Below are 72089 nucleotides of genomic sequence, written 5' to 3'. Positions count from 1 at the left end.
TTTCCCATAGTTGATGCATGATGTCCTACCGGCTCACACCTCCTGGTACTGTCGGTGGCCAGTGATGTGTTCGATGTAGATGTCTCTGGACCATTGGATGGTGTGCAAGACCATGAGGTGCCGCATGAGCCATGCGTAACATCAACCGATCCCACAGGTCCGCAGCACACGCTTGTTGCAGGGGTCCCAAGCGCCCAGGGCTCCGACCATCAGGGCATCCATCTGCACTCAGGGTGTCGGCCGCTTACAAGCTCGGGCTTCGCGGAAGGCTGGGGTCCTGTTCTCGAGGAGACCGTGATGTCGACAAGGATGATCTTTTTCTGGACGTCATCGGTAACTACCACGTCACGTCGCAACTGGCTGTCAGTACCAGGGATGGCGCAGTTCACGGCGACCTCCCCCAGGCGCGGTGCGATGGCTTTCACCAGGCGGTTCTGGATGGCGTTATGGCACAGCTGCCAGGCTCTGGAGTGGGGCTTGCAGCTGCACAGGACGTGGGGCAGGGTCTCGTTGGAGTAGATGCATTTCCTGCAATGCTTGTCTCAGTTCCTGTGGCGGACGGTTCCGTTGAGCGGGATGCAGTTGAGCCAGGTGCAGTGGATGAACCGCCAGTCTGCAAAACGGGTGAAGCCGCCCCTGGCAAGGAAGTGGTTGCTGGCATCCCACTTGCTGGTCAGTTAGAAGGCTTTACCCTGGTCCGGTTTACACTTCAGGGTTTCTATGTACAGTGAGTCGATGGCTGCGTTCAGGGTCCTCTCCAGCATGCCCCAGGCACTCGGGGTGACAATGGTGTTGTCGTCGGACCTGATCTGCGGCCCCAGGACTCCCAGCTCCTGGCGCTCCTCGCACCACTCCCAGCGGCAGCCGATGCGCTTCCCCAGGCGACGCGTGGCATTGCAAGCGCGGGACCACAGTGAAGCGATGTCGCGCCCGTCCCGTCCGAATTCGTCATCCAGGGAACCGCTCAGGAAGCTGGCGGTGTCTTGGTTGGAGGGGGCTCTGCCGATCTGCTTCTTTGTTGCATCATGGAGGGCGTTTGCTGCGATGTTCCTTACCATGGCGTTGGGACACGTCAGCAGGCAGAAGGCGTGGGTGATCAACGTGATGTCACACAGGTCACCCATGCAGGGGACACTGGCACCGCCATGCCTGTGGGCGATATACACCAGCTCATTGCTGGCTCTCTGGGGAAGGAACAGTCACTTCTTCACCAGCTGCCGGACGATCTTGTCTGCCTTGTTGAGGGGTACCTTCGCCACGGCAGATCTCCTTAGGACGAACGAGATGCGGGGGGATCGGGAAGGTGTTCAGGACGTTTATCTTCTGCCACGGTGCTAGCAGGGAGGCGTCGATCTTGGCGGCATCCTGCAAGATCTCCTGGATGGTGTCCTCGGGTGTCTGCTGGACACGGAAACTTGTCAGCATGCAGAGGTGCTGGTACACCTGCCCCTCTGCCAGGGGGATGACGGGCTCGCCCTGGATCTGGAACCTTGTCGTCTGCACCGAGTCCCTTTTGCTGCCATCGATGTGGAGAGTTGCGCACTTCTTTGCATTGAAGCGGAGCCCCATCCAATCGGCAGCTCGACTGGTGGCATCTAGCATACATTGGAGGTTCTCTGGGTCGTCCGCGGTCAGGACCAGGTCATCCGCATAAGCCAGGACGCTCACCCTCTCACCGTGGAAGTTGAAGCCATCTGTGCCATTGGAGATCACTCGCAGCAACGGCTCCAGGGCGAGCTTAAAGATGATGGGGCTGAGGAGACAGCCCTGCTTAACTCTGCTCCGGATCGGGATCTCGGCGGTCTCCCCTTCGACCGAGCGAATGGTGGTGCTGCATCCCTCGTACACCTCTCGGATCACACGGAGGAAATTCCCTGGCATCCCAAACTCCTGGAGTGTGGCAAAGATGTGGTGGTGGGGCATGGACCCAAAGGCATTAGCCAGGTCAAGCCATGCTACCATGTTCTGCCTCTGCGCCCTTCTGGCCGTTTCGATGGTGATTTGGAGGATAAAGTTGTGTTCATAGCAGCCCTCGCAGGACATGAAGCCTTTCTGGATGGAGCTGATGGCTTCCCCACTCATCAACCACTCCGTGATCCTCGACGCCAGGTAGCTGGCATAGAGCTTGTACATCGTGGAGCAGAGGGAGATGGGCCTCCAGTTGCTGGGGTCATCCCGCTCACCCTTCTTGTATTTACACTGCTACTTTTAGCCCCATAGCCCAAGCCCCATGAGCTCAAGTCAGTTGACCCAGGCTCTGAGACTCGCTTTTCCAGGGTTTTTTGGTTTGGGTTTTTTTTTTGTTTTCAGTGTACATGTACTCTGTGTGTCCCAGGCAAATTCTACCCCTCCTTGCTTCCAAGCATTAGAATCCAGCTTTCCCCTTATTTGCTAATGGGAAAATCCTGTAGTTGAAAGACCAAGGGTTTAGAACCATTTAATTTCTAGGACAGAATTTTTGTATCATGAACAATGTCAGGTTCTGAATTATAGGATTGAACCAAGGGCAAATATGGTGACAGATAAGTGCGTGAATCTTCAGAGCTACGATCCTGAAATTATCCCTGTTCTTTGTTTTGCTTCTTTCTTAAAAAATGCTTTAGTTGCTGCTCTAGGTTCCTCCTCCCCCTTTCCCGGCTTGCTCAGACAATCTTGTCTAACTTATTCGCAAAGCATATTTAAAAAAATTAAGGGAGACTGCGGAAGGTGATTACTATAAAAAGACAATACTTGTGGAGCCATTACCTGTCAGTTTATAAGAAGTAGTCATCAAGTCTTAAAAATATGGAAATATCTATGGCTCGGAGCATGAAAATCAACATATGTAGTCATCATGTATTTTTTGGAAGATTTACTATACAAACTCTGTCACTTTTGCCTTGCAATAGAACCCACTTTCTCTTTTAGGGATCATTGTGCCATTTGCTATTAGTGTTAGCAGCATTCTGGATTACAAAATCTTCAGATTAACATGCTGAATCCTGTCATTTTTCCCACAGGCTGTCTAGCAATAATAATGCACTAAAGGATTGTTTCATCCAAGTGGCGGTGTCCAAGTCAAATGCTGGCAACAGGCAGGGAAACCCAAACCTGTTGAGGCAGACTTCTCCTGAGATACAAGGAATTGAAATGACATCCCTTAAGAGAAGGGGGTGGGGGACATACTGTATATGAGCAGAATAAGTCCATGGGCTGCATCTGTGATGGAAGACTGAGACTGCAGTCATGATAGTTGGAAGTTTGTGGGCCGTGATGCTGATCCTGGTCAAAGCAGGCCCGAGGCTGTACTGTTTGGAGTAGTGCCTTGTCAGATTAGCTGTATGGCTACTGTATTTGATGCTCAACCTGGACAGACAGGCCTGCCAGGCAGAAACTGCTCAGGCAGATGATGTTAGGGAGGACAAAAATTATCCCCTGCAAGACTAAGAAGACAGATGACACCCAGCAGGAACAGCAAGCCAAATCTGTAGAATCCATAATACAGCTGGCTAGCCTTAGGCTGCCTGCCTCTTTGAAGTGGAATAGACATCACCGACGAGCTGTCAAATTAGATCACCAGGCTGGAAACGCTGAAAAAGATTAGTTCTTCCAATAGAGAAGAGAAAGTTTAATAGATCAAAATCTTCCTAAAGGGGCCAAGGTAATGTGGGAGGGGAAAGGGGAATCCTTAAGATGTAACAATAAAAAAATACTAACCTCCCTCCTCCCTGCACAGTAAAGATGAGCCTGGCTGTGTTCTGCAATAGGAAATATTATAGTCACTACCAGTACATGAAATAAAGGCAAAGTCTGCAGGAATGTGAGCACAGAAGCAACAAGTAATTTTCACTGCACAATCAAATTCTCTTTGTTAGCTATGATACCCCTGTTTATTACACTAGAGGTGGGACCCACAGTGTTATAAATCCAGTACACAAGACATGAAGCCCCTGTGCAGATCCAAAAACTTTGTTCAGCCAAGAAATACATGATGCAACTTTACGCCCATTGCAATAAAATTCACCCTGAGCTCAAAGAAGGGAAAGGAGTATAATTCAGTTTCAATAAATCAAGAATAAAATGAAGATTGCCTAATACATAGAAGTGTGCTCAGATGTATGGAGAATATGAAACTTAGATCTCCAGAAACAGAAGCAGTAAGATGAGCTAAACGTGGGTGCTAAGAAATATTGGTCTTTGGGGGCAAAAGACGAGTGTACTAATTTATCAAACAGGCACATCTCCACAACTTTTATATTGTCGATAAAGACCATGAAATATACCTGAGTTTAAAATAAATAAATAAATGATGAAATGGAAAAGTAGAAGGGAAAATGAATAGGTATATACATTATGTCTCATTTTAACAGTATCAATAAAATAGCACAATTTTATTTACTTATTAGTTTACGCACACACATGTATAAGAACAAATTATGGCCAGACTAGTACACATGTAGTTATGGGAAGGGCATAGCAAGCCGTCTCCTCCCAGTAGCACATCCATGCACAAATAACCATAATTCAGCTGCAGGAAACTGGAAAGCAAAGGGAAGAGAAAAGATGCTAATGACCCCAGAGACCTGTATAGGTAGAGACATAACCAGAATCTCTGCCCCATCCAACTGCTCCCTGTCCCCTGACTGCCCCCCGGGACTCCCTAACTGCTGTGCGCGCGCCGCCGCCCCCCACTTACCATGCTGCTCAGAGTGGCAGGAGCTCACAGCCCTGCTGCCCATGCGGTGGCATAACTGCGGGGGAGGGGGGACAGCAGGGGAGTGGCCAGAGGCTAGCCTCCCCGGCCAGGAGCTCAAGCACTGGGCAGGATGGTCCCACAGGCCGGATGTGGCCCGTGGCCTATAGTTTGCCCACCTCTGGTATAGCTTCATCGCTCAGAGATGTGAAAAATGCACACTCCTGACTGAGGCAGTTAAACCCATCTAATCCCCAATGTAGACAGCGCTAGACTGATGGGAGAACTCCCCCATTGACATAGCTACTGGCTCTTGGGAGGTGGAACATGACAGAAAGAAAATGGAGAATGATGAAGGAAGGAAGGAAATCATGAAAAGTGAGCATGTTATACCACTACTGTGACTTAATGCTTGAGATTATGTGCCCCTCTAGTTGCTGCCCCAGTGACTATGACAGTTTATTATTTACACACAGCAACTGAGTTCTTCTTAGCTCATGCTTTGGTGCCAAAGAACCCATATTTTGATCCCTGTTGATGACCATTGTGCCTGTGTGAATATGGTCATGACTGTTAGACGATGCTGTTTCCTGAACAGAAAACCTACACTGGTTTCATAATTATGTGGAGTCCTCCATCCTCTCACATCTCTCCTTCCCACTCATCTCCTCAAGTCTCTTCTTTCCTTCCCTACACACATTACACATTCACATGTTTAATTTGGTTTGGCCTATAGATTGGAATGAAGAAACTCCTCACTCAGAGGTTTCGAGACTCCCAAAAGTAGGATCTGGTCTGACTACCCCTACAAAAATTAAATTACATGTAAAGACTAAGGAAGTAAATATTATATAATTACGTATTTCTAATATACCAATGGGGTATCTGGTTACCAATTTCAACTTTGTCGGAAAGTGGTGATCATCAGCCTGATTTTGGTCCACTGGGAATCAGAAGTACAGTAAGTCAAGTCAGCATGATAAACGGAGGTTTAAGTGCACACTAACAATGATCACATTTATTCTTCTACTGAATTATTCAATTATTGAAAGGTTTTCGTGCAGTGCTATCACATCATATGGCAGCAACCTTAAATCCCAGAGGCACATACTTAAAAGACCATAACATGTCAGGCCCTTGACTAAATTGGATCAAACAATTATGCAATAATAATAAGCAATGATGAGATGCATTAAACAAGAGCGTCATTGTTCATGAAATGCTATGAAAATAAATTGATCACATCATTATGGTCATCATCATAATCATCAGTTTGTGAAGCAACAAAACAAAGTAAAATACCATCACACTATTTATTGCACCCTTAAGTGAACAGAAGTTTAAGAAAGGGAAAGGGGAGGGGAAAAGGAAAAACTACAGCACTTTTATTGAGGTTTAGTGAGTGTATAATGAACTATTACAAAACAGAAGCAGAAGGACAAGGAGTAACTGTCTTTAAAGAGAGGAGCATTTATCCATCTGCATTCTTTACAGAATTATCAGAATGTCAACTTCACAGAGATCATCTACATTAATAAATAAGCATCAGTTGTACATCATGTGAAGGTTAATTTTATCTTTAAAAATGCACCCCAAACAACCTTAAAGCCAAGCTGCACTATTCATCATGTTTTCTCAACATTCTCTTATAAGCTTAATTGCCTCTAACAATCTAAAATATAAATAAATATAGAAAATAAATCAATATGATCTAATTCTATCAGCTTTTTCTTAAGGCAAAAAGTACTACTAACCCATCCTTTTTCACTCCATTCTGAAAAAAATCCTAAGTGGAGAATAAAATTAATCAAGTATTTTAACAGTGCTTGTAACTTTGAAGTTCGAATATACGCTGCTTGAGCAAATGCCTTTCCAGCCATTGGGAATAACGTTCACTTTACTAAATCCCTTCTAATTCCACATTTCTAGGCACATTTTTAAGACAGAGTGGCAATAATATGATACATAATCACCTTTATTTACTGTATTAGTTTTCTGGTAATATTTGTGATATTTTTAACCTTTTATTCAGTATGATGGTTGAACCTTCTCCATTTCTATTAGCTGAGAGGAACTAAAACTGACAACACATGTTGGAAGGTGTAGGATGGTGGGAGAGTGCTGGATCCATGCGATGCAGTCGAGATGTTCTAGGTGATGTGGAAACCTCTTTGGGGATCCAGGGAAATTTCAGAATAAGAGTGGATGGAGATGGAAAAGAGCCACAATTCTGTAGCATGTTCTCCTCCAAATATCTGAATGGGCATTAATATTGCTCCAAACAGCATTAACTCCTCTGGTTTGTTTCTGCAGCTGCTACTAGACAGTCATAGGTAGGGCCCTACCAAATTCATGGCCGTGAAAAACGCATCACAGACTGTGAAATCTGATCTTTTGTGTACTTTTACCCTATACTATATAGATTTCACGGGGGAGATCAGCCTTTCCTGACCCAAAAGGGAGTTGTGCGGGGGGGGGGGGGGAAGGGTGGTCACAAAGTTATTGTAGGGGATTGCGGTATTGCCATCCTTACTTCTGCGCTGCCTTCAAAGTTGGGTGGCCAGAAAGCAGCAGCTGCTGGCCAGGTGCTCAGCTCTGAAGGCAGCACCCTGCCAGCCGCAGCACAGAAGTAAGGGTGGCAATACCATACCACTCCATGTTTACTTCTGCATTGCTGCTTTCTGAGCTGGGCAGCTGGAGAGTGGCAGCTGCTGACTGAGGGCCCACCTCTGAAGGCAGCAGTGCAGAAGTAAGGGTGGCAATACCATACCATGCCATCCTTACCTCTGCGCTGCAGCTGGTGGCAGCTCTGCCTTCAGAGCTGGGCTCCCAGCCAGCTACCGCCGCTTTCCAGCCACCTAATTCTGAAGGCAGAGCTGCTGCCAGCAGCCACTCAGAAACAAGGGTGGCAGTACCGCGACCCTCCCAGACCTGCCTTTTGGGTCAGGTCCCTTACAGTTACAACACTGTGAAATTTCAGATTTAAATATTTGAAATCATGAAATTTACAATTTTAAAAATCCTATGACTGTGAAAGTGACCAAAATGGCCCCTGAATTTGGCAGGGCTCTAGTCATAGGGTGAGCTGGGAGAAGGGGCTCCAGCACAAAATGCGGTGTGGTGGAGAGCAGGCTAGAGGTTCTGTAATTTGGAGGGTCAGGTTTTTGCGGAAACCTGGAATCCATGGGTTAAGGCCTACACCCACATCTCCTTTGCAGTATAAACCCCTCCCACATCTGATGGGAGCATATTAAGGAAAGTCTACATGGGGAAACTCAGACTTTCCTGGATCCTAACCCACAGTGTTGATTTTTCTAGCTTGGTTTTTAAAAAGCACCCTACTTTGGCAACACGCTCCTGTGCCCGCAAGGGCTGGGGGGAATATACCGGCGAAGGGAGGACACTTAGGCCAAAGAATAATAAACTATGCTTTATTGAAGGAAGGACGAACTTACGCTTCAATTTGCACGGGGAGCCTCTAGGACGTGCGGAGAGGCTGCAGGGAACTGTGGCCGTTCGGGACAGCTGACCAGGCAGGACTTTGCCAGGGGGGAGTCCTCTGCGGCACTACATTCTCCGCGCTTATTTTGGGGTTACATGGGATTAACAGCCAGTTACATTTTTACATGTATGATTTATGTTTATTACATAAACTGACTTGTTTACAGGCAAAAATATGCTGAGCTATGCTACAATATTTTTTGGCAGGGTTTGTTGGACAAAGTTTATTGAAATTGCTTGCATTTTTCACTTACATTTAGTTACATACTCAGTCCACCACTTAGCTTTTTGCTAATCTTCTGCAACCTTGCCCCTACAGCTCCCATGACTGACCATTTTTCATTCTTATCTCACTGATATTTGCTCTTATCCCTACATGAATGATAAAGAAAGAATGCCACTTAGCCAAATGGTTTGGGTGACAAATATATTAGGATAATCGGGAATTAACAGATGTAGATTATGGAAGAGAAATGTACTAGGGAGACACTAGCAATTCAATAGAAAAAGCAATCTGGTATGTAGGCTTTCAACCAAAGGCAACTATACTATATCTGTTCTATTTTTATTTATATAAAATTAGAGTTAGGGCCCAATACTGCACTTCTGAAATAGGTAAAACTCCTTTAAAGACTTCAATGAGAATTTTGCCTGAGTAAGAAGATTCTTGTGGCAGGAATTTGTTTTAGGGTTCTAAAAATATAAATAAATACTGTGCACACTAGTGCTTTATAATAAATTACATTAAAATACCAAAGAACATCCAAATTGAAAAGTCAAGCATTGAAAAGTTTAGAAATGACAGAATTGCCCATGCAACCTTATTTCAGCCCCCTTTTGTGCATGCAATATGATACATGATCACATACTATTCTTTTTCACAGGACCCTTGCCTCATTTAGTGCTGAGGAGGGACAGTGCTCACTGAATGGATAGCTATTCAATATTGTGTTTTAGTCTCTGCATTCAATGTGGTCCTCTGCATTATTTACACCATATCATCCAAACTCTGCACTGAATACAAAGTTATTTCTTTTCCTCGTGAGCTTTTCTATAATGCTTTCATCATAGCCTCAGTTCTGAGGTGAGGTGGCATTATTATCCTCATTTTACATTTGGGAAACAGGCACCGAAATGGTGAAGAGTCAACTAATTGTGCTTCCAGTTTGAAACACACAGGGCTTGATTCTTCAGAGTACTTAGCATTTGATGGCATTTTGTTTAGAGCAGAACTCCCACTGACCTCAGTGGCGGTTGTGCATGCTCAGCACTTCTACAATCAGACCCTAGCTGTCTCAAGCTGAGTACTACAAAATGGGGACAACAGTACATCCCTACCGCACAAAGGCGTTGTGAAGATATACACAAAGATTGTGAGGTGCTCAGATACTATGGTAATGGGGAGCATATATATAGATTGAGGAAAACTGTGTCCACCTGTGAAAATGTTGGTGTAAGTCACTCCCCCAGCATAATGTAGGACTGTGGCAGAGGCAGAGATAAAATCCAACTCTTCAGGGTGGCATTCAACTGCTTTAACTATGAGACTCTCTCTTCTCCCCTGCCTTATTCACTATACCTCTTCCAACTTCTACAACAAATGAAATGAGTCCTACAGACAAGTCTTCACTACACAACTCTGATTCATTCCCCACAGCAGGTCGGTCCCATGCACTGAGTAAGGCAGGGGTCCTGTGGAAAAAAATGTGGTCATGTAATTAAAGACTGTGATAATGCATGTATACAAAGGGGCTCAGTTAAGGTCACAGGGGCATCTTTATAACTGGCATTTCCTAACTTTTAAATGCTTGACTTTTTGCAACCGTTCTTTTTTTTTAAATAATTTTTTAAGTTTGTAAACATTTCCATCATGTGGAATCACACTGACTCCCTAAATGGGTTATTAGGAGGGTTGGGCTCTTTAGATCCACCACACAGTTGCCTACCACTTTAGCTAACAGAATAACTGGTAGCAGTAGAACACGGATTTCTCTGTGGACCACCCACTAGAGGGGTTTCTCAGCTATTTGCAAGACAGTAAAAGAATGTTGAGACTCAGGAATAATGGGTTCCAGTCCAGGTTTTACAGGAGAATGTGCTCCAGTAGTTAGACCTTTCTAATCCGGTTCCTCCCAGCCTCTCCCTGACCCTTTTGTTCATATTCTTCTCCCCATACCTCAGCTTCTACACCCATTTCCCATTTTTTGTTCTCTTCCACAGTGGCATCCCCACTCAGTCCCCCTCCCTGCTCCTACTTCTGTCCTGTTTCTCCCTATCCCCACCCCAGCTTCTGACCTCATCCCCCCACCTGTTCCTATGTTCTATGGGTCGTGCCCCTTCCTCCCCAATCCCATCTTGTTCCTGTTTCCACCCTGTAATTTTTTCCACATCACCCCCATATTGGTGCACATAAAATTAATGTGGCAAGGGTGGGGCCAAGAGCTTCGGAGTGTGGGAGGGGGCTCAGGGCTGGGGCAGAGGGTTGGGGTGCAGAGGGGCTGAGGGCTCTGGCTGGAGCTGGGGGCTCTGGGGCGGGGCCAGGGATGGGGATGAGGGGTTTGGGGTGCAGGCTGCCCTGGGGCTACGGCAGGGAGAGAGGACTCCCCCAGCCCTCTGCCCCCACAGCAGCACCTGGGCTGGCAGGGAGAGGTGCTTCTCCCCCAGCTCCGAAAGGTCAGGGCTGGCTCTTCCAGGGCTGCGGCAGGTCCGGGGCTGGGGGGAGAGGCATCTCTCCCCGCCACAGCCTGAGCACCTGTGCGGCACTTAATAGGCTGCTGTGCCTCTGCACAGCTTAGAGGAATTTAGCTCCCATCACATCTTCTGTCTGTCCCCTCTTCCGCAGTTCTTTCAGATATAGCAAAAGACAGGCACATCCCTGACAGCAGGAAGAACACTGCTGAATTCCATGTTCCTGATCCAAACCATAGGAGTGCTAAATGTTTCCCAATTAAACTGTTGGAAGAATTATTTTTCTTAAAAGAGCAAATACAATGTATTTTTCCCTAACTCTATTCTTGGAAATGGATGAACCATTTTACCTGAAACTTTCCTAAAACAAATTAGCCAGAGGCAGACATCCAAACATGGATAATTTCAGCCCAAACAGTTTGAATTTGGCAAAGCTCTGAGCAATTGAAAACAGGGTCCTATACTGGGAAGTACTGTGTAATCTTTGTTATCGATGTTGCAAACTATGCCACCTATAATTAACAATGAGCTTCATCATCCTGTTCTGTGATAAAATCAGCAAGAGAAGGAATTTTCCAAATCCCTGTGAGGATCTCTCAGTTCACCCCACATCATTCTGTAGGAGTCCGCTTCCTCCCACTTCGAAAAGGCCACAGGGGCCCACTGCTGATCCTAGGGGATCCACAGGATGCCAGACATTCACTTGGGACCCTGTTCCTCAGGCCTCCCCTCATCCTGCATTGTTGGTAGTTTTGCTCCACTGGGATTGCACCAGGGAGACTCTTGACTATAACTGGTCTCAAATTCTTTAGGGAGGTGAGGGTTAGAAGATGTGTAGAAATGATAATAGTGCATGTGATTCTGACAGACCAGGTGCCAGCTCATGTCAAGGCCCCTGGGTCTTAAGTGAACACTGACATACATAGGTGGAACCAGTCTGGCTCACATATGTTAGTATTGTTAAAATTGGTATCAAAGTTCTACAAATGCATTTAAACTTTATGGAATGCTTGTAAGTTGATACATACATTAATCTCACTTAAAATATTTGTATCCCATGTTACAAGGTAATATGTAAGTGTTTGCTCTGTAACAGTAAATCACCAGTCAGGAGAGAAGCATTACAAGCGTGAAATACTAATTTGACATAGGTTTTTCTCCCCTGCCCAACAAAAGGCAGCCCATCAACACCAGACAACCCACTGTGGAACAGAGGACAAAAGACTGTTCATTGTTTCTCTCCCACTCCCACCCCCTCATGAAGAAGAGAGGTGCAACTGAATTCCTCCCAACAGCTGAACTTGCATCTTGAAGCAGAAGGGAGGAAGGAATAAAAGGCCCTAACAAAGATTAACTATCTTTGTGTTGCTTGGACTCTGGGGGGCAAGGATTACTAAGCATAAGCAAGAGATCCTCAGTACTTGGCCTGAGTAAACCCTAAAGGACATATAGTGCTAGCTTATTATAGAAGCTTCTATTACCTTTTGAAACTTAAAACTGGAACTCATTTCTGTGTATGTGTTTACTTGCTTTAACCTTGTAAATAACTTATTCCCTTTTCCCAATTAATAAATCTTTAGACAGTTTATTATAGTATTAGCTACAAGCATTATATCTGGTGGGAGATCTAAGGTGCAACTGACCTGAGGTAAGTGACTGGCCCTTTGGGAGTGGGAGTTATTGTCAGATGTTCAGCTGCCCGTGTGTTCTCCGTGTGCTGCCCCAGCTCTGCGCAGACAGCTGGCACAGCAGACCTTGAGCGAACCGCCCAATGACCATAAAATCTGTTAAGGTGCGAAGGTGATTGTTCAGGTTTATTATCAGCAAAGCATGGTCCTAGCTCCCTGGATCAATGTTTACAATTACACTAGCACATGTATGCCCGTGACAAAGGATGCAGCTCAGTCAGTGGCAGGACTTTCCACTACCCCTTCAGCTGGACAAAGACACTCCCTCTGAGATACATCTTTATACACCAATACAAACAAGTTACGTATCACCCTTGACGTATCAGGGTACTACCCTCTGACATATTAGGGTGCCACCCATTGTCTTATATCTGTAGGTAAGATCAAAACATCTCTATCCATCATACTGACATCCTGACCTTATCCTTAAGAGGGCAGCATGTTCCTGTTATCTTTGGGGAATGTGTTTATCGGGGTGTTCTGGTACCCCCCTCCTGGAATGTGCTTGCGTAAGTGTTTTGTGCCTAGCATCTCATAGGAATGTGTGTTTTTGCAATATCAATCTTATGCTTGCCAAATTCTGCAAGCAGGGCCTGCCTCTTGCTCACAACTTAACTCAGCTTGATATCAACAAGGTTTTGACTACTTTAGCCCAGGCCTCAGGCCTCTGATACATGGGCTTATGTTTCAGGCCCTCTTCCTACTACAGGAATAACCTGAATATTGCTGTGATCTTCGGTGTAAGAGACCATCTAACACAAAGGCAAGTTTAGTTGGGTGGCAAGACAGATCGGAATCAGGGCCGGATTTCCAATTAGGCACTATAGGGGCACCTAAAAGTTAAAACTGGGTTAAAAGTAATTTTTTATGGGAAACACAAACATCAGCTATAGGCAGGGGGGGGACACTGAAGATGCTGTGCCTAGGGACGTGCAAGATGTAAATCCAGCCCTGATCAGACTTCTCCATGTTAAAGCTGTTAATAGTGCTTGAGGAGTTCACACTTGATAACAGATTGGTGACATCTAAGTACAGAACGCTCAACCAATTTCAGGTTTGCGCCCTGCTTCTTAACAGTCTTAACAGGTTGGTACTCATGCTCCTGAGCCACTACAGGATAGCATGGGACCAGAGTATCCCTCTAGTTTTATCCTGAGCCCAGCATTGCTCCCGTATTAACCAAGCCATAATTATTTCAAAACTCAAAAACTGCACTCCATGAGACAGTACCGAGAGGGAGAGTGAGCGAGTGTGTGTGTGTGTAGTTTGAAAGTATTTTTCTATCTAGCATAATTTTAAGAGATTCCATATAAAAAGCTATATTAAAAACATACGTTACAAAATGAAGGAGCACTAAAGTTAAGAAATGCTAGTATTAGTGTTTCCACATAATGCAGGATATGCATTCCACAACTTCCACATAAAGGATATGCATTCTGGTCCAGATTCAGTCAGAACTGTAGAAACTAAATTATACAAACTAAACAATTGTTTCAGTACCTATTTATAGAAAAAAAGGACAATTGCCTGAAAGTATGCAGAAGGTAATGTTAGGCAATTAAATTATGCAACTCAGTGCATTAATAGTGCTAGGTATTTCCATTTTAGATCACTAATTTCCAAAGACTTGGAAGAGCCACATATTCACTACCCCAAACTATTCAATAGCAGTTCAAATCAAAAAGATTTTAATCCTACTTAAAAAAAAAAACCACGCAGAACATTTTTTTCCCTCTCCATTTTTTTAACCCACAGAAATTAAATCAATGCGAATCAAAAAATGACTTTAGTAAAGTACCCCATTATTGCCTTAGGAAAGTTGAATACATTTTTAAAAATCATGTTTTTAGAGTTTTCAAACTTGCATTTCGTTTTGGATGGAAATGTGCAAACATTCTGAAAAAATGTACAGGGTTGCTTACGCAGATTTTACACTTCTGTAACTTTTTCAAATGAAAATTGTCAGGATTCATTTTTGGGAAATAATGTCAAACTTAACATGAAAACCAAAAATTAGCTATTGCTTCTACCTGGTTAGAGTCTAAATTCCTTTGTAGCCCAAGTCACAATAACCAATGCAAGTGATTTTTTTAAAAAGCTTATTTGAGTTCAGTTATTTTAACTTTTAATTTTCTACCAACGAATATTTTAAGAAATAAAAATATCACAACCAAATTAAGACTAGACTTTTAAAATAAATTTATTACATAAATATTGTTTGCAACTGACACATTTATCTGTTCCCTTTTTCACATCCTTGGCACACAATATAGCTCTTACCATAATATTTACAAAACAGGTGTAAACATCCATGGAAAATAAAATGAAAATAATGAAGTGCTAAGTATGTAAAAGGTCAATAAATAGCAAAATATTGAAGGACAAGTTGTTCATTTGTCTGATATTAAAGATTCAGCTATTACATGGGTAAAAAAATAGTCCCCTTAAAAAAAAAAAAAAAAAAAAGGTTAAAACTTGATTCTTGATTCCCATTTTCCACTATTGTTGCATTTTAACAAATAAACTATACTATTCTTTTACGAAGTCCAAATCTTAAATGATAGTTACTCAACGCAATTTCATTACTTTAGGCATCAGCTGTTCTGGTTCACATAAGGAAGGTTATACATCTATGCTTACAAGTTAGTGATTTTGAAATATGCAGTTTTGAAATCCAGACATTTCCCATTTTTTCAGTTCCCAATCACCCTTCCAATATGGCACTGAAGACCCCTAATGGGCATTAGTATAGAGTCTGTTCTTCATGAAGACGACATTAGACAGATGTTGCCTGATACCTGGATAATGTTGAATGTGATTAAACCAGCGAGACACATTAAGGTATTTCTCCTTCTCTTGCACTGTAAGCTCAGCCTAAACAAGGGAAGAAATAAAAGATGTTAAATAATCATATCCCTATTAACGCAGAAACATAAATTACAGGAATAAAAAATAGTTTTATAAAGTCAGTTCTTAAATAGGATGAAAAATTATGACAGTCTAGCAGTGCTGTACATTGATTTTATATTTTTTGGTTGGGGACTTTTAAAACCATATGTTAACTTTATGGAAATCTGAAGATTTTCAACTATAATTTGCATAATTCAACATAAAACAGAACTGGAGGCTCAACTGTACGGGATTAAAGGAGAGTTTACAAAGCATACAGGCCTGGTTCTTGTTCCAGTACCTCTAGGAAAGTGAAGAAAGGCTGGAATTTAGCATGTTTAGCAAGAGATTACTGTATAGTATCCTTAGGAAAAGTTCTGAAAGACATACAAGTAATCCTCACTGTTGAGCTCTTGTCTAGGAAGCTGTCTGTTGAACGGCAGTCTTGCATCTCAGGCCAATGCCTAGTTTACATTTTTAAAAAGCAGTACTGAAGAGACGGATGGACTGTTTCCAAGCATATTCAAGACAGAAAGCAATTAAAGGTATGCTTCTAATTTTTTTTTTTTTTTTTTTTTACCGTTTGATCTAAGAGTGTCAGCAATAGTTGCTGGGTGTATTTCAACAATGCTGGAAAAATGCATAAATGCAACAATAATTTATTTTCTTTAGATGTACTCAGATTACTAGTATCTAGGACAAGTGGCATCATTCAAATCACGACAACCAAAGGCTATAGATTGAGGATCTGTCCACATTAGAAATATAACCATGAATTAGTAGGGTTGTCTGCCATGGTTAGAGGAGTGAATATGTAGCAATCTGCACCCTGGCACTAGCACCTAGTGCAGTTGTGATGAAGCAGCACAGAACAATGTCCTGGGGAGAGAGTTAGCAAGTAAGAGGGAGCTCAGAATCCACGTGACGGGTAGAGCCCAGCGCAGACACAAAGTTATATCTGCGGGTAGAAACTGGTATCCACTGAATCGCAGGGCTCTCTCGGGAACCGCAGTGGTGAAAGCAGCAGAACATGGGGCTGCCACTCCCAGGACTCAGCGCCCCATGCCGGCAGCTCCTTTTGCGAGGCTGTACAACCCCCAGCCCCATCCTCTGACGCAGCTGTACAGACTCCAGACAGGAGACGCAGTTATGCAGACAGCTGTGGGGAAGGGATGGGGCGGTACAGCCACATGGGAGGAACTGCCAGCGCGGGCCCCTGGGAGTGGCAGCTGCACGTTCTGCTCCTTTCACCGCTGCGTTTCCCAGAAGAGCCCTTCAGTTCAGTGATTACCGATTTGCATCCATGGATATAAATTTGTATCCATGCACGGCTCTACTGACAGGCAACTGGGAAAAAGCTATTGGAGGAGGAGAAGAATGGAGATATGAGCTAGCGGATGAACTGAAGCCCAGGTAGGAGGGGAGGTGATAAAATAAAAGAAGAACAGGAGAATAAAAGTAAGGGATTGGAAAGTGAGAAGGAAAACTGGGAAGTTTTCATGTCAGAACCAGGGGAAAAAAGGATCTGGGTATGTGAGCAGGCAGACACTGTTAGAGAAAGGGAAGTAGAAGGAAATACTCTCTCTGGTACATCTGCAGATTTTATCAAGGGGAAAAAAAACTGAAAGGAAATATAATTGGTGGGGGAAAAAAAGATCAAAAAGCTGTGTTTGATTAAAACAGATCCTGAAAACAGTAAACAAGAAGCCCACCCACAAAAGATCTAAAGCAGGGGTTTCAAACTCCTAGCCCACGGGACATCTGCGGCCAGCGAGCCTCCCCAGTGTGGCCCACAGGACTCCAGCAGTTTTCGGGCTGGGTCTCTCCCTTGGCCCCTCCTGGGCGCTCCTCCCCCAGGGGCCCCGGCAGCGCAACAGAGCAGAGCGGCGTCTGCCTGCTCACTCCAGTGGCTGCCAGCCCCTCCCTGCAGTCCCGGGGCAGGGCTGTGCCTCCGTACGCTGCCCCCACCGCCAATGTGAGGCTGCGGGGGTGGTGCCTGTGGGCAACAGCGCATGGAGGCCCCCCAGCCCACCCCGCCTTGGAACTGCAGGTAAGCACCGCACCCCCCTACCCCAGCCCAGAGCCTGCACCCCCTCCCCCTTCCCACACACCCCTCCTGCAGCCCGCACCCCAGACCTCCTCCCCCACCCAAACTCCCTCCCAGAGCCCAACCTCTCACCCCTACTCCCTCCCAGAGCCTGCACCCCAATCCCCTACTCCAGATGACCTCCTCCACCCAAACTCCCTCCCAGAGCCTTAGGCAGAGGGGGCAGAGTTTTGGGGGGCGGGTTCTGGGCAGCATGAGTGACATTATTGGCCCGCTGGGAGGATTTGAGGTCTGGCATTGGCCCTAAGGTAAACTGAGTTTGAACCCCCTGATCTAAAGTATATGAACAGAGCGAATGACTGTTTGAAAATCTATTGAAGGAATACAGTTCAAAGGTGCCTAATGGACAAGTGAGGGTCACTAGGGCCTGCTTGTGGATAAACTCAGTGAAAACAGGTACAGCCACAGGAACATCAAATCTAAGGAACACTTCAAGTCAAAAAGAAGCAAAGAACAGGACTGCAAGAGTGGAGCTGGACTTACCACCACGGAAAGGAGAAATTGATTCTTCTCTGAAGTGACACAGTATATTGCTCTCTTGTTCTTAACAACAATGCATTTGGTACTAACTGCACAGTATGTACAAGCTCACAAAGGTTAATGAGTTGGTAACCTATAGTTTATTATTATAAGTAGCAAGTCATTAGTAAAGTTCTATATTATTTTTGCTCCTGGTAAAATTTTTGGGGTTTCCCTTATAAAGGTCTAAAGATTTAAGATTATCCCTTTTGTCTTGGTTTGCGCTTCTGCCACGCCTTACAATTAGGATAACTTGCCTAGCCAGGTCACCACATATGTTCTACATTTTTAAAGAGTTTTCAAGTTTTAAAGACCTTAGGGTTATTGGAAGAATCTAGTTGTGAACGTAAATTAACTGGCCATGGGAAGATGAAACTAGAAGGAGCTTCCAGGGGGTAAATAGCCATTATGCTGACTTTATATCCTCCCTCCTTGGTGCTCGTGTAGTAGTTGTGAACATGATTTATTTACGATCAGCCCATCAGTAACCATCTTAATAACCAGCTTTAAAAGCTGCCTCAATGTATGTCTGAAGACTGGAATAGACACACAGCCAATCCAGAAGAAGGACTAGAGAGGTGAGCTTTACTCCACTTTTGCATTCGTTTACATTGCAAAATTCTTGGTTGCAGTCAAGAAATTGGCCCAAGATTCTCAATGAAATCTAATTACCACTACATTTTCTTTGAAGTCAAAGGCATGGGAGACGCACTGAAATTCTGACTGTACTGCTGGTTCTTCACGGTCTATTCTCCTTTCAGCAGGATTAGGATTTCACTACAATCATCCCACTACTATGTTGGGTTTTTTTATTTTTAATTATCCTTCCTAGATCCTCCATTGTCAGCCTAATTTCCAACATGCTTTACAAATGCTCTGTTCCCTCTCCACATCCTTCCATATTAACTGACCTAGTAGTGAGGGACTCAAAAATTGATTAAGCCCAGAAAGGTAGACAGCAATCTACTATGAAGGGACCAAAGATGATCTTCAGTTGAACCTGCCATATCAGACTACATATGCAGGTGCAGATAGAAGCTTGTTTTCTTCTTCCAATCTATGGATAAAAATTAGGTGTGCGAGAATGACATCTATTCATTCTAAAAATCTTTAAAAATATAGTGACCAGAATAATCAGTTCAATTCACTAACTACACATAATGTTTCCTTTGTTTATGGAGTTTTAAAACCACAACATATTGTGATAAACTTTTTTCAACCTGTGTCCAGCAAATTTATGGTAGTTTATTTAACACAAAAATTAAAGTGTTTTTGTGCATTTTCAATTGAATTTCCATCCAAAAAGCACTTTATACAAATCAAAAGTAACAAATTAGTCATCTCGTAAATAAAGAACGTTTCATTCACCATTTTCTAACATAATAGAAAATTGAAAATTAAGTATGTGAATAAATGTAGATTAAGCTATATAACTGCTAACAAATGTTTATTGAGCTAGTGTATCCTCCTGGTTAGCAAACAAAAAGACAATTTTAGTATGAAGGCCATACTTTAATTGCAAAACAACATGTTTTAATGGTTACCAACCAATAAAAAAAAAATAAAAAAAAATAATATCAACCTCTCTCAAGAAGATAACTAAAAAATATAATTAAAGTTGATGATTTAAATCAATCCATGCTGGTCAGAGCAAATGTGAGTATTGTGCTAGAAGAATGTTCCAGCGGGATATTACTGTATCCAAAGATATGCCCTCACAGCATCTGAAGACTGATTGTTCCAAGTTTAGTTTGGAGCTGGAAGCCAACAGAAGATATGTCAGCTCCAACTTGCTGGATAATAGGAGCAAAGAGGGAAAAAGATGGAATAATTCTGAATATTTTCAGTAGCTAGAGTCTCAAGCTGAGCTTCATCTTGTAATAGTCAACTTTTGGGACTGCAAGAGTTGGCTGTAACAGGCATAGAACTGGAGTAAGAGATGCAAAGATAAGAGGGCATGGCGATAATAAGATTGAATGGGGTGGGATAGGAGTGGGGAAGAAGAGTAGAAAAAAAGAGAACATTTCCTCTTCATAATATTGATTTTGCAGAGCTGCCTTTGCTGAATTATTGTAACTAAACTGAGCCAAGCACATCTAAGAGCCCAATAGTCCTTTCAGCAGCTTGAAAACAAGTAGATTTTGCAGCATCACTTACAGCAGACACCACACATCCCTAGATAAAGGAACTCACGTGCCAGAATGCAGACACTATATTTCTGCAAAAAATTCAGAAATTCAAACTATAATCTCCTTTTCTGGTCCATTCCACTTTTGTTGAAACTTAATTAGCAAGCTTGCCTCCTACTGGTGCAGAAAGGTGAAGTCATATTTCTACCCTCTGCATACTGCAACTGACATCACTGATAGAAGTACACAAACACTTAAATCAGAACCCATTTTTTCTGTTGCACTAGAAACACAATTAAATCAGCATTATCCAAGTAGAAAGGAACAAAATTGGTAGGAGAAAAATTTCAGCTTTTTAGAGACCTGACAAACCAAAAAGTGAAAGCTATTAAAAGCAGCATAGAATAGTCTTTTAATTAAAATACCCTGTAAAACTGCCTGAAGTTCCCATATATTGGGCACTCAATGACATGCATAGAAAAGACACCTCAGATCACATATAAAAATGTCCTAAATATTTACTGTAGTTTGACACTGGTACCCAATATAAAGCAGCAGCGCAATTTACAAAGCAATGAAGAGTATGGCAAGAGCAATGTGTATACCCTGAGGCCTTACAAAATTCAGTATTTAAAACATAAAACATGCTAAAAATACTAGAACATTCTGGAGCAAACTATGGTATTTTAGTAGCAGCACTGCAGTTAAATAGGTCCTTTTTTTGGTAAAAACCTATTTTTAATGGGGAAGACACTGGGCCATAAAATATGGAATTACACTGAAATTTAGCAGACAAAGGGCCCAAGATTCCTCTCACACTAGTAACTCCCAGACTTCAATAGTTATTTCTGATTTACAAAAGTGAAAAAGCAGAAGGATTCGTTCTACTAGGGGCTGTTTAGCAGAGTGAAAAAACAGAGGGCAAAAATATCTATTCTGAAAACAAAACCTCTCGGGGAAAACAAAAGGGCACGATATTTTTTCTTATTTACATAATGTACTCTGCTGGTGCAGTATATTAAAAAAGCACTTTGTAGCATGCTCTAGTTTTTACTCAGATTGTAACTTTTAGGTTAATTGTTTAGAGATCATCTCCATGGCATTTTTACAACATTTTGTTATAGATGGATATTTTCTGTTCTTCCTCATTAAATTAGATAATTCCCCCAAGTTAAGAAAAGCTGCTGTTCTGCTATTAAAATAATTATCTGCTATTAAAGCAATTTTAATAGCAAACAAACAGCCACTTAATTTAAGGATTTTTTTAAAGGAGGAAAATCTTTGATATTTCTATGCAGAGGTGATGAAGGCTCACCAAAGTAGTCATCATACAATGAGTCTAGAACGGAGTTTCTAAAAGGACTATACATTGCATTCTTCAAAAGGTATATAATTTCCAATGGCACAGTGGTTACAAAGTCTCACCATCTAAATTCTGTGGGCAAGAGTCTCATCAAGTTGTTTAATGTACCAAACCCATGAGAACAAGGGTATCATGAGAGCTCAAACACTTGTACAAATTGAAAAGTGCTTAGAAAAAACATGGAGGGAAGGGAAGGGCAGGAGGGGAGAAACAGTAATAGCGACTGGATAGTATCTCACTGGGATGACTTGATAAGACACCTGACAAATTTAGCAATACTTTGATTAAAAAAAATGTGATATCGACTTCAAGTCAGATCCTGCGGCAAAGTCAGCAAGACTGTGCTTCATAGAGAGCCACTACATGCAATAGTAAGGATTTATAGGCTCTGACCCCTAGCTTTAAATAGTATTAGTTATAAGAGACTACAGAAGTAAAGGAAAAATGGTAACTCTTTGTTATGGGTGCTTTATCTCTTTTTCTATTTTAATTAAAAAAGTCAGAGTCATCATGGGCAAAAGCCATGGCGATCAGTAAAACATCCCAAGAATCATTAACATTGTTTTGTACCCACAAATAACATTTATTTCCCATTTTGTGTAAATAGATGTTAAAGAGTATTAACAAATAATTTCAGCTCAGTATTAAGACAACATGGAAGTTTATTAATGGACATTAACCAAAATATTACTGGACTAGGAACATAATGCTGCTGGATAAGTAGTTCAAATATTAGTGAACTTGAATTGGGAACTGATTTTTCCTTTTCATACTAAGTTTTTCAGCCAGTTTTAAGTTGGGAACCTGTGTGAGCAGAAGGCCACCTTCCCAGGTTATTAGATAGAATTCATATTAGAATAATTTATTTATTTGATCTTAACTTGTTTATTTGATATGAACTTGATAGTCTGATTGAAGCTTTTATAGTTTTATTTTTGGTTAGACAGAAAATTCTATGTTAAGTTCAGAGGTCGTTTATTGTGTGGTGTATTTTCTTATTTTTAACGTTATGGGTGATTAATACAGTGTATAAACTGGGAGAGTAATCTTAAGTCTATTTCTTTATCTCTGGCAACAACACTGAGATGTTAACTAAAACTTATCAGACTTTTTACTGATTAGTCCCCAAATGTCCTCATACAGCATAAGCACAGTTCTAACTTACAGTGTACAAATATAAATGTTGTTTCCATACCAGAGACAATTTTAGTAAAACTAAACTAATAACCCACGGAGGAATTAAAGTTCTTCCTGAAAGCTTGACTGTCCCTTTTGTCCCCTAGCAGTACCGCTAAATTTCTGTTTTCTCTGGAACCCATGATTTAACTTGTCAGCTCTACTCTATTTTTCACCATATTCATCTACCCCCACAAAATGTACTCAAGAAAATGTCTAACGACATGGAACTCATCACTCCTATGTCAAAAATGTAGTCATACATAGGTTTGGAAGAGGCTTCTTGGCTCATATAGTGAGGTGATATCAAACACTTCACATGGTATATTTATGTAGCCTATTTTATAAACTCAGATTCTGCAGAACCCAAGATTTTATTTATAGGTCAGTTTCTAAACTTCCTGGTTGCAAAGATAATTTGTAACACGTGAAATCAACGGGAAAAAGATGTTGTATAGTTTTCACTAGTTTGCTAACAGCCTGAAAATGATGCAAACACCACTTTCTTCATTCACCTCATTGTAGTGTTACCACTACAATAGTTTGAACACTAATATGAAACTGTTTAATTACTGACTGTTAGCAAATAGGGAGATGGAAGGAATTGGAAGTTATTGCCCACAGGGAATAGAAAAGTGAAGGAAAAAAAGGAAAAACAAAACAGGCACATGGAAAGGGAAGAGATACTGAGAAGGGAGAATAATGAAGCAAAAGCAAAAAGAGTTGAAGCATCAACAGTGCTAAAAACAAGCACATTTTCCCAATGAATGAGGCTGAATGCAACAAAAAGTATTTTTAGTTTTCCTTATTTAATAAAAAGTTTGATTTCTTCACAATGGTCATACTCTGCCCTTGATCTTTGTACTAACCTACCACTGACAGTGGGAGATCAAGTGTTTACTGGTAGTATGTAATCTGAGGCAGTACTGTGTAATCTGATTCTTTTAACAAATTTCTGGGTGGAGGGAGGGAGAAGGGCAACTCCTTTGTCCTCCTCCCATCCTTATTCCTGCAGCCAAGATTAAAGGGAAAGAGCTGGGAACTGTTCTCTCTTTGGGGGGAGAGGAGGAAGGGCATGCAGATCAGCTACCTTCCCAACAGGAAGAAAGGGCTGGAAATGGGAAGAAAGAAAATCTTCAAAATTGCTCACAGCATACTAGCCAATACAGATCCCAAAAGGTGGCCCACAAGACAGGTCCCAGGAGCAGTACTGCATTAAGAAGCCCAGCACCTACCTCCCTGAAGTTTGAGTAGGGCAATGTCATTACAGGTACTCTCCCACTTCAAATAACAAACACCTCCCCGCACATCAAGTTTTAAAGTTCTTATCTGTCATTTTAAATTTAAGTACTGACATATAGCTATGTCCTTAATGCTACAATATTCAAAACAACTTGTTCTTGTTGCACCTAGATTTCCTCCCTATTTGTATCAGGTCTGGGATAACTACTCCACTATTTGCACTTTCTACCTTTTGAGACAGGAAATATCTTCCATGAAATTTAAAAACATTTTTAGACATCAATATTATTTTACATACTTTTCCCAACCAATAAACGGATGGTTGAAGTTACAGTCCAGGAGAACCAACTCATTTGTTTTTACCATATGTTCTATTTCCTTAAGCAATAACTTGTATCTTTTCCTCTTGATTAGATGGTCAACTCTGGAGCAAACTCTGAATTATACATGCTTGATTTTCTTCATCTAATTTTTAACTGTACTATCTCACTTGTATTCTTATATCTGCTATTACTTTTATAGGCAGTACATAAATTCTTAATATGATACATAAAAGGTAACCAATCTTAATGACATAATCATACAATAGAATATTCTATGAGATCACCTTTTTCACACAGTTAATTCCAAATCAACTGATTGTCTACGCTAATATTTTTATAAAATCATCCAATCCCTTTCATTTGCTTACCTAATCCTTTTATTTTCATTCCTGGACATTTCTCCAGATTGCAATTAAATTTACTCTGAATCAGGACAAGATTATTTTTCCAAAAGCAGCACATTTTATAGTGGTACTGGCTAATCTAGCTTGTTGAACTATCCCTTTTCCTCATGTTTTTTGTGAAAATAATTATCTGTACTTTCTACTTTAGAACTTTGACTAATCCGATCCAGATTTTTTCCCAGGAAGCTAGAACCCATTTTCTGTACCAACATTAATTCTTTATAGCATAGGAAGTATAAAAAACCACCACCTCAGACACTGATTTACCTCCATGATACTACTCCTTCCTTCCTGTCACTACCAGAAGGATCTTGTTCTTGCCCTATTAATATCTTCATGCCTTCTGACTCTGAAGTGAGCTACAACTCTTCCTAACATTGTACTTCTAGCTACATAACATGACCTAACCAAACCAAAAAAAAAAAAAAAAAAGGGGGGGGGGGTTTCTCGCCTGCATTTCATGGACTCTGTGCAACAATTCTTGCTTCTTGTAAGCAGCAGTTCTCCATCCTAAATTCATTGTTTTGTTTATCATAATGTATTATCAAGTCTTATCAAATCCTGAAGCCTCAGCACCCTTTTCTTCAATAAATAAATAAATCTTGTTACCACCACCTTTCTACATCCTTCTAGCATTTAGCTTATCTTCACCTGCACCTTCTCAGATCAGGTAACATTTCACCAACGTTATCAAGATCAAGGTTTTGTCTTAATTTTTTGTCACTAAGTTCTTCCAGTTTTATCCATTTGTTTCCTCCTCCAATTCTGTGAATGGTAATGGTACAAACTTTTGCCACCAAGCTAGAATAGTCAGGGAATAAAAGTCACATATAGTGTCCTTATATCACATTATATAAAGGACAGTTTTAAATCTATTTATCCAAAAACTACAGATATGACACTCCCTTTGCCCGTTCCACAGCTAAATACTACTTTAAACAGAGGGCCACATTTAAACGTAAATTAAATCTGAAACACTTCCACAAAACTCTGCCCTTTTATGAATGTTAATTACAGAATGGAAAAAGTAGTATTTCTACTTAGCTAGCAATCTTCTAAAACAAGAAATGTTTATTACTCACATGCATTAATGATTATGATGGTTATAATAGAAAAGTAATTAAATATTACTTACTATGATGTGATGTAGCCCATAATACATTAAAATATCTGCTAAGGTAAAGTTGTTTCTGGCAAGGTAGACTTTGTCTTCAAGGTATAAGTTAAGATCCTAAAAGAAAATAAAAGAATTACAAAGTCAATACAATACCAGTTGGACAGAACATTCATGCAATTAATGATATACCCTCCTAAGAATTAGAATTCTTGAAAAATTACCTCTTAAGTCAATTTGTATCAGTAATAAATTGTTAGCTAATCACAATAGCTGAGAATAATTAAGACCATTTCAAACAGAAAAGACTTTGTTAAGAAGAACTGAAGTTGAAAAGCAATTCAGTGAAGCCCAGCTAACCCCAAAAATAAATTAAAAAACCTTAAAAAAACCTCTAAATGACAGTCTGTAAAAGTACAGTTAAAGGATCCAGCTAGTTCCCCCACAGAATATAATCCTTCTTATTACTAATAACTCACTCCACTTGCATCATCCATCCAATTTTAACTTTCTTTGTTCTGTAATGGAAATATGTCACTGGCTGTATATTTTAATTGATTTTATAGCTATTGTTTGTAAGATGTGCAAAGACTGTGAAAGAAATAGCTCCGAAGTACAATCAATCATGTAAGAATTCTGTAAATTCTCAAAGTCATGTATTGGTATAGAAGAATATTTTAAGATTATAATTTGGAATTCTTAATCCACCTATTTATTATTAAATGAACTGATTACTTGATGTAGGTTTATGGAACTACTGATAGATAGATATATCTATATACACACAGAGAGAGAGAGAGACCTTGTTATGTTTTTAACTTTACAAATACATTGAGTAGGCTCTTTGCAGTGAGTAATGAATAATATGGCAATGTAGAAATGGCTGGATCCTTTAAAGTTCATTTACAGACTAACATTTGGGTTTATTTTAAAGGTGCAAAAATTTTGTAAAGACAATATAGGTTTTTTTGGATGTATGTTAGACTCCACTGAAACACACCTTCAAATTTAATTCAGTTTTTTTTTTCTTTGGGAATCTCCCAGATTATTAATGATTGTTAACATTTTAAATGGAGTTGATACACAGAATCCATAACAGGAGAGCTCTGCTCCAATATTTTATGAAGCTCACAAAAGTGTTTCCCCTCTCCCACAGATTTTAGCAAGTCCATATGAGGGGTTGTGAGAATGGGTACTGAGTGGGAGAGTTATACCTGGTTGAGATTTGGGGATAGTGAATAAAGGATGGGGAAATTTATTCACAGTGAAAAAAAGTTCTATATCTAGAGAATTCTAAGTATCCAAAGCTTAATACACATAAAACACCTTGTTTTTCTTTGTCCTTTTCCATATCTCCCAGCGCCCTGCACCTCACCCCTTTCATGCCTCTCTTGTATCCCATCCTGTTCTCTGCATTCTTCCCATGTCTCACCAGTCTTCTGCTGCCCTCCAAGACTCCTATCCTCCCCTGTATTCAATTTCCCACCCCACTAAACAAGACAAGAAAAGCAAAATAGCAAACAAGAGATGGGTCAGGAGTGGAGGAACAAACTGAACAATCTTTAAACTACTATGTGTCTCTTCTACACACTATAGTAAAATGCTCAGTTTTGCAGTTCCTCTTGAGTCTGGTAGCTTTCTGATCTTATTCCTCTGCTAGGTTGAGGCAGGGAGAGAGTGAAGGCGTGTACACTTCTTCCTCTCCTCAATATATTTCTTTCAGTCTTCCTGTGCCACCTCCCTCTAGACCTACTCTAAAGAGAAAATTCAAGACCCCATACTCTCATTCTAAGATAGGCAGGATGTTCACCCAATCACTTACTTATTACACATTTTTTCAATATCCTGGGTACCCACCTCACCAAAAACAGGAAGGCTCTTCTCCTTTATAAAGCCAACAAAACAACAACATTTTAAAAAAGTCAAAGACTTTTTTAAAACACAACTTTACAATACCTTTTCTGATGTTTCCAAGTTTCCCTAAAAATGTATATCCTGGAATGATATCTGGAATATTCCTTTTCAAGCAGACTGGCTTCTTTTTGAGGAAATTTGGGGCAAGGGGAATAGGGCTGATAATAAGCTTTGTAATTAGAAACTAGCTTCAGCATTAACTATGGAGCAGCTCATAATCCATTTTTGGTGCACACTACAGCACAAAAACTATTACAATGGTGAGAATTTACAAGCCATTTGATATCACATTTGAAGAATTTGGCAAATTTTGACTCCTTTATGCCAGTTTACTATTTGTATCCTTTTCTTGACTGTCTTCTGCACTTTTGCAGTTGCTGCATGTTCTCTGTGTTGATTTCTATTTATATAGTAAATCAGGGAAAACGTTAACCCCTACACAGTGTAAACTGTATAAGGTCACTTGCTGCTAACTATATAGCTTTCTTTTTTAATTTAGATTTGCTGCCTTGTTCGTATTATTTAGGTCTCATATTACTTTAAATATCACGGGGGACAACAAAGGTATTATAGAAATTGTTTAGTCACACAAAAATGCAAAGGCTAATGCAGTGTTAAAGGAAAAAGCTTGCAGACCTAATCTGTAAATCAATTTACTGAAAGGCTACATATCACCTTGCATAAAAATATATTAATAATCAGTCTCCAGACAACTTTTTTTGTTGTGTCACTTACTAAATGCAGCTTTATAGTCATAACAAAATAACTGTAAACCTACGTTGAATTCAATCAGAATATCAGCGATCCAGTCCTAGTTGTCTCCCCCCCAATATTTTTCCACATCCTGCATAAAATTATAAAATCTTCATTGTGAAAATTAGAAGCTAAATATCTAATATCATCCATGATAATATCACAGCTTTTACTTGTACCTCAGTGAACAAAATTTCTTCAGAAAAGTTACTGGATACTGATTGCATTGTTTTTGGCATTGGAAATCTTTCTAAAAGGTAGATGCTATTAGTTTCTGCAAAAAACAGTTATGCACATGCAGTACTGCTTACATGTTAGGAACGGTAAGATAAGATCATAAAAAAAGTTTGCTCCTTAGTTACATTACTGAGCAAGTTTGCTTAATGTTATACATCCAAATATTCATAACATTTCAAAAATGCTCCACTTCTTTTATAAAATCTAAAAATCGACACACTGAGTTCTACTTTGAAAAATTCTAGAATATGGGACACCAGATGGAATCAAAATGATGAGTTAATTTATTGGATCGGTGTGCTTTATTTTCAGAGGAATAAGGGTTAAGTTTTCTCCCCTGTGCTTTGGCTATCATTTGACAGGATTCCTACTTGGTAATATAATATTTAAGTTTATATTATGAAGCAGCAGCTTATGCTATTTCTATAATGCTGCAGTATAGGATGAGATTGTTTGTTATTTTCTGAATACTTTGGGAGTGTTTGGTTCATTTCCTGCATCATGGGCTACTAAAAGGATTCCCATGGAGGAATTCGCTTACACTCCTACCCAATAGCCTGCAGGGGCACACTAATTCTAAAGTTTCTAGACTGAAATTTCTAGAAAGTGATGCATTCTTAAACGGCAGCGATACTGAACTGGACTCTTCCTCAGGTCCTGGGGATCTTAGTCAAATCAATAACCTAAAAGATATGACAGACGATCTCCCAGAGTGGACTGGTTTACATAAAAAAAGATTTAAATCAAATTATTTAAAATCAGCAAGCAGAAAAAACAGATTTAAGCCAAGGTTAACCGATTGTTTTGCAATTAAAATATAGCCTTTACACTAAATTTGCTGCTTTTTAATAATCACGATATACTACATTTACACACATTTAAGTATACAGCTTAACTCACATTTACTCAGATTAATTTTCACATTTTTATTATGTTAGAAAATGGAGAATGATGCATTTCTTATTTACTAGATGGTTGACTATTTACTTGTGTTATTTTTCAGAGTACCAGCCGTGTTAGTCTGTATCTGCAAAAAGAACAGGAGTACTTGTAGCACCTTAGAGATTAACACATTTATTAGAGCATAAGCTTTCGTGGGCTACAGCCCACTTCATCAGATGCACAGAATGGAACATATAGTAAGAAGATATATATATATATATATACACACACACACACACAGATAAGTTGGAAGTTGCCATACAAACTGTGAGAGGCTAATTAGTTAAGATGAGCTATTATCAGCAGGAGAAAAAATACTTTTGTAGTGATAATCAAGATGGCCCATTTAGACAGTTGACAAGAAAGCGTGAGGATACTTAACTTAGGGAAATAGATTCAATATGTGTAATGACCCAGCCACTCCCAGTCTCTATTCAAATCCAAGTTAATGGTATCTAGTTTGGATATTAATTCAAGCTCAGCAGTTTCTCGTTGGGAGTCTAGTTTTGAAGCTTTTCTGTTGCAAAACTGCCACCCTTAAATCTTTTACTGAGTGGCCAGAGAGGCTGAAGTGTTCTCCTACCGGTTTTTGAATGTTATGATTCCTGATGTCAGATGTGTCCATTTATTGTTTTGCATAGAGACTGTCCGGTTTGGCTGATGTACACAGCAGAGGGGCATTGCTGGCACATGATGGCATATATCACATTGGTAGATGTGCAGGTGAACGAGCCCCCGACGTTATGGCTAATGTGATTAGGTCCTAGGATGGTGTCACTTGAATAAATATGTGGACAGAGTTGGCATCGGGCTTTGTTGCAAGGATAGGTTCCTGGGTTAGTGTTTTTGTTGTGTGGTTGCTGGCGAGTATTTGCTTCAGGTTGGGCGGCTGTCTGTAAGCGAGGACTGGTCTGTCTCCCAAGATCTGAGAGAGTGAAGGATCATTTTTCAGGATAGGTTGTAAATCTTTGATGATGCGCTTTAGTTGGGGGCTGAGGTTTTAGTTGGGGGCTGAAGGTGACAGCTAATGGTGTTCTGTTATTTTCTTTGTTGGGCCTGTCCTGTAGTAGGTGACTTCTGGGTTCTCTTCTGGCTCTGTCAATCTGTTTTTTCACTTCAGCAGGTGGGTATTGTAGTTTTAAGAATGCTTGATAGAGATCTTGCAGGCGTTTGTCTCTGTCTGAGGGGTTGGAACAAATGCGGTTGTATCATAGAGTTTGGCTGTAGACAATGGATCGTGTGGTGTGTGCTGGATGGAAGCTGGAGACATGTAGGTAAGTATAACGGTCAGTAGGTTTCTGGTATAGGGTGGTGGTTATGTGTCCATCGCTTATTAGCACAGTAGTGTTCAGGAAATGGACCGCTTCTGTGGATTGGTCTAGGCTGAGGTTGATGGTGGGATGGAAATTGTTGAAATCATGGTGGAATTCCTCAAGGGCTTCTTTTCCATGGGTCCAGATGATGAAGATGTCATCAATGTAGCGCAAGTAGAGTTAGGGGACAAGAGCTAAGGAAGCGATGTTCTAAGTCAGCCATAAAAATGTTAGCATACTGTGGGGCTATGTGGGTACCCATAGCAGTGCCGCTGAATTGAAGGTATATATTGTCCCCAAATGTGAAATAGTTGTGGGTGAGGACAAAGTCACAAAGGTCAGCCACCAGGTTTGCTGTGACATTATCGGGGATATTGTTCCTGATAGCTTATAGTCCATCTTTGTGTGGAATGTTGGTGTAGAGGGCTTCTACATCCATCAACTAGTCATTGAACTAGCTGAATATTTTCTTCATTTCAGTTTATTCTCTATATCTGCAAGAGAGGGCTACTGATGTCAAAAGCTGTGTGGAACTTCAGTAAATCCCTGTTCCCAGTGCTTAGCCAGTGATTTTCACCAGTACAGGGATCTGACTTTCTTTAAAGCTTGGTAAGAAGCACGTACTGTTTAGTATTTTATTTATTTAATTGAAATGATTTGAACAGATAGTAAGGTTAGGCTGTGACACAGGTTGTCATAATTTCAAATTTAATGTTAAATACAGGTTTAAATAAAATTTTAAAAATCCATTAAAAACAATAATTGATTTTTAGCCAACCTGTGTACTTCCCCGTAACTCTTCTTTTAGGGTTATCCTTCACAGAAATGTTAGTTGCCATATGGTTCCCTTTCTCCCTATGAATGTGTTAATACTGCACATTGGTTACACATCCATCCAAGTATTTAGACTACATATCAATTGTCTTGGGATTAGTTTTTTTACTTCAAGCAGCTGGACTCATTGCGGCAGAGTCTCTAAAATGTTACTGAGATTTTAGTAAAGAATCTTGCCACAGCATGGCTCTGGATAAGAGGATGATGTGCAATTATGGTTGGACCCATATAGAACAGAAAGTTCTGAATGTTTCAGAGCTTTTAAATAGTCCAGAATAGTGGAAACAGAAGCTTCCTAAGAAAACAGGTGATGCTATGCTATCCAAAATAGAAAGCCTTTTCCATTTTGCTGCATAAAGTTAGAAGAACTTATACTACGTACCAAGATGTTCTGGACTTTAGCTAACTGGTTCTTTTGGTGGTAGTTAATAAGCCAGAATCCAGGCTGTCAGATGTAAAGATGCTGGATTTGGGCATGAGATCTGACCTCAGTTTTGTGAAACTATGTCAAGAGAACAAGTAGTGTGATAGGACATGAGATGACAGGTTCACCAGGTCTGTGTACCAGAAGAGCTGGGCCAATCTGGGTCAATCACGGAGGATGAATCTTGTCTGAGTTTCCTTTGGATCCATGGTATTAAGGGGATTGGCAGAAGGCATACATCAGTCCCAGTACCCACGAGATGAGGAAGGCATCTAGAGCAGAATATAGGGCATTCCTTGTTCTGCACTGTGGCATGTAAGTCTATTTATGGACAAAGACACCCTTCCAAAATATGTTCCACAGGATTGAGTCTTTTATAGTCCACTCATGGCTGTCTCAGAGTTGTCTGCTGAACTGATCAATGAGGGCATTCTGTGCTTGCAAAAGATGCAGAGCCATTGGTGTGATATGACAAATACAGCCATCCCAGAGACTATGGCTTCTTGGCAAAGCGGAGATGACCATATACCTCTCTCCCAGTTAACACCATGCATGGCTGGGGTGTTGTATCAGTCATCATTTGGATCATGGATCCTTGTAACATGGGTAGATATGCCATGCTAGACATGGCTCTGAGTTCCAAGACGTTTATTTTGAGCGTCTTGGTAGGCAATGGTGCAGCAAAAAGTATTCTATTGCACACGTGAAGCAGATCCTTCCATTAATCTAAGGAGGAGAGGACTTCTTCTGGGAGCTTCACTTTCAAGCCCATGTGGAGACTGCTTGGTAGATATACTGATTTCAACCACCCTTACATGGAGCACATGTGAAGTCTGGCACACTAAGTGACACAGGTGCAATAGACCACATGACACAGGAACCTGAGACATGCTCTTATGGACATCTTTAGGTTAGCATGCGGATGATCAAGGAAACTCACTATGGTCTGGTACCTCTCCTGTGATAGATTTGAGGTCAGCAAGGTCTTAATGTAGTTCCTATGAATTCTATAATCTGGATCAGTAAAAGTGTGGATTATTTTCCTGTTGATCTTGATCCTGTTACGAATTACACCTGGTAGGACACGCACACCAGTGCTACGAATTACACCTGGTAGGACACACACACCAATGCTACGAATTACACCTGATAGGTCACGCACAGTTCGAATCTAGGCTGAGGCACAGAAATAAAGTCCACAACTGCGGAGTTCCCAAAAGACACTAAGTTTATTACGCTCGAGTGTGGTGCCCCCCTGCTAGCCAGGAGGGGACCCTGAATGCAGATTATGCAAAGGTTATATACCTTTTAGCAAAGCATGTTGCCCTCGTGCATCGGAAACCTTAGCCAATAAACAAACCCTTGTCTTATCTACCACCTATCCCTGCTTGGTGCATTCCTCGTGCTATACCAGTATGTTAATTACACAGCATGGTCCTAAAGCCATGCATCAGTAACTTTTATTATCAGGATGGGAGGCCTCACATCAAGGCCAAGAGACAGGGAGTTAGAGACTGACAAAAACCAGATACTGGGAGTCAAGGCAGGCTGGAGACAAGGAGGAGGATTTTCACAGGGATTCAGTATCTAAAGATTACTCCTCCTGGTGTATGATGTGCTGGCACTTAAACAATGGTGGGCCCCAAACCAAAATGGAGTCACATGTGCTAACTTTTCCTTAACAATCCCCAGCATGGTGAAGAGCTGTATGATCCAATGAATTGATCTGTGTCCTGAAAGTTGAGAATCGTGAACCAATCTTGAGGATCTAATGAAGGATAATTGAGGCCAGAGTTACCATCCTGAACCTGAAACAACAGACCTATCTTCTGAGACATCTCTAGTCTAGAATAGGACACCAGCTATCTTTCTTCTTTGGAATTATGAAGTAATGGGATAGTACCCTTTACATCTGAATTCTAGGGTACCTCTTCCAGTGCTCCAAGCTTCAGAAAGAGTCCACTTCTTGTTTTAACAGTATCTTATGAGAGGGATTCCTGAAAAAGGGATGGGGAAGGAGAGTGGAGGAGGGAGTGACTGAAATTGGATAGACTACCCTTAGTTTCAAGGAACAATTTGTCTGAGTGATCTGAATCCAGGTCTTCCAAAAATAAAAGGTAATTGCCAAGAGAGGAGGAGGAGAAAGGGGTACACATCCTGAAACTACTCTGATCAGCTCTTGAAGGGTTCTCAAACTTGCTGACATAAGGAAAAACACAAGGCATACAGCAGGAGAAGGAAAAGGCAGCTCAAGGTCTCTTGCATTAGAACTTCAGTTTCTTCCTTGGCGGGGTTCCAACATTCTCTGCGGATTGTAGTAATAAGTTGAAGCCTCTTGTCTGGTGAAACTTTGGGTTCTGGTCTGCTTCCTTGTTGGGGCTGGTATGCATATGCTAAGGGTTGATAGTTGTGCTCAAATCCTTCAAAAAATGCAGTTCACAGTCTTCAGACAGAAGGTCCTTAATTGTTGTTTAGACCTTCTTACACATTCCATAAGATGGAGCCATGAAGCCCTGCACCCTAGGTAACAGTCATATTTTGAAAGAAGGGCCTGATAATTTGAAATATGCATCTGAAGACTTGCAGATTAGTAGATTTTTTTTTTACCAAATTAAATTTTTAAGGCCCTTCTTCCTTTGTATCATCAGAAATGACCAGGCAGCAGAGAAGCACATGCAAGGGAGGAGAGAAAGGAACAGAACATATGTGAAGAGAAGATGAACTGAAGAGCAACAGGAGATTTTGAAAGAAGTAAATTGCACAAAAGACAAACATTTATATTGAAGGTAAAAGAATGTGTATTTTTTCTAACTTCTCCACATACACAAGTGCTGTAGTTGCCACAAGGAAGTTATTTGCTTGTGAATGGACACAACAGTGGTCCCTGAGACTCTCTCAATAACACAGTCCATGTTATGAAAAAAAAATTAAAACCCTAATCAAGGCAATGCAAATAATTAACAAGATTGTTTTGATGCTATGCAGGAGTTCTACTTGAAAAAGGAAGAAAGATCAGTTTGAGTATTCTATACATTTTCTTCTCACCAAGACCTTTGTTTCAAACTCTCTTAACAAGGACTACACCAGGGTGGCCAACCTGAGTCTGAGAAAAAGCCAGAATTTACCAATGTACATGGCCAAAGAGCCACAGTAATACATCAGCAGCCCCCATCAGTGTTCCCCCCGTCAGCATCTCCTGCCTGCCAGCAGCCCTGCCAATCAGCACCTCCCCGTCCGTCCCCGTGCCTCCCGCCCACTGTGATCAGCTATTTCAGAGTGTACAGGAGGCTCTGGGATGGAGAGGGGAGGAGTAAGGCTCAGGGGAGGGGGCAGTATGGGGTGGGGGCCTTGGGGTAAGGGGTGGAGCGGGGGCAGTGCCTGGGGTTGAGCAGTGGAAAGCTGGCACCTGTAGCTCCAGCCCCAGAGTCAGCACCTATGCAAGGAGCTGCATATTAACTTCGAAGAGCACATGTGGCTCCGGAGCCACAGGCTGGCCACCCCTGCACTAAACAGTTTTGTTACTGAGGTTTTACAGAGTTGTAGCATCTCATCTGAGAGCCAACTAGAGGCAGCCTAGTTTACAGCAGACATGACTGAACTGCTTTTGGCACATGCAACACAGAGCTCATTACAAATTGCAGCTTTAGGCTGCAACTGTCCCAAGACTGCCACTATGCAGACACATTGTAAAACGACAATCTCAGACTTGCCTGCCTACTTTAGTTCTTTTCCCAGATTCCCTTTTGGCACAGGATACTTATCTACCTCAGTACTAGGCTGTCTCTTGTTCCAACTATTAACTCATGGTGGCAAGAGGAACAAATAGAAGCAAAGAAATAACTAATGTTCTTTAGGAACATTTCTACAGATGCAGTATTTCATGCAGTATTGTGTCAGCAAGGACTCTGGCCACCCATCACCCAATATGAGTATCTCCAGGAAAACTGCTATCACTGGTTAAAATTAAGTGCTGAGACTCTTCTTCCTCTCCCAACATCCACCTTATAGTACTAAGAGTGACGTATTTATTTTGTTTGAAAACAATAATTTACATACAATATTGAAATACAAAATGTGTACGACAATTCTCTTTCCCACACTACCACTACCGCTAAGATCAAAACTGTGATGTGAAAGTTGTCAGATAGACCAGAGTTATAAAAACCTGATCCTAAGACTGCTTTTGTGTCCAGAATTTAGGTCATTTAATACCTAAGTACCTGATTTGCAGACATAAAATGGTACTTTGATATCCAAATGTCAAGCAATTACGCCTGCAACATCGTGGAAACCTGGTTATGGTCAAGTTGAAAAAAAGCTGCCTTTTAATCTGTATTCCAAAAGAAGAAGAAAATTAAAATAAAAAAAGTACAGATTTAAATTCATATAGTCTTAGACTAAATTGAAAGGGAAAGTTTCCAGGGAAGGGAAAAAGTGTGTATGGTTAGCAGACATAACATAGTACACCAGCTGAAAGGAGTTGTAAAGCCATGATTCTAGTATTCACAATGTAAGTACACAGCAAAACCCAGCAATCAGAATACTTTCTGCAAACCATAACCAAGACTGAATAAATGTAGTAATAGTGATTGAGTCTATAAATATCTACTTCTTATATTTACAGCTAAGAGAAGAGCCTATAACCTGAAATATTAACTTGTTATTTATTTTTTAAAAACACACTTAAAACAGATTCACTTTCTAAAGCAATGATAATCAAGCATGCCTTATAGTGAAATCATTTTGCTCTCCATAACCTTGGCTGTTTTATTGATGTTACTATTAAATATTTATATTTCAGTAAGGCCAAGATGTCCCAGTCATGATCATGGCCCCCTCTGTTCTGGGCACTGAGCAATCACACAAGACAACAAGATCCTCGCCCCAATGAGTTTACAATCTAAGGCAGGAATCCTACAAGCCGCTCTGTGCAGACAAGCCCATATACCAACATTCAAAAACCAGTTGGAGAACACTTTAATCTCTTTGGTCACTCAATTACAGACCTAAAAGTGGCAATTCTTCAACAAAAAAACTTCAAAAACAGACTCCAACGAGAAACTGCTGAATTGGAATTAATTTGCAAACTGGAGACAATTAACTTAGGCTTGAATAAAGACTGGGAGCAGATGTGTCATTACACACAGTAAAACTATTTCCCCACGTTTATCCCCCCCTCCCCCCCCACTGTTCCTCTCACGTTCTTGTCAACTGCTGGAAATGGCCCACCTTGATTATCTACAAAAGGTTCCCTGCCCCGGCCCCTCCTGCTGGTAATAGCTCACCTTACCTGATCACTCTTGTTACAGTGTGTATGGTAACACCCATTGTTTCATGTTCTCTGTGTATATAAATCTCCCCACTGTATTTTCCATGGCATGCATCCGATGAAGTGAGCTGTAGCTCACAAAAGCTTATGCTCAAATAAATTGGTTAGTCTCTAAGGTGCCACAAGTACTCCTTTTCTTTTTGTGGATACAGACTAACACGGCTACTACTCTGAAACCTATACCAACATGGCTACACACACCGGACGCAGCAGGGCTCTGCCCATATGAAGCAGTTTGCATAATCAGGACTAGAGGTGGTCAAAAAACATTAAGTGTTTTCCATGAAAAACTTCTGAACAAAAGAGATTTGTAATGTTTGTAATGAAAATTTGTGAACTTTTTTTTTTAAACAAATGAAAAATGTGTTTCATTTTTTTGTTCCTGACCGAGGAACAAGTCCCTGCTCCAAAGAAGGGATTCAAACCTTAGTCTCCCTGCACATCCCAGGTGAGAGTCCTAACCACTCGGCAAAAGGTTAAAGGGAAGGGGGATGGAGAAATAAGGCACCACCTACAGTAGCTTTATTTCCTTTGCTTTTACTAAAAATACCCCAAACAAAATGTTTTATTTTATTTATTTTTGTGTGTGTGAGTGTGGAACTGCCAACAAACTGGGGGGAGTCGGGGGGAACAGTGTTATTCACCCAGGTCTACCCACAAGTTTTTTGATTCATTGAGTTAAAGAAAAAAAAAATTCATGAAAATGTGTTTCCTTCAAAAAGCCATTTTTCATTCAGAAAGTTTGATGAAAAAGTTTTAACCAGCCATGGCTCCATCCTGAGCCCAGAAGCGTACACTGTAATGAAATAGCCCTGCAACCTGATCCCCACAAGTCCGAGTCAGCTGGCATTGGCCAGTCATGAGTTTTTAATTGCAGTGTAGACATTTCTGTAGAAACATCAGGCATTTTGTACTTTCCATATAGAATTATGGAAACTTTTTAAATTTGAAGAAAGAGAACTTCATAGAAATTATATAAGATTTCAATGCCATGTTGTACACTTTTAATAATCAAATTAGGCCTCTTTAACCTCCTACCCTGATATGATAGTTAAAATTAAACTACTTTTGGCATTTTTGATGACAGGGCTCAAGAAGTCTGAAGAAGCAAAATGGAAAAAAGGATTTTAGTTTAATTTTAACTGGGTAAAACTTAATGGTACCTTTTCCCCTCCCAACCACAGCTTCTGAAGATAAGGGAGAGCAATTTTTGAAGTCTAAGGCTGAGGAACACTCAGTAAAAATTCCGTACATTTGTAGTTTATAAATATGAAAACATGAATTTATGGAAATTTCCCTCTATGCTTTCGCTTATCACCATCTCACATATCAAATTGCATATTAACTCATCTTGGCATCCATCCATCCATCATAATATCAAGGCTTGGAGTAGATCCCACCTTGTTTTTGAAGCAGAGTCGTTCTCAATAACAACAAAACAAATGTTATCTTGGATCAGAGTGCAGGCCAATTTATATATATTGGGACTTCAATAGTAGCTTACAGATGTGAGGAAACTGTAGTCTTTCAAGATGTAGAAGAGACTAAATAATTAAACATTCTCTGAACTTTATAGGCACAATTACATTCCCTCTCCATTACATTCTTACATATTAAGTTTTTACAGTAGAGCAGGAGGCTTGCTTTATGTATTCTATAGTTAAAGCCATTTCCTTCAATTTCAGGTTGTTTTTTCAATAAAGTGAAAAGAAAGCAACTAATTTAATGGCAAATGATTTGAGATCATCAATATCTACTCATTTTATTACTAAAGTAAATACATATATGTACATGAATATATTGTCCCCAACACAACAGCTTTAGTGTCCAGTCACCCCAAAATTCAATATTCTGATGGTAAAGCAATTAAGTTACCCTTACCTTCAGAATTATTCGTATATCTTCTTTATTAGAATGTCCAGCTACTTGAGTTACTCTGTATTCTAACCACTGCTGAACTATTGCTTTCTCTTCTGCAGTACTTCCAAGTAGCTGTTCTTTCTTAGCTTGTTTGACTAGATGGGTGGCTATAGTAGTCAATCCTGTTAGACTGGAACCATTGTTTGTTTGAAGAACTGGAATCTAGAAGAAAACAAATACCATGTAAGTTTGTCATGTTCAAAGGTTAGCCTTTGTTAAACAACCTCAGTATATGCTGTCCCAGTATGTTCACTTTATTCTGAAACCTTTTGTTTTAATTAGGCAATTAAAAGTATGAATGCTAAGAATACTACTTCACATGGAAAACAGGGCTTTGGAGCTGTGCTCCGGCTCCGCTCCAGCTCCAGGCAAAAACCTGCAGCTCCACTGCTCCGGAGCTGCTCCAGGCTCCGCTCCAAAGTCCTGATGGAAAATATTTATGTTTATTCTTAATCCTTGGGCTGATTTTTTTTCAGTTTCCATGGCAGGACAACAAATAAGATATACATGCAAGACAGAACATATACATATTTCTAGTTCAATATAACCAACCCATGCCAAATTTTCTAGTTCAATATAACCAACCCATGCCAAAATTAGTGAGAGCATCAAAATAAGAACTATTGTCGACCAGAAATCTTCATGGGTAGCCTTTGATACACAGTTCGAAGTGTAAAAAATACTTCAGATTATAGAATCAGCAAATATCCAGCTTTTCTGGACAGCCACAAATAAATCATACCTGTCAGACTTTTTCAATGCTTATTCTAAATAACTGCTTAACTGTTGTGAAAGTTGTGACTTTACACAGTTAGGGGTAAGGACATAACTCAGCAAGATAGATGACTAGAGTTATACAAGTCTAGTGATTAAGTTACTATGAGGAAGCCGTTTCAGGAGCAACTGCAAATGTGTTGTTTCACCTTAAAAAAAAATTTCTATATTGCACTTCTCCAAGCTTATGGTTAAGCTATAGTTTAGTATTAAATTTTAAAAACCTTAATTTATAGCAGTGAAATTACTTGGTTTTTTTTGTGATACCCTTTAAATATAGCACATGTTCTCTGTTCCTGTGAACTCCTATAGAAATAATTGTCAAGTTGTTCAACCACCTCCTGAAGACACATTGCCAAGTAACTGCAAATGCTGCTCCAAGAGGAGAAAATGAGATACAAATGCTGTATGAATCTTTACCCCATGCTAAGTCAGTCTGAGGACAGTTCAACTAGTAACAGTGGAAACTAGGAGACTCACACTTCATGAGCACCCTGTGTTTCCAATAGCGTGCCAGTGAATTAAGCTAATTTGGAATAAGGCACACTTATTCCGGAAAAAACAACAAGGAGTATTTGTGGCACCTTAGAGACTAACAAATATATTTGGGCATAAGCTTTGGTGGGCTAAAACCCACTTCATCAGATGCATGGAGTGGAAAATAAAATAGGCAGGTATATATACACAGTACATGAACAGATGGGAGTTGCCTTACCAAGCGGGGGTCAGTGCTAACAAGACAATTCAATTAAAGTGGAAATGGGCTAATCTCAACAGTAGAATACCAACGGAGGAAAAATCACTTTTGTAGTGGTAATGAGGCCAATGTAATCAAGGTGATCCATTTCAAACAGTTGACAACAAGGTGTGAGTAACAGTACGGGGAAATTCGTTTTTGGCAACAACTACTTGTTTACAGCAGTACTGAGCCAGAAGTCTGCTCTTTCCAGGCAGTAAAAACTGATAAAGGTTGCCATGTAGAAAAGATGGAATTAAACAAGAAGTGGAAGATTGGACAAATGACCAGGGATGAGTATAAAAATATTGCTCGGGCTTGCAGGAGTGAAATCAGGAAGGCCAAATCACACCTGGAGTTGCAGCTAGCAAGAGATGTTAAGAGTAACAAGAAGGGTTTCTTCAGGTATGTTAGCAACAAGAAGAAAGTCAAGGAAAGTGTGGGCCCCTTACTGAATGAGGGAGGCAACCTAGTGACAGAGGATGTGGAAAGAGCTAATGTACTCAATGCTTTTTTTGCCTCTGTCTTCACGAACAAGGTCAGCTCCCAGACTACTGCACTGTGCAGCACAGCATGGGGAGGAGGTGACCAGCCCTCTGTGGAGAAAGAAGTGGTTCGGGACTATTTAGAAAAGCTGGACGAGCACAAGTCCATGGGGCCGGATGCGTTGCATCCGAGAGTGCTAAAGGAGTTGGTGGATATGATTGCAGAGCCATTGGCCATTATCTTTGAAAACTCATGGTGATCAAGGGAGGTCCCAGATGACTGGAAAAAGGCTAATGTAGTGCCCATCTTTAAAAAAGGGAAGAAGGAGGATCCTGGGAACTACAGGCCAGTGAGCCTCACCTCAGTCCCTGGAAAAATCATGGAGCAAGTCCTCAAGGAATCAATTCTGAAGCACTTAGAGGAGAGGAAAGTGATCAGGAACAGTCAGCATGGATTCACCAAGGGCAAGTCATGCCTGACTAATCTAATTGCCTTCTATGACGAGATAAGTGGCTCTGTGGATGAAGGGAAAGCAGTGGACGTGTTGTTCCTTGACTTTAGCAAAGCTTTTGACACGGTCTCCCACAGTATTCTTGCCAGCAAGTTAAAGAAGCATAGGCTGGATGAATGGACTATAAGGTGGATAGAAAGCTGGCTAGATTGTCGGGCTCAACGGGTAGCGATCAATGGCTCCATGTCTAGTTGGCAGCCGGTATCAAGTGGAGTGCCCCAGGGGTCGGTCCTGGGGCCGGTTTTGTTCAATATCTTCATAAATGATCTGGAGGATGGTGTGTATTGCACCCTCTGCAAGTTTGCAGATGACACTAAACTGGGAGGAGTGGTAGATATGCTGGAGGGTAGGGATAGGATACAGAGGGACCTAGACAAATTAGAGGATTGGGCCAAAAGAAATCTGATGAGGTTCAACAAGGACAAGTGCAGAGTCCTGCACTTAGGACGGAAGAATCCAATGCACCACTACAGACTAGGGACCGAATGGCTCGGCAGCAGTTCTGCGGAAAAGGACATAATGGTGACACTGGACGAGAAGTTGGATATGAGTCAGCAGTGTGCCCTTGTTGCCAAGAAGGCCAATGGCATTTTGGGATGTATAAGTAAGGGCATTGCCAGCAGATCGAGGGACATGATCGTTCCCCTCTATTTGACAATGGTGAGGCCTCATCTGGAGTACTGTGTCCAGTTTTGGGCCCCATACTACAAGAAGAATGTGGAAAAATTGGAAAGAGTCCAGCGGAGGGCAACAAAAATGATTAGGGGACTGGAACACATGACTTATGAGGAGAGGCTGAGGGAACTGGGGATGTTTAGTCTTCAGAAGAGAAGAATGAGGGGGGATTTGATAGCTGCTTTCAACTACCTGAAAGGGGGTTCCAAAGAGGATGGATCTAGACTGTTCTCAGTGGTAGCAGATGACAGAACAAGGAGTAATGGTCTCACGTTGCAGTGGGGGAGATTTAGGTTGGATATTAGGAAAAACTTTTTCACTAGGAGGGTGGTGAAACACTGGAATGCGTTACCTAGGGAGGTGGTGGAATCTCCTTCCCTAGAAGTTTTTAAGGTCAGGCTTGATAAAGCCCTGGCTGGGATGATTTAGTCGGGGATCGGTCCTGCTTTGAGCAGGGGGTTGGACTGGATGACCTCCTGAGGTCCCTTCCAACCCTGATATTCTATGATTCTATGATAATCAAATTATGCCAACCCTAAATACAAAATATTTTGTATTGCATACCTGATAAAAAACTATGCCAAAAATTTCAGAGGTAAAATGGAAAAATAGATATACATTAATAAGAAAATATGATAAAGAATACATTTTGTGCATGTGCTTGATCTACTTTGAATAGTGATTTCAAAGCTGCCAGAAGCAAACTTGAACATAAAACAGTTTTAAAACATAATGCTGAAAAACCAAGCTACCCGTTCCCTATGTTACTCTTATAAATAAAATGCTACCGTCTCCATTGATGGATCAACAAATCTAGAGAACATGGTATGTTTGCAAGAACAGGTAATGAATACCACTTCACAATAACTCAAAGGCCTGGGCATAAAGGGCAGGGAAAGTTGGAAGGAATGAAATTAATATGCAAGTGTTTGGGGCCAGATTTCATAATATTATTTTGACTTTATATTGGCAACCCCATTTGTTATTGTGAGGGCTCCGTGTCTGTCACGGAGGTCATGTAAGTCACAGATTCTGTGACTTTTCCCAACGTCCGTGACTTCTGCAGCAGCTAGCGTGACTGACCTCAGGCCCACCCAAGCAGCTGGCTCTGGCGCCTGATGCTCAGGTGGCCCCAGGGACAACCACACCTGCTGCTGCTGTAGTGGCTCTGCAGCCAGCCACACCAGCTGCCGCTGCAGTCCCCGGGTGGCCAGTGGTACAGGCCCCGGGGCACCTCTCCAGCAGCAGCCACCCCCCAGCTCCCACCCCAGCAGCGGCCCCCCGGGGTGTACCCTCCCTAGTAGCTCCTGCCCCGATTTAGTCAGGAGCATTTATAGTAAAAGTCACGGACAGGTCATGGGCTATGAATTTTTGTTTACTGCCCATGACTTTTACTAAAAATACCTGTGACTAAATCATAGCCTTAATTATTGTACCTTTCAGGTAGCCCCATGTAATGTTCTCCTTCCAAATGTGCTTCCCACAGTTATGCACTATTTTTATACTTCAATATTAAGGGGGAAGTGTCTGTTGCATTTTAGGCATCATCTGCAAATGGGTCTTTGCATAGATTTAATTATTTTACAGTATTATGTTTTGCAAAGATACTTAAATCTGTACAATCACTAGAGTGAGTAAAGTTATACCAGTAAAAATGGTATATTTATATGAACAAGCTATGCCAACACCAGCATACTGCATACATGGTAGGGGGTCACACTGCTTGATCTACCTACATCTGTTCTAATGTAGTTAACATGTTGCAAAGACAGCCTGTGGACAAACTTTTGTTAACCTTTGCTGCAATGCCACTTGAGCCAGCTATGAGGGCCAGAGAGGACTCTGGAGGGGGAGTGGTTTCTAACATATGTAACTTTTGGGGTCAAAGAGAGTGCACTAAGGGACAGCCCACATTTAGATTTGACACTGCTTTTCATTGACTAAGCCCAGGCAGCAGCGTTGTTGTAGCTGGGTTGGTCCCAGGATATGAACGAGAAAAAGGTAGGTGAGGTCATGTTATTGGACCAACTTCTGCTAGTGAAAGAGAGAAGCTTTGGAGCTCCACAGAGCTCTTCGTCAGGTGTGTAAGTCGAACCAATAAATAAATGCATCCTGCACTGCGGCAGGGGCTGCTCCCTTTGGCGCTCACAGCTGGGGGGAGGCTGTCTCTGCACGTCACCCGACCCACAGGCAGCGTTGCCCTCACGCAAAGCCTAGCCCGGGGGTCGGGGGCCCTTTGGCGAGAGCCGGCCTGAGGGGGCCCAGCTGGCTCCGTCGGCTCCGACCCGGCTAGAATCGAATCGCGGCCCTGCAGCGGGAGGGTCCTGTCTGCGCGCTCAGCCCTAGACGTGCTGCCAGGAGAAGGGGAAGCCTCCTGCTCCTCCCTCCTCCCCCCCAAGCGCCCCTTTAGCGGGGAGGCCGCAGAAACTCACCGCCTCTAACTAGGGACTCAAACTGCCAGTGACAGGTCGGGGGGTGGGGGGGGAGGGGATAACGCCGGGGCCGCACCGCGCCGAGCTCGCCAAAGGGAGAGAGGGACGGGCGCGAGGAGAGTCCGTTTGTTGCGCGCGCACATGCCGGAGTCGGTCCCCAGTTCTCCCCTCGCATCCTTCACCTTCCGCTCCTCCCGGACACCGTACTTGTTCCCTTTCTTCAGGCCCAGGAGCGTCTCTAATAAAATCAGCTCCTCCAGCCCGGGCCCCGCCGCAGCTGACATCTTTGGAGGCAACCCGCCGGGAAAGGAAGAGGCTGAGGAAGAATGACGAGTCTCTCAAAACTAACAAACTCCAGCACGATTGGACAGAGGGGTCCCACCTCCTCCACTCCCTAAGTAACGTCTCCATCCATTGGAGGAGAAGGGGGTGAAGGACAGGAACATACCAATCTACGCCTGCGCGGAGAGGAATGTGGCTGAATAAGGATATGCGCAGTAGAAAGGGGCGGGGTCACGTCTCAGGCTGAAGGAGGTGCCTGGAGCGCATGTGCAGAGGGGAGCCATAGGATGAGTACATAGCTTCAGAGTAGCAGCCTTGTTAGTCTGTATCCGCAAAAAGAACCGGAGGACTTGTGGCACCTTAGAGACTAACAAATTTATTTGAGCCTAAGCTTTCCTGGGCTACGGCTCACTTCATCGGATGCATGCAGTGGGACAGTCTCTACGTAAAAGAATAAATGGACACAAATCAGACATCAAGAATTATAACATTCACAAACCAGTCAGAGAACACTTCAATCTCTCTGGTCACTCGATTACAGACCTAAAAGTTGCAATTCTTCAACAAAAAAACTTTGAAAACAGACTCCAGCGAGAGACTGCTGAATTGGAATTAATTTGTAAACTGGACACCATTAACTTAGGCTTGAATAAAGAGCGGGAGTGGATGTGTCATTACACAAAGTAAAACTGTTTCCCCATGTTTATTGCCCCCCCAACTGTTCCTCACATGTTCTTGTCAACTGCTGGAAATGGCCCATCTTGATTATCAGACAAAAGGTGTGTGGTTTTTTGTTTTATTTCTTCTCTCTCCTGCTGACAATAGCTCACCTTACCTGATCACTCTCGTTACAGTGTGTATGGTAACACCCATTGTTTCATGTTCTCTCCACTGTATTTTCCACTGCATGCATCGGGTGAAGTGAGCTGTATTTCACGAAAGCTTATGCTCAAATAAATTTGTTAGTGTCTAAGGTGCCACAAGTCCTCCTTATTCCATGAAGCTTGATTTACGTGTGCGCAAAGTGAAGTGGGTGGAGAAGAGTCTAGTATGTTAATAAGATCTGTGATGTAGCCAATGCCTGGGGGGGCGCTAATTCTGCTGGCCTCCCTCAAGGGACTGGCAGCATGACAGATGCAGACCGTCCCTAGGCTGAGCCTCTCCCTGCCAGGTGCCCCTGTCATAGCCCCGCCGCTCCCAGCGCAGCGGCTGGGGAGGAAGCACGGTGAGGTGCAGGCACGCAATCTTCTAGTGTGCTTGAGTGCAAAGCTCACCTCAAGCATAACTAGGGAGCCGTGACTGCCGTCTCCAGCCTGTTTTTACCTTACCAGATCATACCTAATTAGAGCATTTGTGTAAAAGAGGGGTTCATTGAGGCTGAAATTCCTATGATGGTTTTGCACTTTGTCAATTTTGCTTAAAGTGTTAGTCTAATTTATTGCCTATTTCATGGGTTTTAAAATTAGGGGGTGATACATAGTTTATTGGCATTTGTAAGGGGACTTCCTATAGTGCTGACCACAGAAGAGGAGTCAGTACAAATGCTAGGCTCTCTGAGGCCATTGACAGATACATCGTAGAACCAGCCAGTGTTTGAATTCCAAAATTTAGACTCAGGGACTAGTGAGTTATCATCATGGTATTATTCATAACAAGATTAGGGGAGTAACAGGAGTTATACATGCCTATGGAATTATAGTACCCAGACATGCCTATGGAGAATCAAGTACACGCCTCTTGATTAAACTGTAATTTTACAGTCTACCCTGGGTAAGGGGGTAGCACATAGCTGCACAGCCACAGAAATGAAAGTCACTGTTCTTCCCTTGTTCTGCAGGAAGGAGTAAATTGCTTCACCTCTTTTCACAGAGCATCTTACTTTGCCAGTGCACCTGGCCAGTTTCTGTGCCTGGTGAGTATGGAAGCTAAGGGGCAGAACTAGGGATTCTCCTACTCCCTGCCCAATCTGTCCATTTGTTCACAAGGAGAATATTGGACAAGCGAGCCTTCCATTTGCTCTTCCATTCACTGCTTGAGTCATGTTCTAAGTAGGGCTGAGGAGCATAGCCCAGTAAAGGCTGTGACTGTTTGACCCTATGTGTGCAAAGCAAGAGATATGATATATTGGTTTGAATTATTGATTTGTAATGATTTAGGTAAAAAGGCAAAGAGAAAAAAGTAGATAACTGAACTATACTGTTCTGCATAGGGGTCATAGTTCCATAATTTTGGGGGGCTAGATTTTGCCTCCTTACATATACAGTAAACTACTATTCAATGAAATCTTATTTTGTTTGCTCTCAGAATAAGATAACACTGTTTGAACTCCTGGCCTTCCTGAAGTCACTGAAAACACTCCTATTGATTTCAGTAGGACTAGGATTTCATCCATTGTGAGTAAGGATGCAGAATCTGACCTTCTATTTTTAAAGCAGGTGGAATAATAGAAAAGGAATGTAACTGGGATGAGAACTCAGGAGTCATCATTCTCAGGGCTGTATTTGTTCCACTAGGCCACATTGCTCTCTGTGTCAATTAAGCATTCATCTTGCTCATAAAAGATCCATTGGCCTACGGATGCACCATCTTGCTTTCTTGGTTGTATTTTTTATCATTGAGAAATACCACAAGTTTTAACTAGAAAACACATTACTAAATCCATATATAGTATTCCTCTGCTCTCATATTTTAAAAAAAGAAATCAGAGGAATAAAAAGGAGAGAAACTTTGTAAATAGTTTAACATGTACAGTTTGTCTTCAATATTATTATGAGCACTAGAAACCTGATAACTTCAGAGTAACTCAGCCCAAGAATACATACTGTATAGTGTATTTTAATTATGTGCTGCCCTTCTATAAGTTAAAATGATATAATGTCTTGAATTTTTCTCATGCATCATAAATATAATATTTCTCCGTTTTGATTTTATACTTGTAAAGTATAGTCCTCAGGCTACGTGAAGAGAATGATCAAACTTTTTCACTGTCACTGAATTGCTTTTTAAATTTGTTAAAAATAATGTTTTATTTAATCCACTATCAGCTATCTACACTGAAATCTGCAATGGATGAGAGCTCAGCGTATACAATCATAAATGTTAGAGATTGGTAATCTAAAGGGTGTTTTCTATCTAGCTACCTGCCAGGCCAGTGTATAGGCCTAGACACAGGATGAATCATGTATCAACCGTACTATACTTTTAGTCAAAAGATGTAGCAATCTTATAGGACCCTGTTTATAGGAATTGAGAAGTTCTGCCATACTGATACATAACTTCCATTCACTTCTCCTGAGAAAGGTGTGCCTGGCAAGCACCCTTATAGTTCAAAGGCATATTTTGACAAAAGGCAATGTTCAGATTATTTTTATAAAATTGCACTTTAGTTTGAAAAATTGTTCTACCTTGGCAGTGGTTTTAACTGTAAAGCTTTAAACTCTTCAGTTTTGGTTTCTGCTGTGGTTTTGGTGTGCCAGATTTCTACTGGCATTTCAATGCAGTCAGTAAATTACATGCGGTATTTGTGAAGAGTTTGTTAAGTTGCAGCACAGCTGTTAAATATTCCATCCCTGTATATTTTAAAAGTCATTTGTTTCAGATGCTTGAAATACATAGGAAAAAAGTGATATTTGTGACTCTCCATGAGCTGAAAAACAAACAATATATAATAGAGATGTACCTATGTGTTACATACAGTTGTATTGTAAGTATATAGTTTAAATGTTTTGGATCTTTTAGGATGAAAGCCATATAAACATGCAATATTATTAAATATTTCACACTACATCTGTCTGTGACAGTTATAAAAAATGGGCTTTCTATTTCACCCAGATTAAAAGATTTGTAATAGTTGTTTCTAGTCTTTGTTTTTATTTTCATTTCTTCCCCGCCCCCCATTTAAATCCTTTCAAGTGTTTGGAAGAGGAGACTTTACAGATTATTTACATATGCATAATTGGTTATAGTTTTTATAATGATTTTCTCTTGACCGAAAGGCTGCTTGGCAATATTTGTAATCCTGTCTTTTCTCATGCACAGTTCTCCATCATTCCAGTAGGTGGAGCTTTGTGATTAAATCTGCAAAAAAAACTTGACCCAAAGTAAAATAATTCACCACAGGGGGAGTGAGGGAAGAGGGATATGATGAAGTACACTTTGCTTAGAGGTATCAATGTCCTGTATGCATGCTTGATACACAACAACAATCTGTATCAAGACTCTCAATGAAAATAACTTGAAAAAAAATCGATTCTGTCAAATGGAACACTGCTCTAATCTGCTGTTATCATAGTCAAGTTTTAAATCTAAAATACCTGAGGTTATAAATTAAATGTCAAATATAATTAATTTAGCACTTGAAACATGAAGTGGATGACTGTCCTTTGGAGAAAGCCTGACAGCTTTATGTATGTCACATTGGTATCTGTTAAAATGAGCTTTACATGCCAGAAAATCCTAGTGTGTCATATTGCTGTTAGCTGTACCATAATTTTGTCAATGCAACTTTAAGTCTCAAAATAGTTCTTGCATTAATTGTTTGAAGCTTCTGAAAAATAATATAAATAGGTATTGTGTATCTCATCTATTGATCTATGCTAAATGCTGGTTTTATTATCAATAGCATGTGCAATGTTCTGCTTAGTGTATTACATTTTATCCTGCAAATACCTTCTCTGGTATGTGTCTGTATTTTATATCTGTTATACAGATGGGGCAAAACATCTGCCCTGTGCGGAACCTGGGCCCAAACCTATTGTAGTTACAGTTGGGAAACAATCCTTCTACTTGTGGCACCTTGGAGACTAACCAATTTATTTGAGCATAAGCTTTCGTGAGCTACAGCTCACTTCATCGGATGTAACTCACGAAAGCTTATGCTCAAATAAATTGGTTAGTCTCTAAGGTGCCACAAGTACTCCTTTTCTTTTTGCGAATACAGACTAACACGGCTGTTACTCTGAAACCAATCCTTCTACTATCTTCTGAACTCTGCAGTAACATCCACATCCATGTACTCTGTCTGCAGGGAGGTTTTTATGGTAGATATATGCAATCTAAGATTGATTGACTCTACTCCTTCTCCAGCCTACCTTCCCTCTGTGTCCCTCAAACAGAATGACCACAACAGACCCTTTGTGCATCCCATGCTTCCACCTTGCACAATGGAATTGCACTGTTACACTACTTATTTATTCATATATATCCATAGGGAAATGGAGGGGGTAGGATTTGCCCTGTAGACATTTACGTTATTAGTAATGTATAGTTGTTGAAATATGGTTTTTTGATTATTTTATTTCCAACTCCTGCAATGGAACTTTCCTAATCTAATCTTAATAATTAGCACAAAGAATGGCAGTTTCTCTTCACTTCTGAGCAAATATTTATCAAGGAATCCTGTGGAAAAAATGTGATCATGTAATTAAAGAGTATATCACACATTAAAGACTATATCATAAACAAGGAGGCTGAAGTAAGGTTGCTTACTTCTGGCATTTCCTATTTTTTGTAGTGCTTGACAATGTTCTTTTAACTTTTGTGTGTTTAATATACATACAGTATGTATATATAAAAATAAAAAAAAGTGCATACACCCTATATATAGTTGGTTTCTATTTCTTTTGCTAGCTGCAACAGGTTTTGATTTCTTCACTTCCATGCAGTGGGTTTTGGATTAGCAATTCCCCACATTTGAAAGGGTTTCATTGACAGCCAGGAGATAAAAAGCCCAAAGTGTTCTCTTCAATGAAAATCTTGTAAGCTAAATAAATGCATTTATGTAGATATTTTATTGCTGCCCATTGCTAAAGTAAGTAGAAGGTTTCTTTTGTAATTAAAAACGAAGATTTATACACTATAAACCTTTAAAATTGAAAGAAAAATAAGAGCTTTGCATACGAACTGCATGGCAACCATTCAGTAGCAAGTATGGGACCCATTCTACATGAACAACCAAAACTTTGATTAAAGTAACTCAGAGTTTCGGGTGCAAACGAAATGCATGTATCTGCAGGTGATTTCCAGGCCTGTCCCTTTCAACACTGGCAGTACAGTTGGCTCCCTAGCTAACCAGTAAAAAGAAAAGGAGTACTTGAAGCTCACGAAAGCTTACGCTCAAATAAATTTGTTAGTCTCTAAGGTGCCATAAGTCCTCCTTTTCTTTTTGCGGATACAGACTAACACAGCTGCTACTCTGAAACCTAGCTAACCAGTAGTCATCTTCCTCTGCTTCTACATCCCTATTCCTTCCATGGGGTGGTGTAACTGGGAATAGAAAGCAAGATGCAGAAGTTAGCATTGCTCTGAGCAGCACTTACTTTCATGGACTCTTCTGCTGGAAAATGTGGGTTCTCCAGAAGAGCATGCTGCCTAAACAGCTGTTCCCCAGCACCATCCCCTTCCTGTCAGATGTGGCCCTGGCTTTTCTCTGACACTCTAATATAGAGGGTCTTATGTGGGCTGGTGTGTATGTATCATGTAACAGACATCTCTCTTCTCCGTCCCTGTGAATTCCATCTCTCCCCCATGCCACCAACTTTTCCTCTCAATTGCCCCGCTCTGTACTGCATAGCAAAGAATATGCTTCTAGCCCCAAATCTATGTTAAGATTTAATGCTAAGTACTGTCAAAGCTATATGTTTCCAGGCAGTTATCAGGTGAATTAAAAAAAATAAGACTAAAGTTAAGATCAATAGCCTTTGTCTTTTTGCACTGCATAACAACAAGACTTAGTTTGAAGGTAGGGTGTTTTTTTTTTTCAGGCTGTTTGAACAGCCAGGAGTTGATTTTAGCCTAAGAACATTTAAAATGGCAATCCTCCTTCTCTACTGACAACACCCTTACTCCCAAAGTGTAGTCCCAGAAGTAGAACAAGTGAGATTTGTTACATTCCAGAGAAGGCTGATGTCATTTACACATATAGGTTCCAATTCAGCAATGCACTGAAGCATGCGCTTAATTCTGTTGGTGCTAGGGTGGCAGTAGGATTCTTTTGTCCCATCATCAAATCCACTAACAAAACCTCACTTCTTATTTTCTCTCTCCCTTTTTCTGATATGGTTTCCATTGGAATGCATGGTGTTACATTTGGGCCCCAATTAGGTTGTGGCTCTGGTTTGAAGTTCAGCTGCAGAGCCAAACCTAGAAAAGGGCTTGATAAGTCCAAAAACTTGTCTGCTATTTTCAGGAGATTTAGGGCCAAAACAGAGTTGGTTTTGGACGGGAGGGTCTGATTTTGGATCATGGCCAGTTTACAACTTAAAAAATTTTTTTTTTGTTTTATATTCAAAAAAATCTGACATCCTAACCAAGATAATTAATTTGGTTGTTATAGAGAGGAAAATTCCAAGTGTCAGGCAATGATTGCCTCTCTCACGAGGGAAAAGATAGACTTGTGTTTAATGGACATTATCTGGATTTAGAAGAGCTGTATTCTATCATCTTTTCAGCTCATACCCCCTAGATCAAATTCACCATCCCTTATCTTTGATTCTGGAAGACAAAGTGGTTTCATTAAAGGAAAAAAAAACCCTAAAGTTGATTTGTTCAATGGGGTTCAGCAGTAAGGAAATGAGGAGAAGAGCTTAATGTTAGCCACAGAATGGACCAAATCATAGCTAGAGTAACTCCAGTGCTGATTGACCCAACAAGTACTTTGAGGCAAAAACAGTCTTTGTTTTGGTTGAACAGTGCCTAGCACAATTGGAGATTCTGGTCCAGATTTGGGGTTCCTAAGCACTGCCAAATACAAATAAATGATAATTTCCTAGAATAATTCCACTAATTTTAATGGAAGTACACCAAGACTGAATATGGTCTTGGCGTAGTTTATTGGTTGTGAATGTGATACTATAATTATAGAAAATATAAGTTGTTTGTCCCTTTAGTTAGAGGGAAATAAGTGCTAGGTTTTTTCATCTAAGTTTTTGAAAGCAAACACAGTTATAACTGAATCACTGCCTGCAGGCTGTTCTTTGGGGTATGCAGTATTTGCATACTACAGACTCCTGTGATGAAAACATGAGGTTATTTTCAGCATACATGCTCAGTAATGTGCTACATTACCTGGGATTAATGCTATTCTTTGTTCTATGACTTGTGACAAAGTTCCTCCTCTACCTTGGTGGGTCTTGCGCTTATTGGCGGATTTGCTCGCCCGGAGCTTCACGGTAGCCCTCAGTTTGGCCGTTTTCGTGAACCCACAGTCCAGGTCAACTCCTTCTGTGTCTGACCAGGAGTTGGGAGGTTTGCGGGGAACCCGGGCCCGCCCTTTACGCCAGGTTCCAGCCCAGGGCCCTGTGGAAGGCAGCTGTCTAGAGTGCCTCCTGGAACAGCTGTGCGACAGCTACAACTCCCTGGGCTACTTCCCCATGGCCTCCTCCCAACACCTTCTTTATCCTCACCATAGGACCTTCCTCCTGGTGTCTGATAATGCTTGTACTCCTCAGGCCTCCAACAGTACGCGTTCTCACTCTCAGCTCCTAGCACCTCTTGCTCCCAGCTCCTCACATGCGCACCACAAACTGAAGTGAGCCTTAATTGATTCTCGCAGCTTCTTGATTGGCTGCAGGTGTTCTAATCAGTCTGTCTGTCTTAATTGTCTCCAGAAGGTTCCTGATTGTTCTGGAACCTTCCTGTTCCTTACCCAGGGAAAAGGGACCTACTTAACCTGGGGCTAATATATCTGCCTTCTATTACTCTCCTGTAGCCATCTGGCCCGACCCTGTCACAGACTGTATAGCCCATGTTATGCTGGAGATGCATTCTGAATATACACTAGATGGCAGGAAGCTCAAATGTATAAAACAAACCTGGCTGGATCATACTATAGCTTTCTCTTTTGATTCTAGAAAAGATCAACTGGTCTTCTTTAAGACTTACACAGAAGCACTCTTTGATCACTATTAGATGTGTATGTAGTCACTAAGCAAGCAGATGAGCTAGCCCTCTCCCCATAAGACACCAGGCCATGTTGTTTTCAACAGGATTGCTTTTGCCTTGCAGCCAACAAAGAGAAGATGCCCTCTCAGTAGCATCTCGATCAGTAGCAGCTGTTGTTGGGAATGAGGCTTGTGTTAGAGAAGCAAATGTGTTAAAGAAGTGCTGTCAGCACCTAAGGCAGACTCTGATGGCTCGTCTTCAACACTAGACTCCTGTATTTGCCCTGCAGGAGATGATGGCAGCTTGATGATGATGGCAAATGATGATGGCAAAATTTTTGTAATATAACATCTTTCCAATGCTCTGTGTTTGCCCCAGGATGAAAGATGCCCTCAGTGTTCCCCTTAAAGTGAGGATCTGGTTATGTTGCCAGCACACACAGTGGTGCTCATTCTGAAACACAGATGTTTATCCTTGGATCACTTAGAAACTGTAGCGACAAAGCCAAATTCGGTGCTTGTAGAAGATGGTGCAACTCCCATTTGGTCCCAAACACTGTCGGTATAACAGAAGTAGTTTCAGGGTTTGCATCAAATTCTATTTTGGCATCCTCAAGGAAAACGTGTATTTGAGGTACGATTTGACATCAGTCTTAGTCTACACTTAAGACACAGTTGAGTCTCAAAGGACTCTAACACGTGACCAATTTAAAAAAACCAAAAACTAGTTTCCTTCCATTATTTGTCTTATTTGACATTGTTTGAAGTATCCATATATTGCTCTTATCTACTCAAGAAGCCTACTCAGTGTAAATTTTTAGCCTGCCACATTTGGGCTTCCTTCTAGAGCATATGTAATGAGTTGTTACATCTCTTCCAACTTCTGTTTATAACTGTTGTAGCCTTTTAGTCTATTTCTACAATACAGTAAGAACCACATCTTAGTATCATTCCTGGTTAGGAAGTGTCTATCCTAAGGATTTTTTTTTAACCACTGGATCATCTAACTCTGCTTAGAACAGGCCTATGCAACATGGTGATGAGATTACTTAAGAACTGTCTATGCCACAGCTTCCACCCCTGCTACCAGCTGTGGAGCTGCACCAGTGGAGAATTATATCTGCGTGTCAACTTTGACTGTCTTATTCATTGGATCATCTGATGTGATGGTTGGGACTTCTGAGGGTTACTGTGGGAAAAATCTCACTTTGAATGAAATGACTAGAAATTAGAGAGTTTAATCTCAATTTACAAATCATAGGTACCTCTGAACACAGCAGCTGTGAGTACCTGATTGACTTACATTGGCACTGCTGAGCACCAGGTCTCTGTGCTGTACCACTATGATGCTGCACACCTTTGTGCACGACTAACTGCCAGCCCTGATACACAAAGGTAGTACTTCTGGTGATAACCTGCGGAGAACCTTACAATGTCAGTCTGTGCTAGTTGGCCAATTATGTGAAGTTGCTCTCAGAAGTTCCTCTGTTCAGAGGTCCATTTCATAAAATGGCATTAGTTCGAAATTCATCAAGGCAGGCATTGCTTATACCGCTTTGGATGAGATTCTGTATCATCACTATCTGTAGCTGTAAATTGGCTCTGCTGCTCTCTTTATAATCTCTTGGCTACTTATTTTCAGATGTCAAAGGCCTCATGACATAGCACTATTGCAGCTGCCTAGCTTTTGGAGAACCCAGTGACTTAACTGGTAGCAAAGGAAAGATAGCATCCATCAATCTTTATGAGAAATCTTTTTCTACTGACATCACTGACACAATCCCAGTTTACTAGGTCAAGCCTATCACAGGCTGCTCTCTACTCACCCCCTTTGGGAAATTCTGGGGATTAGTTCTGCCCCGTTCAGCACCCGCTTTCTTCTCTTCCACCAGTGCAGCTGTCCTCCAGCTCATGGATTTGCAGTACTGCTGCTCCATGACTCAGCAGGCCAGCCAGGTCACATTGATTTCCCCTTTTGTGGGAGTCTTTCAAAGTCCCTTTGCACAAGCGGCATCAGGCAGTCCTCACATCCACTGCCCTGACTATGTCACTTCTGCAGTGGCTCTACCGTCTTCCCATTCACTGCTCCAAGCAACACCACACTGCAGTGGATGGTAGGGGAACCCAGGCCCACAGTCTGGGTTCCAGTCCACGGCCCTGTAGCAAGCAGTTAAGGTCTGGGACTTCATCAGCCCTATTGCTCTCTTCCCTAGACTATTTCCTACAGTGTTGCTTTAAGCTTTTCCTTTATCAGCCTTCCTACTTAGGCTCCTCTCTCTTAGGTCTCATCAGTAAACCCTTTCTCATGGGTTCCTATCTCACTTTACCTCAGGGAGAAAGAATCACACACTGTTGCCGGTCCCCTGGCTTTATAGAAGCCACTGCCTATTCCCTCACAGGTGAGCTTCCTTCTAACTAGCAACCTCCCCTCAGCCTTACATCTCCCCTGTTCGCTGCTTAATTGGCTGAATGGGCTCACCTGGCCTAATTCAACATCTTTCAGTCATCACACAGCCATTTTTGAAGTTTCTGTAAATACTTTCTGATATGACATAAAGTGGCCACAAGACAACACTGGAACAAATTTAGTTTTTGCACCTAGACATTAATAAAACTAGAAGACATCCTTCACCCTACCCACCCAAAATAGGAAAGTTAAGAGAAAAATAATCAATAAAGCTATGGCACTATAACTAAATGTGTGTATATATATAAATATAAAGTTGAATCCTCAGACATGAAGAAAGAGTAATTCAGGATGCCTCCTCTCTATCGAGCTACCATCCTTATATGATAGATTTCAAAATTTCTGCTGTTTTGAGATGTTTCATGTGCTGCATAAGGACAATTGCAGCAGATAGCAGGAAACAAAACAAGGCTGAATGAAACATGGAGCATATGACTAAAGGAAAAAAGATACAATCTGTATTTATGTATATGGTAATTTTACAAGGTTATACCATAGTGAAGCCCCTTGAAACAAATGCTTATAGGAAAAATAAAAATGTTATGTCTCTGCATTTTGCTCTTTATATTTTATTTAGTCACTAGAGCAGTAGCATTTAACTTTCAAAAAGCACTCGAGCAAAAGAAGCACTCGATCATGAAGTCACAAAGTAATCAAACATATTTAGAATACAAAACTATGAATAAAGATGTTTGATGATGTGGTAATTATTACATATTTTCCCATTAGAGCAACTTCTGAACTCTAAAATATGATTACAATGGGCATCATCATGTACTTCAGTTAGCTTCCAATGTAAATACACATTCATTCATCTGCTTGTGTGTCTGTCTCCATGAGAATATGTAGATATGAGCACAAGTCTGTGTGTTTGAAATTGCCAATTCCCCCACACAAGAAAATGGCTGCACTGACATCAGGATATCACATGATGCATGTTACAGGGCATCACTCGATACATTACTCAGAACTGAAAGAGAACCACATGCAAATCTAACAGGAGCCACAATGCTGAGAACTTCACATTGAGCAACATTGCACAAAAGCTTCATGCTTTTGGGCACCGGTTTAGCAGTATCAAAACAAAGCCACAAACAGGAAATTATCCTCTCCTGCAGTTCATCTTCCAAAAACATGCAGCTTTTCTGGGTTTTGTTTTGTTTTGTTTTGTTTAGTTTTTGATCACTAACTCTTTTGAATGATTTCCCTGTCTCCAAACAGTCCATGATGCTATCATTACCAGCTCTTTATTTTCTGTGCGTGGATGGGGTAAGATGAAGATGGAGGGTGTTTGCATTGCATAAAGGAAGAAAATATTATGCATAAGAAGGAGGTTTTAGTTATAAGGAACAGTGTGGTGTTCAACATATCAGTGACATTTTGAAAAATTTGCTTTTAAAATTACTTGAGCGCACAATCTGAGGTACTGTAATTGGTTTTTACTCCACAGGGGCTCACAGGGGACCAGGTAATAGTTTATAAAATATACACAGAGATCAAAGTGGTTTGAAATTCAGACTGATTTTCTATCTTTTTTTAGGGTGGGGGAGAAATGAACTGATCTTCAAAACACTTTCATTTAAGGCCAGTTCCTGCCAGCAAGGGAAATTTAATCCACTCAAACCACCAAATCACTGAGTACATTTATTCATTAAAGTAATCAATCAGTAGAAATAGGTTTTTCTTTTTATACATTAAATGGCAAAAATGATGAGTTCATAAAAATGTCAAGAAATTTTCATCTCAGCTATCTTTTTTATTTGGTCAGCTGTCTTCAAATGTATTATCCCATTTGTGGGAGTCCTACTTATTCTGTTTCTCTCATAGAAAGCAAGTACTGAGTACTATACAGAGATTAAAATTAAGTAGAAAATATAGAGAATGTCAAACATAGCAGAAATCATGATACTTGCTCTTTTGACTTGACACAAAAGCATCAACAGTTATAAATTTCTGAATATAGTACACTCGCAGCATTACATTAATACATCAGTCACTGCAACTTTTTGTTTACATTTGCTAGTGCCTACAGATTTGTCAGGATCTATGTGCCTTTCCCTTGTGCAGTTGGCTTCCTTCATTTTGAAAAATGAGTGCTTCAGAAGAAGTTATGCGCGTCCCCTGCTCATCATCATTTGATAACCATAGACAATGTTGCAATCATCATATTACTATACTATTTATAATGCAAGTTTTTTCTTGGAGATCTTTTAATATAGAAGAATAGTGAGTAAAAATGTCAACTGTACATTTACAGGATGAAATCAAATAACATGTATTTTGTGGATATACCGTAAAGACAACTTATCCTTATTTCAGTTTGGGGAAAGTGGAATAAATTTCAGATTCTTCTTCAAGCGCTTGTTCATAGATATATTCCACTCTGTGTGCGAATGCACTCAAGACAGGATTCTTTTTGCCAGTAGTGTCCATTGTTAGCCGATGGCCAAGGATGTTTGGTGAGGTGCCAGCTATGCCCGTTTTATACCACCCATGACTTTAACCGCTAGGACGCACTGTCCCTTCGCGGCGGGCAGCCCGGGCTAGGCTGACGGATGCCCCAAGGTCCTAAACACCCGTGACTTTAACTGCTAGAGCTCAGAGCTCCTTCGCAGTGGGCAGCCAACACTGACTGACAGGTGCCCCAATGGCAGCACTAAGAGCCTCTCCACACCCATGACTTTAACTGCTAGAGCTCAGAGCTCCTTCGCAGTGGGCAGTCAGGATTGACTGACAGGCGCTCCAGGAGTTTGCCCCGTGGAGGCGGCACAACTCAATGCTAGGCTCTTAGTACTCTCACCTAATGGCCAGGCTTTATAGCCAAAACGGCTGAGGTTCTTTAATTGTGTTGGCTGCTTTACAGTAAACCAGAGAAACAAGTCAGGCTTATGCACAAATGGTTACCAAAATTTATTAAACTAGATTCTAATCATATGGTTACAAAATTGCTAGTGCCTACTTATTTAAATGTAGAGATGTTACACACACAAACAAGTTACAAAACTGAAGCCACAATCCCAAAGAAAGAAAACAAAGTATAGAGCTCTATTTCAAAATATGTGTACGCTAAAAATAGGAGATCAGGTGTGGGTGCTTCTTACCCTCCTTGCATCTCTCGATTCCAGCGGTGCCAAGCCAGGATTGGTCACTCAATTCCGCGGAAAGACGAATAAGGGGCAAGGCTTAGGGACCCTCTTAGCTGCAGAAGCCTTGGGAGGCTGTCACTTATCTGACCAGCAGATAGATAGTGAAAAGCACTCAAAAATCATGGTGCTGTAGGTCCCATACTTATACCTCTGTACTCCTTTATTCTCTTTCTCCTTTCTTATGCCAAATTCGGGCTGGTCTGTCTGGGCGACGCCAGCTCTCGCAAGAGTAGTTTACACTTGCAAGGGAGAGAAACAATAAGTTTCAACTACTGGACATTCCTTTTATTAGGGTAAATATTTTCCCACCTAGGATGTTGGGGTGTGTGCATCACGCTATTTAGTAGGGGCTAAGAGCCATGTCTGTCACAGCTTCTCTGTCTGCTGGGAGCCTAATCGTTGTATATGTTCCCAGAGGCACATTGTAGCAGCACACCTGTGCTTCTCACAGCTTCAAAGGCTGTGCTGGAATTGATGTTAAGTGCCCTGTTGTTTTGGCTCCCTTGTGTTCCCAGCAATGCTGGTCTGAGAGGGGGGGCTGGCTGTCTGGCTACATCCATTGGGGCTATGCCTATGCTATGAGGGCCCTCAGGTGCCCCCACCCTTCGAGGGCCCAAAGTGGGACCAACTGACCCTTACCACCTGTGGTGGCAAGACAGAACTGAGGAAACCGTGTCCCTGATTTTTGCACACTTATTATTACAACTGAAATTTTTGAAGACTAGTAGTTAGCTGGTTAGCTTAGGATAGTTTTTTACTAGGTTTCCATTCCAGGTAGTTTTTTCACTGTCTTTTAGTTACCAGGTACTGGGCTTCAGCACTGATGGCTGAGCAATAATCACCTGGGTTCAAATACTGCCTCTCAATCAAGGCAGCTATACCCCTCAATGATGAGTATACTAGATGTCTGGTTTGTTTCACTGACAATGCTCTATTTCTTGGTTCTTTTCTAAAAAAATGAAAAAGCAATGGAGGCTGGAAGTAAGATGCAAGTTTTTAACAGTGACAATAATTAATGGCTGGAACAATTTACCAAGGGTCATGGTGGATGTTCCATCACTGACAATTTGTAAATGAAGATTGGATGTTTTTTCTAAAAGACCTGATCTAAGAATTATTTTGGGGAAGTTCTACAGCTTGTATTACATAGGAGATCAGACTGGATGATCACAATTGTCCCTTCTGGTCTTGGAGTCTATGAATCTTAAAGCTTTTATTGCTGGACAAGTTGATGAGGCCAGCCTTGGATCTGGGTAAACCAGATCCACTCAGATCTGAACAGTCTTTCACCAGAAATTTTCTGGTCATGTGAGTGCTATAACTTCCTCTGGAGCCCCAGCACCTCAGAAATTCTCCTCTGCTTCTTCCATTTCTAAAGTCTCTTCATCAGCAAAATAGGGTTGAACGCAACACAGCTCTTCTAAAACACAGGACAGGTCTCCATCTAAGAAACCTGTTAAAAAAAAGAGACATAGATTGCCACATGTCTCTTCTCACTAGAGTAGCACAAGGCCTGACCTAGGTCCCTGTGGCATGTGAAAATATCCATAGAATAACAGAAATGTGGGGCTGAAAGAGACCCTGAGAAGTCATCAAGGCCAGCCCCCTGTGCTAAGGCAGAACCAAGTAAACCTAGACCATTCCTGACAGGTGTTTGTCCAAACTTTTTCTTAAAAATTTCCAATGACGGGAACCTCCCATGGAAGCCTACTCCAGAGCTTAAATACTCTTCTAGTCGGAAGGTTTTTCTTAATATCTAACCTAAATTTCCCTTGTTGCAGATTAAGCCCAGTACTTCTTGTCCTACCATCAGTAGACATGGAGAACAATTGATCACCATGCTTTTTTATAATAGTCCTTAACATCTCTGAAAACTGTTTTCAGGTCCCTCCTCAGTCTTCTTTTCTCAAAATGACCCATGCCCAGTTTTTTTAACCTCTCTCATACACCAGGTTTTCTAAACCTTTTATCATGTTTGTTGATCTCCTCTGGATTCTCTTCAATTTGTCCACATCTTTCCTAAAATGTGGCACCTGGAATTGAACACAGTACTCCAGCTGAGGACTTAGCAGAGCCAAGTTGAGCCAGACAGTTACCTTCTGTGTCATACATACAACACTCCTGTTAATACACCCCAGAATGATATTAGCCTGTTTTGCAGCTGCATTACATTGTTGACTCATATTTAATTTGTGATCCACTATAACTTCCAGATCCTTTTCAGCAGTACTGTTTCTGAGCCAGTTATTCTCCATTTGATTTTTCCTTCTATGTGACATACTTTGCACTTATCTTCATTAAATTTCATCTTGTTGAATTCATAGCAGTTCTCTAATTTGTCAAGGTTGTTTTGAATTTAATCCTGTCCTCCAAAGTGCTTGCAACCCCTCCTACCTTGGTGTCATCTGCAATATTTAGAAGCATACTTGGCCTCCTACTATTCATCATATCTTTTCTTCACATCAGGATAGTTTGCAGTTGTGCCTTTACTATTGTCTCCTTGAGAAACTGCCAGGTTCCCTGAACTCCTTTTTCCCTTAGATTTTCTTCCCATAGGACCTTAACTATTAGTTCCCTAAGTTTGTTTAAAATTTGCTTTTTTAAAAATCCATTGTCCTTATTCTGCTGATCTCACTCCTACCTTTCCTTAGAATAATAAAATCAATCATTTCATGATCATTTTTACCCAAAATGTATTCCAACTTCTGATTCACCTCCAATTTCTCAAAGTTGGTCAGACTCAAGTCGAAAATGGCTGTCCCCCAGTTACTTTCTCCATTTTCTGAAACAAAAAGTTGTCACTGATACATTACAAGAACTTAATGGAAGTTTTGTATTTTGTCTTATTACTTTTCCAACAGATGTCTGGACAGTTAAAATCCCTCATTACTACCAGGTCGTATGTTCTGGATACTTTTGTTATTTGTTCTACAAATGACTCATGCACCTCCTCTTCCTGATTTGGTGGCCTATAGTTGACTTCTACCACAACTTCACTCCTATTTTTTACCCCTTTTATCTTTACTCAGAGATTTTCAATGGTCTGCCTCTCACTTCCTTCTGGACCTCAGAACAAGTGAATTCTTGATGTTTAATGCAGCACCTCCTCCCTCTTTATCCTGCCTGTCCTTCCTGAACAAGTTACACACCTCTATACCAAGATTCCAATCAAGAGATTTTTCTCACTAAGCCTCTGTGATGCCAATTAAGTAATAATTTATCTTATGGACTAATACTTCCAGTTCTTCCTGTTTATTCCCCATACTCCTTGCATTTGTGTATAGACATCTAAGATGTTGAGCAGATTCCCCCATTTATTTCCCTCTTGTTGCTCCCATGACCATATTGTAATTCTAACATCTAGCCTCTGTTAAGGTGACTTTTTATGTGTACCTTATGGGCTTTTGTCATCTGTCTCCTTTGAACCTAGTTTAAAGTCCTCCTCATTAGGTTGGCGACTCACTATGCGAAGATACACTTCCCATTCTGGGTCATGTGGACCCCTTACTTTCCCAGCAGTCCTCCTTCCCAAAACAGCATCCCCTAATGAGCGCCCTCAGGTGGTCTCTACTACTGTGGCACCTCCTGTGGGTACTTGGTACCAGTGTTGACAACTCTTGCTTTGGTACTGACGACCTTGGTACCAACATTGTCAGCACAGTCTATTCCACTACTGAAAGCCTCAAAATTGCTGTACCAACATTGTCGGCACAGTCTATTCCACTACTGAAAGCCTCAAAAAGTTGTACCAACTTCTTCTGAAGCCCCATTTGAAGCATACAGAAGCATACAGTACTGGCTTGAATCAGCGTGGGGCTTCCCCAGCCCATGTGAGTGCCATCACTGCTCGGATTTAGAGTCGCACTCCCTCTGGCCCAATAAATATTTAATTATGTATATTAGGTGGAACAGCTTCAACAGGAGAGAGTGACAGAGACTAACCCCTGAATAACCGGGGAACTTATCTGTCATGGAAGAGCTAGGTTCAATTCTCTGTTTGAATCCAAGAGAGTAGGGACTTGAACCTGGCTGTCCCGCATTTCAGGACTGAATGCCCTAACCACTAGGCTATTGGCTAGCTTGGGAGAGGTCTCTCTGACTAGAAATTCCATCCTGGACTTGAAAAACCTTCCTGACAAAGATTTATTCAAAATGGATACATTTCCACAAAAAGTTTCAGGTTTGGTGGATCAGCATTTTCCAATGAAAAATCACTTAATCAAAAAATTCCCAACCAGCGCTACCTCCAGTATATGAGAGCATAAGAAGAGCCATACTGTGTCAAACCAATGGTCCATCTAGCCCAGTATCCTGTCTTCTGACAGTGGCCAATAACAGATGCTTCAAAGGAAATGAACAGAACAGGGCAATAATCAAGTAATCTATCATCCAGTCCCAGCATCTGGCAGTCAGAGACTTAGGGACACGCAGAGCAGGGGTTGCATCCTTGACCATCTTGGCTAATAGCCATTGTTGGAGCTAACATCCATGAACTTACTTAGTTCTTTTTTGAACCCTGTTATAACTTTGGCCTTCACAATATTCCCTGTCCATGAGTTCCACAGGTTTCCTGTACACTGGGTGAAAAAGTACTTCCTTTTGTTTGTTTTAAACCTGCTGCCTATTAATTTCATTGGGTGACCGCTGGTTCTTGTTTTACATGAAGGGGTGAATAACACTTCCTTATTCACTTTTTCTACACCACTCATGATTTTATAGACCTCTATCATATCCCCCTTTAGTTGTCTCTTTTCTAAGGTGAACAGTCCCAATCTTTTAAATCTCTCTTCATATGGAAGCTATTCCATATACCCTTAATTTCTGTTGCCCATCTCTGTAACTTTTCCATGTCTAATATATCTTTTTTGAGATTGGGCAACCAGACTGCATGCAGTGTTCAAGGGCATATCATTTACATAGTGGCATTATGATATTTATTGTCTTATCTATCCCTTTCCTAATGGGTCCTAATTTTCTGTTAGCTTTTTTGACTGCCACTGCACACTGAGTGGATGTTTTCAGAGGACTATCCACATTGACTCCAAGATCTCTTTCTTGAGTGGTAACAGCTAATTTAGACCCCATCATTTTGTATGTATAGTTGGGATTATGTTTTCCAATATGCATTACTTTGCATTTAGCAGCACTGAATTTCATTAGCCATTTGGTACCTGCTTGAATGTCACTAAGAGTGGAATTTGTATGGAGAAGCATTAGAAGAAAGAATGGTGAAAGATGTTTTGTCCATACATATTTTATGACCCACATTCCATGCCGCCAGGGAGTCTTTTAACACCTGGATTCTGTACTGGCAAAGGAACTGAAGGTTGGTTGGCCACACTCTGCCCTTTATGCCCTCAGCTGGTGGGGGAGTGAGGACATTCAGGGCGCAGGCCTGGCCCCAACAAACACTGCTGACCAAAAGATTCTGATCTCTAGATCCTGGGGTGCACCTAGAATGGCATACACATGGAAAATACATCTTGAAGAACCACATTTACTATAAGGTAAGTAATTGTTGTTTTCCTATTTTAATATGTGGGTTAGGAATTTTTCTATCAACGTTACTTTAGTAACTGAGATATTAAATGAATCTGCATAATCACTGAGAACCAGATAGCTTAAGAAAATGAATCATTAAGGGACCAATTCTGCTTCCTTTCTAGTCAATGGAAGGGGGAAAGCCTACTGAAATCTATGATGTTTTTTTCTACTTAAAATAATTATACAATACTAAAACAGAATAGTGTGAGAACTTTTAAGCTGTTTGATGCTCATTGCTGCACCATGTAGACAAGCCTATAGTGAGACACAGTGCCTGCCCCAAAGAGCTTATAAAATAAACAGATGAAAGAGACAGGGAGTATTAGCATTCCCACTTTACAGGTAGGAACTGAACCACAGAGAGACTATAGGACAAGTTTTTAAAGACTTAGGCACCTAACTACCTTTGAAATTAATGGGAGTTAGGTGCTTCTGAAAATCCCATTAGGTATCTATCTGCATCTTCCAGTACCTAAATATCTTTAAAAACCTGGTCCTAAATACCTTGCCCAAAGTCACACAGGAAGCATATAGCAGAACCTACAACTGAACCTGTCTCCTGAATTCCAGCTCCAATACCATCATTGTCCCTCTGACCCGTGACACTGGGTGTCATGATGCAGTTGTGTAATATGTAGTGGAAAAAGGGAAAGGACCTGCTGGAGAAACAGAGGCCCAGAATGCTGACTTGAGACCAGAAATAATCCTTAAGTGCTACTATTATAGAAGGAAGTAACATCCCACTTGACTAGGGTTTAGGATGTGGCAAAGAATATAGTCTCCAATGTCAGAATCAGAAAATATAATATTACATTTTTTTACTCTATGAAAAATTTGCCATAGGTTTCTGCTTTTCTTTTTTCTTTTGCAATATATCCCCTTTTCTTATATCCATTTTGATACAGACTTCCCGCATAGCATGATCTCCATTTTGATACAGACTTCCCGCATAGCATGATCTTCTTGTGTGAGCTCACTGAAGAGAATGGAATGTAGGATCTATTTTCCCTGGATAGACAGCCTGAACACGTCTATGAAAGAATAGAACTCAGATGCTGGACCTGAGGCAGACTGGCAGTTACTCCTTCATCTTCCTCATAAACCTCATTGCTGTCTGCAAAAGCTTTAACGTTTAGCTATATATATTACTTACATACGGTATATGGATTCAGAATAATTACATATTTAAAAAAATTCAAAAGAAATGCAAAAGTGAAATAGGGATATAGGTAAAATTCAGTATCCAAAGCATAATGACAATTGTCTGATGCCTCAGAAAGAAGTGAAACAATCCATAATGCACCAAGCCAAATATACCACTGCTTTGATGTGGGGCGAGATGGTGGTGGCAGTGGTGGGAAATCTTATTGCTAACTCTTACTTGAAACCAATTTACACCCTGAAGCTTGAGGTCTGGTTATCCCTATAACTGTTTTAGCTTGAATAGCTGTGAAATAATAAATAGCAATAATAATAATAATAATAATAATTTATCAGGATAAAATTCTTCTTAGGCAAGTCTGACATCAATTTAAACTCTGATCCATATCTCCTGATGATGCAGAACTGCAAACTGACAGGTTCAGTTATTAGAAACTTGAAAGGCAAATGCTGAATCATTAATGCCTCCAGGGAATAAGGGGATAGGATATTATAGGGTATCTACATTTTCATTAAAAACATTACTATTAAATATAAAAAGCAGTAAATAATATTAAAGCAATCAATAAGAAGTGGTGTTTACATAATGCCTTTCACTCATCACCCATGTGAAGTACGGAGATAGTCTCAGATTTTACTCTGAATTTTCTGGATTTTGTAAGCTTAAATTTACTATTGTTTTAATGCCTTCTGTAGGTCCTCAGTAAAGGATGTTCAGCACCTTGCAGGACTAGGCCCAAAGGATGGAAGCAGTCTAATGTGACCACTCTAGAAACATGCTGCAATAATATCAGGGAAGGATCAGGAAGAAAATCCTTAGCCCTGAGCACTATATACAAATGAAATAGGGGTTATTGGGGGGGCAGCATAATTCATTAAATGTTCCTTCTAAATGTAAAACACCAAATTCCCTTGACACAGTAAGCTTTTGGATCTGCAGTCTGGTTATGACATAAAAATGATATTAAAATAAGTGTAAACTTAAATTCATAACAGCTAGGAAGTTCAGAGTGAAAGCTCTGATATGCTGAGGCAGAGTATTGTAATTGACATGGCCCTTTAAGTGGCCTCTAAGAACAGTGGCTGATCTTACAATATTGGACTAGGTTTCAGAGTAGCAGCCGTGTTAGTCTGTATCCACAAAAAGAAAAGGAGTACTTGTGGCACCTTAGAGACTAACCAATTTATTTGAGCATAAGCGTTCGTGAGCTACAGCTCACTTCATCAGATGCACGCAGTGGAAAATACAGTGAGGAGATTCTATATACACAGAGAACGTGAAACAATGGGTGTTACCATACACCCTGTAACAAGAGTGATCAGGTAAGGTGAGCTATTACCAGCAGGAGCGCGGGGTGGGGAGGTGGGGTGGGTTGGAGTATGTTTTTGAAGTTTTTCTGGTGAAGAATTGCCACTTTTAGGTCTGTAATCGAGTGACCAAAGAGATTGAAGTGTTCTCTGACTGGTTTGTGAATGTTATAATTCTTGACGTCTGATTTGTGTCCATTTATTCTTTTATGTCCAGTTTGGCCAATGTACAGACTCCAACGAGAGACTGCTGAATTGGAATTAATTTGCAAACTGGACATCATTACATTAGGCTTGAATAAAGACTGGGAGTGGATGTGTCATTACACAAAGTAAAACCATTTCCCCATGTTTATTCCCCTCCCCTCCCCACTGTTCCTCACATGTTCTTGTCAACTGCTGGAAATGGCCCACCTTGATTATCACTACAAAAGGTTCCCCGCCCCGGCCCCTCCTGCTGGTAATAGCTCACCTTACCTGATCACTCTTGTTACAGTGTGTATGGTAACACCCATTGTTTCATGTTCTCTGTGTATATAAATCTCCCCACTGTATTTTCCATGGCATGCATCCGATGAAGTGAGCTGTAGCTCACAAAAGCTTATGCTCAAATAAATGGTTAGTCTCTAAGGTGCCACCTTTTTTAATATTGGACTAGAGTCTCAGCTGGTGTAAATCAGTGCAGCCCTACTTACTGCAGTACAGCTACACCGATTTATGTCAGCTGAGAATCTGGTCCATGAACTGCAATAATTAATTTAAAAATATTTGCATGAGAATGTATGTATGGTTTCATGTTTCTTTTTTTTTCTTTCCATTGAGTATTTTTTTCTTCTTGTGTTTTTCTATTTCTGAACAATATAGGGAAATCAAATCAAATCAAATAATGTGGCCAGATTTTTTCAAGGGCTTGTTAATTGAATAATAATTTATTTTAAGGAAGTTTGTGACGAGGTCAGAGCATGAGTCTGGGAATTCGGACTCTTGGTTCTACGTAGAGATAAGGCACTTACGTGGCTCCTGTTATTGTAGTATCTGAGCACCTCACAATCTTTAGTGTAGTTATCCTCACAACACCGTTGTGAGGTAGGGAACTGCTGTTACCCACATTTTTAACAGATGGAGAGCGGAGGCATAGAGAGCCTACGTGACTTACTCAAGGTCACATAGGAAGTCTGTGGCAGAACATGGAACTGAACCCAGTTATTTATCCCCCAGTTTACACAACATGAAATGGGTAAAATAATCCATGTCTACCTCATGGGTTGTTGAATGAAATGCTCTATACACATGCAAATGTTATAAATTTTTAAATATTATTTGTTGCTTTTGTTACTTTTTCTCAGTTGTCATGATTTGAATGAAAGTTATTGTTCCCGATTACCGCAATGGACATACAGTAGAATCAGACCCTTAACTACCCCCCTTTTCAAAAGATGGGGGAGGATTACAAAACAAGTTCAGTCTGAAGTCTAGCATAAAACGCTATGAGCTAAGAATACAGAAATTCCCCACAGAAGACTCCTAAAAAAATACTTGAATTATATTTGCATCTGAATAGAAAGAAATAATCCTTTCCACAAGAATTGCATGCAAGTTTTTTTTTACTTATTATTTCAATTTTTTTTCTCATGAAAGTGTATCGGAATTCACACACCTTAAAAATGCATTGCATTGATCAATTTCTCTTGGACAAGATAAGTGGAGCTGAAGCAGGGCTGAAATAAACAGTTGTACATGCATGCACCAGGGTTGAGTGTGGCCTGGAGATTTTAAAATACTGATTATCATATAAATATACACTTAGACTCTATCAAAAATTCTGATTACATTTTGAATTGCAAACAATACTTAGGTATATTTAAAAATGATTAATATACTAACAGTGCAACAATCCTGGCAAGATCTAGGTCCCAGTTCCTTTGTGCCACCACAGCATTGCAAAGAGGCTAGAGAGGATCAGGGAATCTGACCCTTATTGTTTATTCTTTCCTTTAATTTAGTGGAATAAAAATGTAAGCATTTGCCCTTCTTCTAAAAAATTCTTTTTTCCAAAATCCATGAGGGGTTAGCTAGGTGACTATATAGACATCCAGAATCAGTTGTATACAGTGCTATCTTATTTCATAAACTGTTTATTTGGTTAACCCAGGGTCACTGTTTCTTGCTTGCCAGACACTTTGGTATGACAAAGTTCTTGGGGCTTAGAGCCTTTGATTGGAAGAGGCTCACATACGTCCATAATGGATTGCACAGTACAATACCCAAAGCTGAAAAAATCACTTCTTTCACGTAGTCAGTCTAATAAACTTTCTGGGGCAGATTCTCAGCTGCTATAAATCAATATACCTTGGAGCTAAGGATTGGCCTACTGGTGGTGACCTTGGCACCTGACCCCTTGTGGCTGTGCCGCGCTCTGGCACTGTGTAGTGATGCTTAGAAATTTCCCATGAAAATGAAACGTTATATACCACTTAGTGTCAGGTACTCTGTATTTCAAATTGGTGGAACAAAGCATGTTATTTCTACTTAGTGGGAAGAAACCAACATTATTATTTCTACTGCTCTAATGTCAGGACTTTTTATTTCTGGTAGGATGACCACAGAGGCTTCCATAACCAATAACCCAACATCCATCCCCATGAAAAAACTTGGCCAGTCTGAAACACATTAGAACACACACAACAAAACTGACTCCAGGCTGCAGTTAGAATAAAAATGTCTATTCTGCTGATAGCAGTGGGTGGAATTGCCTAAAAATGACATTTTCTGACACATGAACAACCTCTGGATCATCTCCAGTTCACCAGATGATGTGAGCAGAAAAGCAGTGTGTAAACTAAATTTTAAGAAAACCAACGCATGCACACGACTTGTTTGTAGTACTGTAAAATAAAATACAGCTGACAATCAATGTATAGATACATATGGCCAGCCTGGTCCCCTCAATCCCAAAGGGGAAATCCCCTGAAAGAGAATAGATAATATGTCCATTGCTTATGCTCAGGATTGTGAGGAGCAGCTTTAGGTTGAAGCTAGAACTCCTTAGAAATCTCACTGACAAGGAGCTGAGGTGATGCACTGAATCGAAGCATTCACTGAACACTCTCGCTGTGCCCCATTCCTGGCCAGTGCTTCCCAATGACCTGCCCTCTAGCCCTTGCTCTGCTCCCCAGCACTGCAACAGGTTCCTCCCGCCAACAGATTTTCTCGTTCATTGTCTCTGGACCAGTGGCTATACTAGCAGAAGGTGGCACAGATCCAGGGGGGCGCTGTGGACCATTGAATTTATTCACAGTGAATAGATAAATAAGGGAGCATATTCTCAGTTAGTGTAAATAAATATAGCATCACTGACTTCACGGACACTGATTTCCATTAGCTAAGGACCTTGCCCATAGATTTTTTTCTGCATATATAGAATTTATTCACCTTGATGGGGAGCAAATATCTTAAATATTTACTCTTGTCTTCATCACTCATGAGCTGAACTACTGCCAAAAATAAATAAATAGAAGTCCCTATCAGTTGTGAAGATGACAATAAATAAATAAATAGATAAATCAGGTTTTCATAGACACACTAGCAGCTAAAGTCATTTTTTTTAACCTCTAACTTTTTTGTGAGAAAATAAAATTCATGGGAGGAAAACTGTAATTTTACTATGGAATGTTGTTTTTTTGTTTGTGGAAATGACATTTGTCTGCGACTATAATCATAGGTTATAGTTATAATCCCTGGAACGAGGGATTCTGGGGGCACTGTTGCACCACCCTGGCTTGAAGTGGTTTCCATCTTGTACTTGGTTTACAGTTTGGTACATTGGCTCTCAGCACCCCCACTATACAAATTGTTCCAGCACCCCTGACTATGGTGATCTTCTGTCCCAGCTGACAATCTGGTTTAAAGTGAGGGTAGAAGACAAAAGGCAGGTGGAATTTCATTATATTTTGCCACCTATACAAAGCTGTGCTAATTGGAAGAAATGGTAAAATTTCACATCAGACCAAATGTTCAAATGCTCATAAAAATATTGATCTCTCAAGAGATTATATTTAATGCCTCACTTTAACCCATGAATCCACAATTTAATCTTTTGAACAACATGCTATTGATAAGTGGATCGCAATCCATTCCAATAAATGCCATGAAAACCATTTAAGCTTTGTTTTTGTACATGCCTATGTAAGGTTTACATTGCTTATAG

The 72089-nt window shown here is 40.9% G+C and overlaps 1 protein-coding gene across 2 annotated transcripts; it reads right to left on the bottom strand.

Moving 5' to 3' along the window:
• Positions 1–14731: 14731 nt before the first annotated feature.
• Positions 14732–45462, bottom strand: EEF1E1 (eukaryotic translation elongation factor 1 epsilon 1). 2 transcript variants are annotated; one of them, XM_077810661.1, is made up of 5 exons: positions 45278–45462; positions 39443–39643; positions 36453–36562; positions 25837–25932; positions 15404–15423 (listed from the first exon to the last, which is right to left on the bottom strand). In XM_077810661.1, exons 1-4 carry the CDS (start codon positions 45377–45379, stop codon positions 25875–25877), a joined length of 471 nt encoding a protein of 156 aa, XP_077666787.1. In that variant the 5' UTR covers positions 45380–45462; the 3' UTR covers positions 15404–15423; positions 25837–25874. The 2 variants fall into 2 exon arrangements, with proteins under 2 accessions (XP_077666786.1, XP_077666787.1); XM_077810660.1 differs by lacking the exon at positions 36453–36562 and having other exon boundaries at positions 14732–15423; positions 45278–45431.
• Between the last annotated feature and the right edge of the window lie 26627 nt (positions 45463–72089).

The sequence above is a fragment of the Eretmochelys imbricata genome, chromosome 2, assembly GCF_965152235.1.
Source record: "Eretmochelys imbricata isolate rEreImb1 chromosome 2, rEreImb1.hap1, whole genome shotgun sequence".
Classification (NCBI taxonomy): domain Eukaryota; kingdom Metazoa; phylum Chordata; order Testudines; family Cheloniidae; genus Eretmochelys; species Eretmochelys imbricata.
This window is presented reverse-complemented; position numbering and strand designations above follow the sequence as displayed.

Bases quoted from the DNA above. Each gene is read 5' to 3' on its own strand.
- EEF1E1 (XM_077810660.1), bottom strand. From the start codon at position 45,379: ATGTCAGCTGCGGCGGGGCCCGGGCTGGAGGAGCTGATTTTATTAGAG. The intron at 39,644-45,277 runs GTGAAGGATGCG...GTTTTCTTCTAG, and splicing joins GTGTCCGGGAGGAGCGGAAG to ATTCCAGTTCTTCAAACAAA. The intron at 15,424-25,836 runs GTAAGTAATATT...TCCCTTGTTTAG, and splicing joins ATGGGCTACATCACATCATA to GCTGAGCTTACAGTGCAAGA.